The 51240-nt window shown below is 42.8% G+C and overlaps 2 protein-coding genes and 2 non-coding genes across 4 annotated transcripts in view; 2 read left to right on the forward strand and 2 right to left on the reverse strand.

Moving 5' to 3' along the window:
• Positions 1-3230: 3230 nt before the first annotated feature.
• On the forward strand, positions 3231-27505 carry LOC120025513 (cytochrome b ascorbate-dependent protein 3-like). The gene is made up of 8 exons (XM_038970080.1): positions 3231-3320; positions 3362-3400; positions 6398-6593; positions 8490-8698; positions 8927-9081; positions 9661-9823; positions 25974-26084; positions 27131-27505. Exons 1-8 carry the CDS (start codon positions 3231-3233, stop codon positions 27503-27505), a joined length of 1338 nt encoding a protein of 445 aa, XP_038826008.1.
• trnaa-ugc lies at positions 20219-20290 on the reverse strand. The gene has a single exon. It is a non-coding gene; the product is annotated as a tRNA-Ala (tRNA).
• Positions 27506-36813: 9308 nt separating the features above from the next.
• On the reverse strand, positions 36814-36885 carry trnaa-ugc. The gene has a single exon. It is a non-coding gene; the product is annotated as a tRNA-Ala (tRNA).
• Positions 36886-45178: 8293 nt separating this feature from the next.
• Positions 45179-51240, forward strand: part of LOC120025514 (CDK5 regulatory subunit-associated protein 2-like) — a 17186-nt gene continuing 11124 nt past the window's right edge. The window contains exons 1-12 of the mRNA XM_038970081.1: positions 45179-45256; positions 46727-46837; positions 46958-47034; positions 47126-47195; positions 47295-47575; positions 47742-47898; positions 49351-49488; positions 49767-49880; positions 49997-50050; positions 50249-50395; positions 50554-50649; positions 50768-50905. Of these exons, the coding sequence (XP_038826009.1) occupies positions 45179-45256; positions 46727-46837; positions 46958-47034; positions 47126-47195; positions 47295-47575; positions 47742-47898; positions 49351-49488; positions 49767-49880; positions 49997-50050; positions 50249-50395; positions 50554-50649; positions 50768-50905 (1461 nt within the window). The remainder of the gene's footprint in view (positions 45257-46726; positions 46838-46957; positions 47035-47125; positions 47196-47294; positions 47576-47741; positions 47899-49350; positions 49489-49766; positions 49881-49996; positions 50051-50248; positions 50396-50553; positions 50650-50767; positions 50906-51240) is intronic.

Raw genomic sequence — 51240 nt, forward strand, 5'->3', positions numbered from 1 at the left:
GATGTACAAGCTACCGATCCTATCCAGTAGATCCGGTTGTGAGAAATTGTGCCCGTGGTCATCCAGGATTCTGTAAGCCCAGTAGAGAGGAGTGTGTCTTTGCCTGTGCAGAAAAGCCACATACACACATCTCCTACTGTAGCACTTGCAGACGTGGTCCGTTCTGCTTTTCATCAGCTTCAAACCAACCGGGGCCTGTCCGTTGAGAAGAAGGCTCCTACAAGAACCTAAACTGGTGTTGCCTGTTGGCCAGCCCCCCTGGCCAGACGGGTATAGGGCAAAGACAACCAAAGACACTGGTATCCACCACAGCCTCATTGTGCCAAATGGAAGTGCTCCAAGACATCCAAAAGCTCCAGAGAAGGGTATCAAGAGCTTATCTTTGTTGAATGTTATACCTTTCACTTTGAATATGCACACAATGGGTGTGTCTCAAAATGCATACTACCGTGCTCCGAACATGCAAATTGAAGCATGGGAGGGTCGGAGTACGAGGCCAAATAAAAGTATGCGAAACGGAGCATGGAAGGCGTTTCTTGAATGCATACTCCGTTTGTACATATTTTGAAGCATGCATCGATGCAAACTTCAACGGTAAGTATGAAAATATATATGACGCACCACATTTTCTTGAAATCAACGGCGACCATTACTTGAGCTGAAGCGAGAGAAAATACACTCCTTCGGGAATGAAATGTTGCTTATTCACATCTCATATGTTGCCTGACTACAATATTTTATCTTGATACATTAATAAATACATTCTGTGTTAATTTTGGCATGGTTACCTGCCTACAATACCCACTGTAGTGTGCGTAGGTAACAAGCCCATAGTAAGTCAATAGAGCTAACTGGCTAGCTACTACTGTTAGCTAGCCAGATAGCCATGAAGAATTATTAGCTAGCTACCAATGAAGAATTTATATCTACATTGGATAACATTGGTTTTAGGGCATTTTTGCCTGTTTAACTAGCTAGCTGTCTAGCTAGATTACAACGATTCACAAATATCTAGCTGATAATTATTAAGTAAAACATTTGCTTTGTGTATATCTTCTTTCGTCTCTATTGTTGCCATTGTCCTGGCTGGAAGAAGATTCAGTGAATGGGGAGATGCAGCGTGAGGTACTACAGTAGGAGGAGTGCAAGTGCTTCTCAGATGTAATGTTTAATGCGTTCTCCAAAGTCTCGTCCTCACAAGAAGGTACTCAAGAGAAGGTCCTCGGAGAATGCACTTGAAGCATGATAGTGTGGAGCACGGTAATATGCATATTGAGAAACTCCCAATAAAACAAAGCCTCCATTGTCCTCTCACAATAAACCTACATGTTCTGTGTTCGTACATTGTGCTGAGGTGCTGCAAGGTCATGAGTAAAGAGAGACTTTCAGTGAATCTATAGAGTGTGGATAGACTTTCAGTGAATCTATAGAGTATGGATAGACTTTCAGTGAAACTATAGAGTATGGATAGACTTTCAGTGAATCTATAGAGTATGGATAGACTTTCAGTGAATCTATAGAGTATGGATAGACTTTCAGTAAAACTATAGAGTGGGATAGACTTTCAGTGAAACTATAGAGTGTGGAGTTTTTACACTAAGTATATTTTTACTCATTTCATTTTAGATTCTTCAAAGTAGCCACCCTTTGCCTTGATGACAGCTTTGCACACTCTTTGCAATCTCTCAAACAGCTTCATGAGGAATGCTTTTCCAACAGTCTTGAAGGAGTTCCCACATACGCTGAGCACTTGTTGGCTGCTTTTCCTTGCGGTCCCACTCATCCCAAACCATCTCAGTTGGGTTGAGGTCGGGTGATTGTGGAGGCCAGGTCATCTGATGCAGCACTCCATCACTCTCCTTGGACACATAGCCCTTACACAGCCTGGAGGTGTGTTTTTGGTCATTTTTCTGTTGAAAAACAAATGATAGTCCCAGTAAGCGCAAAACAGATGGGATGGCAAATCGCTGCAGAATGCTGTGGTAGCCATGCTGGTTAAGTGTGCTTTGAATTCTAAATAAATCACAGACAGTGTCACCAGCAAATCACACCCACAAATTGTTTAACACTTTTTTGCTTACTATATGATTCCATATGTGTTATTTCATAGTTTTGATGTCTTCACTATTATTCTACAATGTAGAAAATAGAACAAATTAAGAAAAACCCTTGAATGAGTATGTGAGTCCAAACCTTTGACTGGTACAGTATATACATATATATAAATATTGTCCCCTATCTCTAATCACATTACAATTATTATTATCATTATTATTATTTATTCATTTATTATTATTATTACTGTTATTGTTGATGTCATTATCTCACTTCACTTTAGCAACAGTAGCTTTTCATTAATGCTTACAAAACTTATCTGAATTTGTAAAGGCCTGAATGTTTCGAGTTCAATTATTGGTTCGCTGGTAGTAGAGGATCTCTAATGAATCCTTAGAAAAAGTAACCTTCACTTTTAGCTGCCATAAGACAATGGAAAGCCTTTTATGCCTTATTGTGAAGCTCCTGTTCCGAAAGCCTTTTGGTTGAGGAATGAGCTGAAGTTCCCTTGGGAAGTTATCAAAATGTATCATTCTACAGTAAGCAGGACAAACTGTTGTGCATCAGAAGTTACATGCCTCTCTACCCTTTAAGTGAGGCATAATTCCTTCAACCAGCCAAAATGAAAGACTTCTAGATAGATTGAATGTTTGATACAATGACAGTCTCAATGAGTGCCTGCGATGGGCCTGAGCTCTCAATGAAGCTACTGCACTTCAATGGAATAAGATAAGCTGCGACGAGGCGCTGCACAGGGTAGAATAAAATGCAAATATTATTTTGCATTGATGGTGAGAGAAGACCATGCATTATCACATCTACCAGTATATCACTCTGCCCAAGATTCATTACACCTTAACAAAGTCCAACTTTAAAAAGGTCCAGTTAAAAAGAGTATTTCCAAGACTCATTAGGATCTTTAGGAATACATTGAAAATGTAATTCTCATTAAAGGAAAATTTCACCCCAAAATGATATTTTGGTATTTGTTTCATCAGTCCATTGTTGATATAGTCCAAAAATGTTTTGCATGTCATCAAGTTTTCAAGATATATAACTTTCAAAATACAGAAATACAGCTGGTATAATGCATTTTTTTTACTTGAGTTAATAAGTCTTGTGTCATTGGTGTGATGATATTTGCATACCATCAGAGGACTTTGGACCAAGTCAGAATGATAGCCTCAGTGTCTGACCAGCACCAGCCCTACATAAGTGTTCTTCAGCGTTTCAACAACTCAGCAACTCTCACACTTCAGATCAAGGTAAGTGTGATACCCCTGAAATAACACAGAAAAGATGTTAGCATAAGAAGTTACAACAGCTTAAATCATTGATAAATATGGTAAAGGTATCTTAACATAAATTGAGGGAAGATGTATTTATATATTTTTCAAAAGTTCTAAGAAGGTGACATGAGGTTTCCAAAGATTGATGAAAACAATCAAAATAAACAGATGGCACAGATTAGATGACAGATATCAGATATTGTCTTGTTCCAGATGATTGAAGGACATGCTGACGTCAACAGAACATTCTCTAATAAGACCTCAACAAAAGAGCATCTTACATTCTCTATTTTGACTTTTCCTGTCAACATCAAATGTCATCATGCTCCCATTTTGCCCTTTCAAAGGTGAGACGAGGACAGAGCAAAAAAGTTTAGAAATCTAAGGATAATGACAAGTAAGGAAAGGAGAGACGAGGAGTGACTCAGTGGGAGACCATTTAACTCTCAGATGGAGGACAGGTCTCCCTTTGTCTCGACCGGGAGGGAGGGTGTCCTTCCCCTGGAGAAGAGGAGAGGAAGAAATGACTTTCAATTCATCTCACTGTTCCTCTCATCAGACACAGGGAAAGTGTGACCCATGGTTGAATCTTTCCTGTGCTAGTCAGTGAATTATTGTCCAACAGTCCACATCAAGTCAGCTGAGGGTCAGTCACTTTTGAGGATTCCACTACCGTTAAGTAAAGAGGCCATTTGAGTGGTTGTAACGACAGCATCTGTTGACATTTAACATGTCATGAGGATATAAAGTTGTCATATTATACGACAGAGAGAGAAAAAGGAAAAATATATCATTCTATTACAGGCTGTAGCCGACAACAGGGGCCTGTTAAATTGAGTGCAACTTCACAACACGTTCAGATAGAAATGTATGGTGCAGAACAATTATAATTGTCCATCATGTAGAATAGGGATTTGTGTCAGTTCTGTTCATTACATTTCTATCTGGAACGCTCCAAACGTATCACATTAATGAACACACCCCTGGCCTACTCTAACTGCTCCTATCACTCCTCTCTACAGCTGACCAACAGTCGCAGAATGGGGAACACCAACACTGCCAGCCACCTCAACAACCAGAGCAAGATGAACATCCGTGCTTTCCTGTCCAATGCCAAGTTAGAGATCGACGCCTTCATTGTCTCCAACGCTGCCGCTGGCAGCAGTGACACCTTGACCAAGCTGCAGCAGCAGCCCGGTGGCAAGAAGTTCAACTTCAGGAAAGACGTGCAGTGTGTCCGTGTGCTGGCCTTGCAGAGTCAAGAGCTGCCCTGGGTGGATAACAAATTTATCTCCGTCTTTGTGGAGGACGAGAACGATGAAAACATATGTTCCAGACAGATTGTTCAGTGCATGGCTTTGTCCTCTCCTGTGTCTTTCATCGTATATGATGTATAGCTATAGCAATGATTGATCCCATTGAAACTGTACTCTTTGGTTAATATCATTAGAAGGTGCTCTGACCAGTTCCGACATTGGCCGTTGTCATTCATTAAGGTTGTTTCCCTGATTTTGAATCTGTTCATTGGAACAAACATGCCATACCAACACAGAACACACCACAAAACACCTCACGAACATGAAAACGCACATTTGTACCTGAACATCTGAATGCTGACTCATCTGTCAGAGAAATTTAACTAAAACTATGTCACTTCTTTAGGGACTTTGGTATCATTGACAGCTTCTGAAAAACCTGTATTCTTCTGTATCCTTCAAGTGAAACTGTTATATGACTTCATGCTCTTGGGGAATTCTTCAGTGGATGAGCACTGTGCTCTTCATTATTTTGTAGTGAAAGAATATTTTGCTTGTCTCTATTTTGTCTCCCAGTTAAAGTGTGTCAGGTTACCCCTGTGTGATAGGCCTTATGTTCCTTCTATGGTCATCTGTTCCAGCTCAAATCAGAGAGTTACGCGCTCCTCTGTCTAACCTTCTCCATGGTCCAGCTCTGTGGCAATTCAGATTACATGGTTTAACTCATTCACACAGACGCCTTTGTGATGCTGCGCCTTCGATCCACAATGACTTGACAGAAAACATATTATGAAAAATGTTTTTCAATGACATCCAACATTTGTTTTCCTTGACTTACAAATAGCTTGTTTAAGAAAGAGGAAGCACTTACCTAGTGGTGATCTCCAGGAGTTAGGGGAGGGAAAAGACAGTCTAACTCAATCTTAATTAGTAAGGATCTCAGACACAGATTTAAGGGGAATGTTCCTGCACTGGATGACAAACGAGCAGGGAGCTTTAATTTGTGTTTCTCTGTAACACAGGGGACTGGCTGATAAAACATTTGTGAGAACAGAGAAGGAAGGAAAAAAACTAAAACAAGGGAAAAAACGATTTCATCATAGGTAAGTGATGATACTTTCCCTCAATAGTACTACTAAATTAAATGTATATAATGTCATTAAGCTTTAACCATGTTTTATGCTGTTTAAGCTGTTATGTCATGCTTATTATGTACTTATACATAATCTTTGCTTTTTCAAGATAAAGTTAATGGTAATCCATCCATCCATCCATCCATCCATCCATCCATCCATCCATCCATCCATCCATCCATCCATCCATCCATCCATCCATCCATCCATCCATCCATCCATCTCTCTCTCTCTCTCTCTCTCTCTCTCTCTCTCTCTCTCTCTCTCTCTCTCTCTCTCTCTCTCTCTCTCTCTCTCTCTCTCTCTCTCTCTCTCTCTGTCTCTCTGTCTCTCTGTCTCTCTGTCTCTCTGTCTCTCTCTCTGTCTCTCTGTCTCTCTGTCTCTCTCTCTGTCTCTCTCTCTCTCTCTCTCTCTCTCTCTCTCTCTCTCTCTCTCTCTCTCTCTCTCTCTCTCTCTCTCTCTCTCTCTCTCTCTCTCTCTCTCGTTCACTCGCTCTCTCTCTCTCGCTCTCATTCACTCTCTCTCTCTCACACACTCTCTCTCGCTTTCTCTCTCACTCTCTCTCTCTCGCTCTCCTTCACACTCTCTCTCTCGCTCTCTCTCTCTCTCACTGACTCTCTTACACACACACACAACCCCCCCACAAACACAAACACACACACAGACAGACATGATCTCCTCCACAGTGTTGTTCTATGGGAACTACGTGCTGTGCCTGTGTCTGGGACTGCTGTGTGTGGTGTTTGTCAGTTACTGGAACATTGAGTGGCGTGGTGGCTTTGCCTGGGATGCGTCCTTTCTGCAGTTCAACTGGCATCCCGTGCTCATGGTGACTGGCCTGGTAGTCCTGTATGGGAACGGTGGGTCACAATAATGATTATGATAATGACCATAATACATTTCATTCAATCACCAGTATTTCATATTTTCATTTAATGGAAAATCTCAGAGTGCTTCATACTGTGTGGACAAAAGCAAGAAATTATGGAAATTATAGCAGGGCAGATTGTAAATTAGAAAACTGTGAGGACAGACACTGGGAGACGAGAAGTAAGTACAGGGAGTGAATATTTAATAAATACCAGACATGAAACAAAACACGGACAGCGTCTGGACAAGGGGAACATAACGACCTTAATGCTGACACTGGGATCAAACTGAGTAATAGACAGATATAGAGGAGGCAATCAATAAAGTGATGGAGTCCAATGAGTCCAATGAAGCGCTGATGCGCATAACGATGGTGACAGGTGTCTGATGATGGGCCGCCTGGTGCCCTCGAGCGCTAGAGAGGGGGAGCGGGAGCAGGCGTGACAAAAACAAACCTCCGTTTGGAAAAGTTTTAAATTGTTTTCTCCTTTGAGGGTTTTCTCACTAAAAACTTGTTTGAATTTGGTTTCTTTCAATTACTTAGGTGTGTACTTGATTCCACTGTTTCTATTGTGTCAGGCAAGCTAAATCAAACGCGTTTAAAGTATTTGAAAGAAAATAAATAGACCTGGCCTTCTCTTTGGATCCAGGTCAGGTATCATCTCCACAAGGTCTATCACAAAGCCAAGATAATAAAGGCTTTTTAAACTACACCAAAAAACAAAATACTTCCAACAGGAGCGCTTTGACCAACCTGTCAATCTGGTCTCAGAGCATTTCGTATTATTCTGTACGTAATTCCAGGACACTCCACTTAGTATGCTAGCTGGCTAACGTTAACTAGGCTAGGGGTTAGGGTTAAGGTTAGGGTTAAGTTTAGGAGTTAGGTTAAAGGGTTAAGGTTAAGGGTTAAGGTTAAGGTTAGGGGAAGGGTTAGCTAAAAGGGTTAAAGTTAGGGTTAGGGAAAGGGTTAGCTAACATGCTAAGTAGTTTCAAAGTAGCTAAAAAGTAGTAACTAGTTGAAAAGTTGCTAAATTGCTACAGTTGTCCGTGATGAGATTTAAACTCACAATCGCTGGATTGATTGATATTCGCGTCATACGCCCACTCATCCATCCTACTTTAGTTTTTGCCTTAAGTAATCATCTGTCTTACCTAACCATACCAAACGTAACATATTATACTAATTTTAGTTAGGCTTGCCATATCAAAAGGGGTTGAATACTTATTGACTCAAGACATTTCAGCTTTTCGTTTTGTATTCATTTCCAAACATTTCTAGAAACTTAATTTCACTTTGACAGTATGGGTTATTGTGTGTAGGTCAGTGACACAAAATCAAAATGTAATCAATTTTGAATTCAGGTTGTAACACAATATTTTGTGGAAAAAGTCAAGGCGTGTGAATACTTTCTGAAGGCATCATTTGTGCCATGGCACCAATGATTACCAACCTCCATTTTTTCCCATCTTCAGTCTCCCTACATCCCCATGTCACTTAGTATACATTAAACAATTAATACACTATACCCCTCCCAAGTCCCCCCACTCCCAATCTGTCTTGCTGTATTTACTTTATTAGTGACCTTCAACTGACCTTGCACTGTAGCGTTCCTCAATGATGTGACTGTGTACCAGTACATTATTGTAAGTATCCATATAGGTCTTGGAGTGGTTATAAATACTAAGTGGTTATAAACTGTATGGAATAACATGTGGGAGGGGTCATGTTACATGTGGTAGGACAGGCTAGTGCACCCAGAAGAGACAAACACAGAAAGGAGATAATACATCCCACCATCTGGGAAAGGCTGATCTAAAAGTCTTCTGTGTCTTTCTGTGTGTGTGTGTGTGTGTGTGTGTTTGTGTCTGTGTGTTGTCTGAAGCGGCTATCCTATACCGCATCCCCTTTACCTGGAGTCAGAGGAAGCAGCGCTGGAAGCTGGTGCACGCTGCTCTGCTGCTGTCCTCCCTGCTCCTGTCCATCCTTGGGCTGTGTGCTGTGTTTGACTTCCACACAGGCTACCACATCCCCAACCTGTATTCCCTCCACAGCTGGGTGGGCATCTGCACCGTAGTCCTGTTCACTGCCCAGGTAGGAGGGGGAGACGTTGGGCAGGGACCAGGGTTTTTTCCCTGACCCATGTGAACTGACCAGGGAAAACTCTGTTTTTCATGTTCAGGTCATATGACCCTAATTTAAAAAAACATTCATGTACCTGTGTTCATGGTTCAAATTGCACATTGGGCAGCTTTTCTACCTCAAGCTCATTTGATGCAACCCATCTTGCTCAACCCTTTTCCTTCCCTTCTCATTGGTCAGTGGGTCCTTGGCCTGGTTGGTTTCCTGTCTCCCTGCTCTCCCCTCGGGTTCCGTAAGCTCCTGAAACCAGTTCACGCCTGGATGGGCATGGCCATCTTTATCCTCAGCCTGGCCTCCTGTCTCTCTGGCATCAACGAAAAACTGCTCCTTGCTCTGTGAGTGACCAGAAACGCTGATCCTCCACCAATAACAACTAACTACATTGGTCCAACAATCTCCACAATGATTTTCTGTATAAAGGCCAATGTGACATTGAAACGCTTTAGGCTACATGAAATATTCACAGTTATGGATAAATTAAAGAACTTTACATTTTACAGAACAAAATTAGGTTTGACAACTTATAAGAGCATAACAGCAATTTCATTGTAGTATTTCCTTAGCCTTGGTGCCCCAAAACTCTTGACATTGAACAAAGAGTTGGCCACAGAAACAGATTGGTTCCCAGTTTAGCCTTTCCCTTTAACTACAGTGACTCCATGAAAGGAGATGTTTTATTATTATTATTTTTTATTTCACCTTTATTTAACCAGGTAGGCTAGTTGAGAACAAGTTCTCATTTACAACTGCGACCTGGCCAAGATAAAGCATAGCAGTGTGAACAGACAACAACACAGAGTTACACATGGAGTAAACAATATACAAGTCAATAACACAGTAGGGGGAAAAATGAGTCTATATACAGTGTGTGAAAAAGGCATGTCATTAATTTGAGGGTTTATGTCTCTATTCAGCAACGGCAACAGCAACAGCACCGCAGCCTATTCCTCACATCCTCCAGAGGCCTTGTTTGCTAACTTCCTGGGTGTCCTGATCGTGGCCTTTGGATTGGTGGTCCTTGGAATCCTATCCAACCAGAGGTGGAATAGGCTGGAGCCAGGGCAGGAGAGCTCTAGAGTGAGTATGGTGCTGTCAGCACTAAAGTCCTAGACTGAATGACAGCCTGTTTCTGGAATAGCCAGGTTATCAGGTGTGTTCCAGATACATATTTTCTAAGCAGGTCTGTGCAGATTATCGGACCTTTACAATACCTGGACAAGTATTTATTATCTATAGGAACCATATCAACATGATATAATGACTGATTCTATAATCTCTACAGACCTGCACAGAAAATGTGAATCTGGAATGCACCTATTGTGACAATGACAAAAGATTTGTGCAGTTCATGGCAAAATTCAGTCTGCATTTTTCAAAGGACACAAACAGACCTAGCTGGCTTTTGTAATTGAGACTGAGCTTAGTAGACCCTTGGCTTTGCCTTTGAGACTGAGCTAAATGCTTGTCAATGTTGGCCCCCCTATCCATGTAATCTTATTTATTATGTTCACCGATCCTAGATCATCACTCCTACTCTGAGATGCTTTATGAATACCGGCCCTGATGCTTTTTTATTGGCTGTAGCCTACTGTGCTTGGAATTATAGTTGTCATTTTTATGCTTTTACTCCAGTCATTGCTTCCGGAGGACAACTGAAGAAGTAGAAGACCTTGGTGTCCTCTTCTTCTCCCTGCCCTTTTCTATTTTTGGATAATGGATCAATTGGAGACAAAGAACACTCTGATGTTCCCTCCTGTGTCTCAGAATACCAGCTGTGGTAGTAGTTACACGTGACATGATGACATGATGACTGACATGCAATGTTTTTACTCTATACTGTCTATAGTATATGGGAGACTATGTGCATTAAAGCCTTATTGTGTGGTACAAGCCTTATAGAAAAGTTTGTGGTCATACACACATCCTTAAAAACATAGGTGTTGGGCTAATAAAGAATACTAGTATAGAACAATAATTCACCACTTTATTGACAACGTTTTGATCCAAAACTAATTTTTGTCAGGTAAAAAAAATACTGAGTGCACACATCCCAAAATATACACATTTCACCTCATATGACCATTGTCGACATGACGCGTGGTGGGTGCAAAAACAATTTGTGTGTCTCCAATAATGTAATAACTATCACATGTCACGTAAGACCCAGATGCAGACAACATCGAAGTAACAACAGTTTATTGATCGAACAGGGGCAGGCAGAGGTCGGTAATCCAGATAGGTGGGGCAAAGGCACAGGACGGTAGGCAGGCTCAGGGCAGGCAGAATAGTCAACACAGGTATAAATACACAGGGGATAATGGGGAAGATGGGCGACACCTGGAGGGGGGTGGAGACAATCACAAAGACAGGTGAAACAGATCAGGGTGTGACAAATAACAATGAGATGGGTACATGTAGTCGTTCCAGAAAATAATATATATCTACAAAATGACTAAGTAGGTGACCTGGAAGGCAAGACTAATCAAAGTGACATATTCATGTAGGAAATGGTCTATAGGCCCTATACCATACAATTATTAGGCTGTACTACTGCATAGTCCATTCTTAAAAGCTCTCTTAGGGCTTGGATGCCGCTAGCGGGATCAAAATCAAAAACATCCGGTGAAGCTAGAGCGCGCCAAATTCAAATTACAAAATTTTAATATTAAACATTCATGAACATACAAGTGTCTTACATCATTTAAAAGCTTAACTTCTTGTTAATCCAACATGGTTATGGGCTTACAAAAAATCTGTACCATGTCAGATATAGAGTTGTCAGATGTCAAAAAGGCTTTACGGTGAAAGCATACCATGCTGTGGACAGCGCCCCACATCAAAATACTTTTTCAACCAGCACCGGCTTGACAAAAAATCTCAAATAGCGATAAAATAAATCACTTACCTTTGAAGATCTTCCTCTGTTTGCAATCCCAAGGGTCCCAGCTACACAATGAATGTTCGTTTTGTTCGATAAAGTCCTTCTTTATATCCAAAAAGTCAGTTTAGTTGGTGCCATTGATTTCAGTAATCCACTCCTTCAACATGCATACAAAGGAATCCAAAAAGCTACCGGTAAACTTCATCCAAACAAGTCAAATGACGTTTCTCATCAATCCTCAGGTACCCTAATATGTAAATAAATTATAATATTTCAGACGGAAAGAACGGTGTTCAATAGAAAAGGAAAATAACGAAGAGCGTGCCCTCATTCACGAGCGTCAAAAGTATACCTGTCCTGATGAGAACACAACTACTTGTTTGTTTTGTAAGAAACAAGCCTGAAACCCTGTCTAAAGACTGTTGACATCTAGTGGAAGCTATAAGAACTGCAATCTGGGAGCTATTTTTTTGTATATCCCATAGGCCTGCATTGAAAAGGCCTGTGACCTCAAAATATTTTTCTGATGGATTTTCCTCTGGTTTTTGCCTGCCATATCAGTTCTGTTATACTCACAGACATTATTTTAACAGTTTTGGAAACGTCAGAGTGTTTTCTATCCAATGCTACCATTGCATATCCTAGCTTCTGGGCCTGAGTAACAGGCAGTTTACTTTGGGAACGTCAGTCATCGTCAGTCAATTCAGCATACTGCCCCTAGCCCTAAGAGGCTGATTTGATCATGCCTGATCCTGCTCTCTCTGTTAAAACTGTATCATAATAATGTACTAAAAACACTATCCTCTCTTTGCAATGAAAATGTTTTGTGTTTTGTGAAAAGTTTAATAAAGTTGCCATATCCTCCTGAAACCCAGCAAATCATTTTTGTCCACTCTAATGGACATTGTTTCTTTATACTTCTATTGGTACATTTTTCAGCTAGAACTCCAGTACACAGGCGGGAGGCGGGCGCTTCAGTACTGTAATTGGCAGTAATGCACCATAACGTTGGATCCCAATTGCCGATAAACCCCACAGAGGAAGAATAAGAGGCGGTGGCGACAACAGTAGCTAAGCTAGTTAGGACAACGGTAGACAGTGTCCTTTGCCCCCCGCCTGTCGGGCACTGCTTTTCCGCAGTTCTTTTAATGACGGCGAGGGCAGGTGTTAGGCAGGTGTTAGCCCAATAATGGACTAAAGGAGCCTACCATTATTCCTTATAGTCCAAGGACATTAAATGTTCTGTTTAAAGGCGAATTAACTCTGGAAGCCAAAACAGCCAAATACTCCATCTAAACCTGAATCGATACTCAATTGCAGTATGGTTCTAGAAACATAAATCCCTCTACTTTCATATCACATCAAAATAATTTTACACTTATTTCACAAAATACACACTAAAAGTACACTGTTTTAACCGGTTTTAACACAGTTGCAGCCAACAGTAGTTTTCAGTGACAACAAATTTGTGGTGTCCATCTTCCATTTACACACAGGTGTTTGGAGGCGGCAATAGCTAATTAGCACAGGTAGTCCACTCTGTCTTCCGTCTGTTTTCCGTAAACAAGCACTGTAACATGGAAGTATGGGTCTCAGTTTTTTTAATGATTTCTCCTGATATACGTTCTTTGTGTTCCCAAATCTGCGCCGCAAGTGATGCGTGTTAATGTTCAGACCAAGAATCGGGGCTCTTAATAATGCAGTGGGCTAAATCAGGGTCACACAGTGTGTTTCTTGGAAGTCTTAAACAAATCTAAGTATACATCTCACATACATGGTTATGGGCTTACAAAAAATCTGTACCATGTCAGATATAGAGTTAAAATGTATTCAATTTTGAGTTTGCATCCCAATATTACACTTTACCGTTTGACATAGAAACACTGGATCTTCAGCGTTTAAAAAATTATAAAATAATTGTCACGATCGTCGTAGTGAGGAGACCAAGGCGCAGCGTGAGAGAAATACATTCTTCCTTTTAATAACGAAGAACACTTAACACACAATACAAAATGAACGTGACCGCTACAATACTGAGTGCAAACATGCAACATCACATAGACAATTACCCACAACCCGCCTAATGCCTCTGGCTGCCTTAAATATGGCTCCCAATCAGAGACAACAATAAACAGCTGTCTCTGATTGAGAACCAAACCAGGCAACCATAGACTTTCCTAAACACCTACACTGAACACAACCCCATACACTCTACAAAACCCCTTATACAATACAACCACCCAAGACGAGACAAATACACACAAACATCCCCCATGTCACACCCTGACCTAACTAATATAATAAAGAAAACAAAGATAACTAAGGCCAGGGCGTGACAATAATGAAAAATATTCATATTGCACCCATGAGGCCACTAGGTCATTTGACTGCAGGAAAGGGCTAACACAACTCCCCCATACAGAATACGCATTGTCCAATGACTCGTATGTATAGTTTGCGTGTTTGTCAAATCAAATGTTATTTGTCACATGCACCGAATACAACAGGTGTAGACCTAACAGTGAAATGCTTACTTACAACCCGTTAACCAACAATGCAGTTTTAAGACAAATAAGTGTTAAGAAAGTATTTACTAAAATAAACTGAAGTTAAAAATTCATAAAGAAAAAAAAAGAAAAAACAGAAGAAGATAGAAAAATAACAAATCATTAAAGATCATCAAAAAAATAACAGTAGTGAGGCTATATACAGGGGGTACCGGTACAGAGTCAATGTGGAGGCTATATACAGGGGGTACCGGTACAGAGTCAATATGCGGGGGCACAGGTTAGTCAAGGTAATTGAGGTAATATGTACATGTAGGTAGAGGTAAAGTGACTATGCATAAATAATAAACAGAGAGTAGCAGCAGCGTTAAAATGGAAATAGTCTGGTTAGCCATTTGATTAGCTGTTCAGGAGTCTTATGGCTAGGGGGTAGAAGCTGTTAACCTTTCTGCGCACAGATCCCGATTACGGGATCATTTCCCTAAACAACCGCTATAATCATGCAATCACAAGTGAAATATACCAAAACCCAGCTTAGCTTGTTATTAATCCACCTATCGTGTCAGATTTTGAAAATATGCTTTACAGAGAAAGAAATCCAAGCTTTTGTGAGTGTATCAATCAATGCTACAACAGCTAGCCCCAAATTAGCATGGTCACGAAAGTCAGAAAAGCAATAAAATGAATCGCTTACCTTTGATAATCTTCGGATGTTTGCACTCACGAGACTCCCAGTTACACAATAAATTTTCTTTTTGTTCGATAAATATTACTTTTATAACAAAAAAACGCCATTTGGGTTGCGCGTTATGTTGAGAAAACTACAGCCTCGTTCCGGTGCTGAAAGGCAGAATTTTTTTCCCAAACGTATCAGATACAAAAATATTACTAAAAATATTTATAATCATGCAATCACAAGTGAAATATACCAAAACACAGTTTAGCTTGTTGTTAATCCACCTATCGTGTCAGATTTTGAAAATATGCTTTGCAACGAAAGCAATCTAAGCTTTTGTGAGTGTATCAATCAATGCTAGAACAATTAGCCTTATATTAGCTTGGTTAGCTTGGTCACGAAAGTCAGAAAAGCAATAAAATTAATCGCTTACCTTTGATAGTCTTCGGATGTTTGCACTCACGAGACTCCCAGTTAAACAACAAATGTTCTTTTTGTTCGATAAATATTACTTTTATAACAAAAAAACGCCACTTATTCAATAAGAGAGAAAAGGAAAATGGAGAGCTCCCCTCTCGCGCGCAGGAACTATTCAGAGGACACCTGACTACTTTTGAAAAATCTCGTTCATTTTTCAAAATAAAAGCCTGAAACTATGTCTAAAGCCTGGTCACAGCCTGAGGAAGCCATTGGAAAATGAATCTGGTTGATATCCCTTTAAATGGAAGAAAGACTGGCCAGGAAACACAGATCTTTTTTTTTAAATATCACTTCCGGGTTATATTTTCTCAGGTTTTCGCCTGCAGAATCAGTTTTGTTATACTCACAGACAATATTTTGACAGTTTTGGAAACTTTGGAGTGTTGTCTATCCTAATCTGTAAATTATATGCATATTCTACGATCTGGACCTGAGAAATAGTCTGTTTACCTTGGGAACGTTCTTTTAAAAATAAATAAAAATCTGACCCCTAGCGTCAAGAAGTTAAGAAGCCTTTTGGACCTAGACTTGGCACTCCAGTACCACTTGCAATGTGGTAGCAGAGAGAACAGTCTATGACTAGGGTGGCTGGAGTCTTTGGCAATTTCTAGTGACGTTCTCTGACACCGCCTGTTAAAGAGGTCATGGACTGCAAGAAGCTTGGCCCCAGTGATGTACTGGGCCATACGCACTACCCTCTGTAGTGCCTTGCGGTCGGAGGCCGAGCAGTTGCCATTCCAGGCAATAATGCAACCAGTCAGGATGCTCTCGATGGTGCAGCTGTAGAACCTTTTGAGGATCTGAGGACCCATGCCAAATCTTTTCAGTCTCCTGAGGGGGAATAAGCTTTGTCGTGCCCTCTTCACAACTGTCTTAGTGTGTTTGGACCATGATAGTTTGTTGGTGATGTGGACACCAAGGGACTTGAAGCTCTCAACCTGCTCCACTACAGCTCCTTCGATGCGAATGGGGGTGTGCTCAGTCCTCCTTTTCCTGTAGTCCACAATCATCTCCTTTGTCTTGATCACGTTGAGGGAGAGGTTGTTATCCTCTCTGGCGCAGGCGTGCCGCTAGCGACCCACCTCAACAACATCCGGTGAAATTGCAGAGCGCCAAATTCAAAATACAGAAATAGTCATAATAAACATTAATAAAAATACAAGTGTTATACATTGGCTTAAAGATCAACTTCTTGTTAATCCAGACGCTTTATCAGATTTCAAAAAGGCTTTACGGCGAAAGCATACCATGTGATTATCTGAGGACAGCGCCCTGGTTACAAAGCGTACAAACATTTTCCAACCAAGTAGAGGAGTCACGAAAGTCAGAAATAGCGATAAAATGAATCACTTACCTTCGAAGATCTTCATCTGGTTGCAGTCACAAGAGTCCCAGCTACACAGTAAATGTGTGTTTTGTTCGATAAAGTCCCTCTTATATCCCAAAAACTCTGCTTTGTTGGCGCGTTTTGTTCAGTAATCCACTGGCTCAAAGGCGGTCAAAACATGCAGACGAATACATCCTAATAGTATCGGTAAAGTTTGTCGAAACATGTCAAACGATATTTATAATTAATCCTCAGGTTGTCAATTGTCTAAATAATCGATAATATTTCAACTGGACAATAGCGTATTCAATAGAATGGAAAAACAACGAAGGGCGTGCACACGGGCACGCGCGCAAACCAGCACTGCATGCTTCCTCAGTCCACTGACAGAAAGGTCTCACTCTTCTTCATTTTTCAGAAAACAAGCCTGAAACAATGTCTAAAGACTGTTGACATCTAGTGGAAGCCATAGGAACTGCAATCTGGGTCCTAACCCATTAGATACTCAATAGACATTCAATTGAAAACTACCCACATCAAAAAAATCCTACTTAAAAAATATATATATTAAATTTTTTAAAAAGGTTTATTTTATTTTATTTTTTATCCCACTTCCTGGATGGATTTTCCTCAGATTTTCACCTGCCATATCAGTTCTGTTATCTTCTTCTAACTAGGGGGCGCAATTTTAACATTTGGCAAAATATGCGTACCCATTTTAAACTGCCTATTTCTCAGCCCCCGAAACTAGAATATGCATATAATAGATTAGGATAGAAAACACTCTGAAGTTTCCAAAACTGTAAGAATTTTGTCTGTGAGTTAAACAGAACTGATATTGCAGGTGAAAACCTGAGAAAATTTCAAGCAGGAAGTGGCACTCATTTTGAGAGCTCTGTGTTCCAATGCCTTCCTATCGCATATGTGAAGTCTCATCAATAAGACCTCTTTTTCTATGTCTTCCCTAAGGTGTCAACAGCCTTTAGACGTAGTTTCAGGCCTTTATTTTGAAGGATGAGCCTGCAAGAGCACATTGGGTAAGTGGACAGGTGGGGGCTCTCCGGGTGATTTTTGCGCAAATCTGAAAGGTAGCCATTGTCTCTCTCGCTCCTAGTGAAATGCCAACTGTCCCGGTTGATTTATTATCGAATAGATATGTGAAAAACACCCTGAAGTTGAATCAAAAACAACGTTTGACATGTTTATGTGGACATTATGGATATAATTTGGAATTTTTTCCACCGTTGTCGCGAACGCTTTTTCCGGTGGATTACTTGTGATGACGCATCAAACAAACGGAGGTATTTGGATATAAAACATATCTTTATGGAACAAAAGGAACATTTGCTGTCTAACTGGGAGTCTCGTGAGTGAAACCAACCGAAGATCAACAAAGGTAAACGATTAATTTGATTGCTTTGCTGGTTTTTGTTTTGAACAGCGCTAGCTGTTCTTATTGTTTTGTCGAGCGATCGATACATTTACACAAATGCAAGTATTGCTTTCGCTGGAAAGCATAATTTCAAAATCTGAGACGACAGATGGATTAACAAAAGGCTAAGCTGTGTTTTGCAATATTGCACTTGTGATTTCATGAAATTATATTTTATGATTACCCTCTGGCGCTAGGCTACGCTATGCTAGTCAGGGTTTTTAATGACAGAAATCCCGGATCCGGGATGGGGATTTCAGAAAGGTTAAACTCACATACATTATTTTAACCGTTTTGGAAACTTTAGAGTGTTTTCAATCCAAATCTACCAATTATATGCATATCCTAGCTTCTGGGCCTGAGTAACAGGCAGTTTACTTTGGGCACGCTTCTCATCCAGACGTCGAAATACTGCCCCCAAGCCATAAGAAGTTATCCTCTTTGGTCTAGACGGGGCGCTAGCGACCCAGCTCGACAACATCCGGTGAAATTGCAGAGCGCGAAATTCAAATGACAGAAATAGTCATATTTAACATTCATGAAAATACAAGTGTCATATATCAGAAAAAAGCTTAACTTCTTGTTAATCCAGCAGCTGTGTCAGATTTCAAAAAGGCGTTACGGCGAAAGCACACCATGCGATTATCTGAGGACAGCGCCCCGCACACAAAAGCATTAAAAACATTTTCCAACCAGGCAGGTGCGCCATGAAAGTCAGAAATAGCGATAAAATAAATGCCTTACCTTTGAAAATCTTCTTCTGTTGGCACTCCAAAAAGTCCCAGCTACATCACAAATGGTCCTTTTGTTCGATAAAGTCCTTCTTTATATCCCCAAAAACTCATTTTAGCTGGCGCGCATCATTCAATAATCCGGTTTCCCTCCTTCAAAATGCATACAAAATTTATCCCAATCGTTAACAATAAACTTCTCCAAACAAGTCAAACAACGTTTATAATCAAACCTCAGGTATCCTAATACGTAAATAAACAATAAAATTTAAGAGGGAGATAAACAACAAAGTACGCGCTCTCATCCATGCGCGTTAAAACACTACAGCCAAAATGGGAGCCACTTAGAAAAACTACAAATTCTAGCTCATTTTTCCAAAAACAAGCCTGAAACTCGTTCTATCTAGTGGAAGCCCTAGGAACTGCAATCTGGGAGGTTTTCCCTTCATATTAAACATGACAGCCATTGGAATCAGTGGTGGGCTGAACTTTTTTTTTTTCTGGATGGTTTGTCCTCGGGTTAAGAAGCCTAACTTCCATTCATGGGCAACGTTAGCTAGTTAACATTCGTCTTCTACATCTAGCTACATATTGAACTTCCATCCACTCAGGCCAGCGGCACAACAATGTATGAATTTATGGTTGGATCAGAATCACCCATTGGCTAGTAGGGAGAATTAAGTAAAACCACAAGTCCAAATCCCTATCTCCATCCATGTCTAATTTAGGAAAGGGCCAATTTTTGCTAGATAGCTAGCCACCGGAGGACAACAACACAACGAGATGCAACAATTAAAGTTTTTCTGTCAATAAGGTATGCTCTCAATGGGATTTGATAGGAGACAACAGACAGCATCAGAGAGATGGCCTACACATAGACAGAGGGGCGCTGATTCGCTCGCACGGATGCTTTTTCCTGTGAGATATATTCAGCCTCTTGCGAATTTAAGGAACATTATGAAACACAGAGAGACGAAAGATAAATGATTATAGTTTTTTTTTTCTTGGTCCATTTTTTGGGAAAGCCTGGCTTCCCTTGGATCCATGAATACACGTCACTGATTAAATAAGATCTAAATAAGAGCTTGTTCATAAATGTCTTCTGTAGTGGACATCAGGATGCGCCATCTGTTTTTTACTTACTGTACCATTTACTGTAATGTTACATTTGTCATATTTACTTTCAACCAAATCCTTACGTCCACTACAGTGCACATACAATCCAAAAATCTCTGTGTTTTCATCAATCTCAGTTGTCTGTATTCATGCAGAGGGGGAGCCCTGAGTGGTCACAATCGGACACAAGTCTGAGTTTAAATATGCAGTGTGTGTTGCTTAGTATTTTGTTTGACAATAACACTTAGCTATGCTAAACTACGGGTGAAATCCATAGAGATTTGGACAAACAATGGGTTATTCAAAATTTTGAAAAAAGTTGTGGAGATGCCGGGGATTGAACCCGGGGCCTCATACATGCAAAGCATGCGCTCTACCACTGAGCTACATCCCCTTCTGTACAGATAGAGAAACAATAAGGTTTTGTAAACAATGCATTGGAAATGTAATTGAATGTATTATTGAAATAACGTTTTTGCAGTTGCCATTTCCACAAAAAAGTATACTCCGTTATCGCAGAGAATATAGTTAAATTGCCTACGGAGAATACCGGGAAGATTGTTCTTCACCTTTACCACAAGATGGCAGTATCTCCATACTACATACTGTATAAACCGTGACATCGACCTCAACGTTTGATTTCACCAGAGATTTGATATCACCAAAGAAAGGCTATATTTGGATATGATCTTTGGCCATCAAAGATGGTGGTAAATGAACATTAATCAACACATTGAGTCTCCTTAATGTACATGTTGTTATCATGAATTTTACTTGTGCTTTCAACTTGAATGTCTTATTGTGTATGCATTGTAATATCCACGTATTTCAGTATCTTGGGCTCCAATACATCCAGTGGCGACCCGTCATTCAGGGCAGGTTGCCTGTTTTGCATGTTATTTTGGCATTAATACATGTCACATATCAGTTTGCAAACAATGTAAAAAAAAATAAAAATAATATTGAGTTAATAAAGACGCATACAAACATGGTCCCTTTTAGCTTTCTTGAGTAAGGCAGCTCCAAAATGCAGATGTTTCCGCCTAGCTCAGTGCTTTCAGTGCAGCCAGCGGAAAATACAGAGCATAGGGTGTCACGCCCTGAACTGTTTCACCTGTTCCTGTGATTGTCTCCACCCCCTCCAGGTGTCGCTTATTTTCCCCAGTGTATTTATTCCTGTGTTTCCTGACTCTCTGTGCCAGTTCGTCTTGTATGTTTAGTCAAGTCAACCAGCATATTTTTCCCTGTACTCCTTTGCTATTCTCCTTTTTCTAGTCCTCCTGGTTTTGACCCTTGCCTGTTTCTGGACTCTGTGTCCGCCTGCCTGACCATTCTCTTGCCTACCCCTTTCGATTATTAAACATTGTAAGACTCAAACCATCTGCCTCCTATGTCTGCATCTGGGTCTCGCCTTGTGCCTTGATAGTAGGGGTTGTTAATGTTCTGTAGTTGTGCCATGATTGGCTCAGTGTTCTGTCACTCATGGGGACACTAGTCACTGCAAATTCTAAGGGTAGAGCAAAAAAATTCAAGCCCCTTGGGTACTGCCATAGACTTACATTAGAAGTGCCCATCCAAGAAGGCTCAAGGTCATTGGCCACAGATAAAATGACATCAAATCACGTTATATCTACAGTAGCTTTGATTGGACTGATCTTAGCTAGCAAGCTAGCAGTCATCACCATGAATCAAGTCAACAATCTTATGGCAAATCCTTTTCAACCCTTGTCATATGAACAGAAATTATAGATAAAACGTATCGGTGCTCATCAGCCATTGGACATACACATTACACAACAAGTTGGAAATCGCAAATTCAACAATGAGTGGTTTGGAAGGAATCAGTGGCTAATTGCCTTGTGTGGTCCCAAGTTTGAGTTTAAGGTTATTTTTTCAAAGCTTAAAAGGGTAAACATTCAACATTGGCCATGCTGTCAATCCAGCATAACTTCTGCCACGCTCGGAACTGGGAAATCTCAGACTTCAGTGAGTTCAAGACAACTGGAAACTCTGAAAAATACCAGCTCCGACTGGAAAAATAAGTTTTGAACGGTCATCCAACTCGGAACTGCAAGTCAGGAACTCAGGCCTCTTTCTAGAGCTCCGACCTGAAGATCACTGACGTCATCATGATTCAGAGTTCCCAGTTGTCTTGAAAGCACCATAAATCCAGAGAATGCCAGACTTTGATGACTAAGTTTAATAACAAATGTTGACCACAAAGGACCGCCACGCCACCTTCCTGTTCAAGTGAGCACAGCACATCACAAGGTGAGTCCAAAAAGGTATTGTATGCTGCTGCATAAATTATGTAATATGCCAGGGAGATATATATACCGTAGCTAAGAAAGTAATACTAAGTGTGTGTTGTGTAGTAAGTTGTTAGTAGCCCATATGCCTCACCCTAATAATTTGGTCCCTTTTCCCCTCATAATTTCGCCAACTGTTCTGACTTGGTGGTGCACATGTAGCCTATAGCCTGTTTTAGAGAAATGTAATCATTGAATATTGTAAGAGCTTTCATTGTCTGCTTATATGCCCCCTTTATTTATCCTACGGTTCTGACTTGGTGTAAAGGGAGAACACTGTAAGAATGGCCAATGTTCTGAATTCTGTCACTGTACATTTCAAAAGTGCTGAACAAATAGCTATATTGACTATGTCCATCCTAGCTCGCTCATTAATGTCTTAATCGGAATTACGGATTGCCTTTTATCTGATCGTCATCCCCTTACAGTATGCCATAGTTTGTACATCTCAATTGCTAGTAGAAACCACATTTGTTTAAGCAAGTCAGCCATATCAGCTATGTTTTTTTACAAGGCAGTAAATGAGGCTGAATGAACTGTTTCGCTGCCAGACAAGGCTCCGCTGATAGCCCGGTGTAGCAGTGGTAAGGTGTTGGGACTGCTGTTGGGGCTCTGCTGTTCGAACAGCTTTATGTAGGCCCGAACAGTTTGTGGGCACCGTTTGTCACCGTTATAGTGCAATTCATGTATTGTGTTGTGTTGTGTAGTGGCTTTGCTGACATGCATCTAAAAAAGTAAATGTACACCAAGATTTACATACTAAAATCACCACTGCATACATCAGTCAAATCTTGAAACAGTTGAAAAATATATTGCTTCGCCTCATCCTCGCTGATGATATCAAAGAAGGTGGGAAAGTTTGTTAATGATAGCTATCACTTTTAAGGAATGTAGAAGCTTCATGTTGTTACCTAGGAGACAATTGTTACATCACATCAGTCAGGCATCAACATATTTGCTGAGATCTAGAAAGAGCACTGGTCTCATTGATGGTCAGAAGGAGCAGATGTATTCAAATCAAATATGAACATGGTTTTGCTGCTCTAAACAGGTGAAATACTCCAAATAGAAAATATTATACATGAGATATCATGTTATGTGGAATTCTCATGGTTACTTTTTTCACTTCTTGGTTTATACTTTTTGCTAAACACCAGACCAGGCCGCGTTTAGGTCAAACCAAACTGTCAGCAGAGCGTTAAAAAATGGACCTCACAGAAGAGCTGGGGCAGTTGGACCTGCTGACCACCGATGGACCATTCACCATGAAGGAGATAACACAGGTGCAGACACAGCAGTCACATGCTTCGTAAACAACAGGTGTAAACTGACAGTGAAATGCTTATTTACTTGCCCTTCTCAACAATGCAGAGAGAAAGAAAATAGAGAAATAAAAGAAAAGTTAAACACGTGATAATAAAAGTAATAATAGATACACAATGAGTAATGATAACTTGGCTATATACACAGGATACCAGTAAAGAGTCGATGATAACCTGGCTATATACACAGGATACCAGTACAGAGTCGATGATAACCTGGCTATATACACAGGATACCAGTACAGAGTCGATGATAACCTGGCTATATACACAGGATACCAGAACAGAGTCGATGATAACCTGGCTATATACACAGGATACCAGTAAAGAGTTGATGATAACCTGGCAATATACACAGGATACCAGAACAGAGTCGATGATAACCTGGCTATATACACAGGATACCAGTAAAGAGTTGATGATAACCTGGCAATATACACAGGATACCAGAACAGAGTCGATGATAACCTGGCTATATACACAGGGTACCAGTAAAGAGTCGATGATAACCTGGCTATATACACAGGGTACCAGTAAAGAGTCGATGATAACCTGGCTATATACACAGGATACCAGAACAGAGTCGATGATAACCTGGCAATATACACAGGGTACCAGTAAAGAGTCGAAGAGTCTTCACTATTATTCTACAATGTAGAAAATAGAACAAATTAAGAAAAACCCTTGAATGAGTATGTGAGTCCAAACCTTTGACTGGTACAGTATATACATATATATAAATATTGTCCCCTATCTCTAATCACATTACTATTATTATCATTATTATTATTTATTCATTTATTATTATTATTACTGTTATTGTTGATGTCATTATCTCACTTCACTTTAGCAACAGTAGCTTTTCATTAATGCTTACAAAACTTATCTGAATTTGTAAAGGCCTGAATGTTTCGAGTTCAATTATTGGTTCGCTGGTAGTAGAGGATCTCTAATGAATCCTTAGAAAAAGTAACCTTCACTTTTAGCTGCCATAAGACAATGGAAAGCCTTTTATGCCTTATTGTGAAGCTCCTGTTCCGAAAGCCTTTTGGTTGAGGAATGAGCTGAAGTTCCCTTGGGAAGTTATCAAAATGTATCATTCTACAGTAAGCAGGACAAACTTTTGTGCATCAGAAGTTACATGCCTCTCTACCCTTTAAGTGAGGCATAATTCCTTCAACCAGCCAAAATGAAAGACTTCTAGATAGATTGAATGTTTGATACAATGACAGTCTCAATGAGTGCCTGCGATGGGCCTGAGCTCTCAATGAAGCTACTGCACTTCAATGGAATAAGATAAGCTGCGACGAGGCGCTGCACAGGGTAGAATAAAATGCAAATATTATTTTGCATTGATGGTGAGAGAAGACCATGCATTATCACATCTACCAGTATATCACTCTGCCCAAGATTCATTACACCTTAACAAAGTCCAACTTTAAAAAGGTCCAGTTAGAAAGAGTATTTCCAAGACTCATTAGGATCTTTAGGAATACATTGAAAATGTAATTCTCATTAAAGGAAAATTTCACCCCAAAATGATATTTTGGTATTTGTTCCATCAGTCCATTGTTGATATAGTCCAAAAATGTTTTGCATGTCATCAAGTTTTCAAGATATATAACTTTCAAAATACAGAAATACAGCTGGTATAATGCATTTTGCATAATAACCTTGCAAAACGCAGCATCATATGATGCAAAGTGCATCAAACCGGCTGTATTATTTTTTTTTAAGTAAAGTTATATACAATACCTTGACAACTTGATTGTCTCTAAGTGAATATCTGGGCTGAGCTATGGTAGGATAGGAGGTATGATGGAGTGGAAGGAGAGGAGAGTGAAAGGTAAGTGGAGTGAGTGTGTCAGCAGCAGAAAGAGATGGCTGTGAAACCGTGCATGAATAGTCCACACTCCACATGTCCGACTGCAATTGACACAACCCTTTCAGAGAAACACTAAGGAGACAATCAACTGGTCTGAAGGGTTTCTGTCTGTCCTGGAACAGTGTTCAAGCACACACTGGCTCCACGTCATTTCACCGCTTCAGAGTGGATCTGCCATCAAGGGACAATAAGAGGGCAGTCTGGGCAGATGATGACAGAGCTTTTACGTTTATTTATTTTATTTTTTATTTAACCTTTATTTTATTAGGCTGACATTTATTTACATACATTGACAAGGAATTGAGAGTGGTCTAGAATGCATGTTTTATTGTCTATTGACTATTATTACGCTTGTTCAATTACAGATTATGCATTTTTGTAAAATAAAAAATATTTTTCGAAGTAAAAGTTGTTGGGTTTTGACTTTTGAATTTTTACTGGGCCCTGAACGTGTGAAGGAAATTTTTAACAGCCTGTACTTGACCATATCAGGTGTGCATTTTTTTTACTTGAGTTAATAAGTCTTGTGTCATTGGTGTGATGATATTTGCATACCATCAGAGGACTTTGGACCAAGTCAGAATGATAGCCTCAGTGTCTGACCAGCACCACCCCTACATAAGTGTTCTTCAGCGTTTCAACAACTCAGCAACTCTCACACTTCAGATCAAGGTAAGTGTGATACCCCTGAAATAACACAGAAAAGATGTTAGCATAAGAAGTTACAACAGCTTAAATCATTGATAAATATGGTAAAGGTATCTTAACATAAATTGAGGGAAGATGTATTTATATATTTTTCAAAAGTTCTAAGAAGGTGACATGAGGTTTCCAAAGATTGATGAAAACAATCAAAATAAACAGATGGCACAGATTAGATGACAGATATCAGATATTGTCTTGTTCCAGATGATTGAAGGACATGCTGACGTCAACAGAACATTCTCTAATAAGACCTCAACAAAAGAGCATCTTACATTCTCTATTTTGACTTTTCCTGTCAACATCAAATGTCATCATGCTCCCATTTTGCCCTTTCAAAGGTGAGACGAGGACAGAGCAAAAAAGTTTAGAAATCTAAGGATAATGACAAGTAAGGAAAGGAGAGACGAGGAGTGACTCAGTGGGAGACCATTTAACTCTCAGATGGAGGACAGGTCTCCCTTTGTCTCGACCGGGAGGGAGGGTGTCCTTCCCCTGGAGAAGAGGAGAGGAAGAAATGACTTTCAATTCATCTCACTGTTCCTCTCATCAGACACAGGGAAAGTGTGACCCATGGTTGAATCTTTCCTGTGCTAGTCAGTGAATTATTGTCCAACAGTCCACATCAAGTCAGCTGAGGGTCAGTCACTTTTGAGGATTCCACTACCGTTAAGTAAAGAGGCCATTTGAGTGGTTGTAACGACAGCATCTGTTGACATTTAACATGTCATGAGGATATAAAGTTGTCATATTATACGACAGAGAGAGAAAAAGGAAAAATATATCATTCTATTACAGGCTGTAGCCGACAACAGGGGCCTGTTAAATTGAGTGCAACTTCACAACACGTTCAGATAGAAATGTATGGTGCAGAACAATTATAATTGTCCATCATGTAGAATAGGGATTTGTGTCAGTTCTGTTCATTACATTTCTATCTGGAACGCTCCAAACGTATCACATTAATGAACACACCCCTGGCCTACTCTAACTGCTCCTATCACTCCTCTCTACAGCTGACCAACAGTCGCAGAATGGGGAACACCAACACTGCCAGCCACCTCAACAACCAGAGCAAGATGAACATCCGTGCTTTCCTGTCCAATGCCAAGCTAGAGATCGACGCCTTCATTGTCTCCAACGCTGCCGCTGGCAGCAGTGACACCTTGACCAAGCTGCAGCAGCAGCCCGGTGGCAAGAAGTTCAACTTCAGGAAAGACGTGCAGTGTGTCCGTGTGCTGGCCTTGCAGAGTCAAGAGCTGCCCTGGGTGGATAACAAATTTATCTCCGTCTTTGTGGAGGACGAGAACGATGAAAACATATGTTCCAGACAGATTGTTCAGTGCATGGCTTTGTCCTCTCCTGTGTCTTTCATCGTATATGATGTATAGCTATAGCAATGATTGATCCCATTGAAACTGTACTCTTTGGTTAATATCATTAGAAGGTGCTCTGACCAGTTCCGACATTGGCCGTTGTCATTCATTAAGGTTGTTTCCCTGATTTTGAATCTGTTCATTGGAACAAACATGCCATTGAAAAAGAAGGCTTTTCAAATATGTATTTTTTTTACACTTCTCGCACATCTTAACAAGCTGTCATACCAACACAGAACACACCACAAAACACCTCATGAACATGAAAACGCACATTTGTACCTGAACATCTGAATGCTGACTCATCTGTCAGAGAAATTTAACTAAAACTATGTCACTTCTTTAGGGACTTGGGTATCATTGACAGCTTCTGAAAAACCTGTATTCTTCTGTATCCTTCAAGTGAAACTGTTATATGACTTCATGCTCTTGGGGAATTCTTCAGTGGATGAGCACTGTGCTCTTCATTATTTTGTAGTGAAAGAATATTTTGCTTGTCTCTATTTTGTCTCCCAGTTAAAGTGTGTCCTGTTACCCCTGTGTGATAGGCCTTATGTTCCTTCTATGGTCATCTGTTCCAGCTCAAATCAGAGAATTACGCGCTCCTCTGTCTAACCTTCTCCATGGTCCAGCTCTGTGGCAATTCAGATTACATGGTTTAACTCATTCACACAGACGCCTTTGTGATGCTGCGCCTTCGATCCACAATGACTTGACAGAAAACATATTATGACAAATGTTTTTCAATGACATCCAACATTTGTTTTCCTTGACTTACAAATAGCTTGTTTAAGAAAGAGGAAGCACTTACCTAGTGGTGATCTCCAGGAGTTAGGGGAGGGAAAAGACAGTCTAACTCAATCTTAATTAGTAAGGATCTCAGACACAGATTTAAGGGGAATGTTCCTGCACTGGATGACAAATGAGCACGGAGCTTTAATTTGTGTTTCTCTGTAACACTGGGGACTGGCTGATAAAACATTTGTGAGAACAGAGAAGGAAGGAAAATAATAAAAACAAGGGCAAAGAACAACTTTTTTTATTTTATCTTTATTTTTAATTGAATATTCGAAACATACAATATACTTGCAGTGAAGCCGCTCAATAACTACATCATACCAGTCAGATTCCCATTCAGAGCGACACACAGAAGCATCCAGGGTCAATGCCCTGCTCAAGGGCATGTTGACCGATCTACCACCAGGCCAAAAAACGTGAACCCGAACCCTCCAAGATACCCCAACAGTTCCCCAATAACTGTCCCTTAACTATTCGAGACCCCTCCCACAGTCCCCTCCAGGAAGATAAAATAAAATAAAAAATACAATTAATTCCATTCCCCACCCACAGAACCCCCCAATGTACCAACAACCAAGAGAATGAACTAAAGACAAAAAAGGAAAAGACAGAAGCAAACAGCAAACAACAACGCCATTAAAAAAAAAAAATACATATAAAACAAAGGGCATCAAGGACAACTAAAATCATAACAGCAATACAAACTGTATATGTTTGTGTGCATGTCTGACACTATTACATGTATGTGTGTGTTCTTGTATGTGTTTATTTGAATGAGAGTGTGTGTATATGCATGTGTACAAACACCTGCACAGCATCAGCCTCAGGCAAACCGGTATTAGTTGTAAAAACAGTGCCTCCATTCCTCCAATGCCATCTTCACCGCGAGAAACTTCCGATTCCCCACTTCGTATTTCCTCTCCGTGGCAGTGAGGCAGTGGGAGAAGAAGGCGCAGGGATGCAGCTTAAGGGCCAGGGCAGAACGTTGGGACAAAACAGCCCCCACTCCGACATCCAAAGCATCGGCCTCCACCACGAATTGACGGGAAGGGTTCGGATGAACCAGGATCAGAGCCATGGTGAAGCGGTGTTTAAGGTCCCGGAACGCTCGGTCCGTAGACATGGACCATGTGAACGGAACCTTGGTAGAGGTGAGGGCAGACGGGTGGAGGCCAGGGTACTGTAGCCCCCGAAAAAGCGTCGATAAAAGTTGGCGAACCCCAGGACGCGTTGCAGCTGCACCCTGGATGTAGGCTGAGGCCAATCCACCACTGCTTTCACCTTCTCGGGATCCATCTTGATGCTCCCAGCAGAGATGATGTAGCCCAGAAAGGGAATGGTGGAGCGATGGAACTCGCACTTTTCCGCCTTAACGAACAACTGGTTCTCCAGAAGGTGCTGGAGAACCTGCCGGACATGGAGCACATGTTCTTGGGGGGAGCGGGAGAAAATGAGGATGTCATCAATGTAGACGAAGATGAACCTGTTCAGCATGTCGCGGAGAATGTCATTCACCAGAGTCTGGAACACGGCAGGGGCGTTGGTGAGGCCCAAAGGCATGACCAGATATTCGTAGTGGCCGCTGGCCGTGTTGAAGGCGTCCCCCTCTCGTCCCCCTCTCGTATCCCCACCAGGTGGTAGGCGTTACGTAGATCCAGTTTAGAGAACCACCCCCTGGAGTGGCTCGAAGGCCGAGGAAATGAGTGGTAGCGGATAACGGTTCTTTACAGTGTGGTCATTGAGTCCCTGGTAGTCAATGCACAGGCGTAGGGTCTTGTCCTTCTTCTCCATGAAGAAGAAACCTGCGCCAGCGGGAGAGGAAGAGGGATAGATAAATCCAGTAGCTGGGGAGTCCCCGATGTAGTCCTCCATAGCCTTGGTTTCAGGTCTCAACAGCGAGTACAGATGCCCCTGGGGCGGCGTGGTGCTAGGGAGAAGGTCAATCCCGCAGTCATAGGGGCGGTGCAACTTCCGAGCCCCCAGGAAGAAGTCCCGTGGCAGGTTGTGCTGACTTCAGGCAATGAGTGTGGCAGAACGGTCTCCAGCCCATGATGGCACCAGTAGATCAGTTAATGAGGAGATTGTGTCGCTGGAGCCAGGAGAATCCCAGTACCACGGGAATCTGAGGAGACTTAATGAGCAGGAACTGGATAGCCTCGCTGTGGTTCCCTGACCCACGTAGGTTGATGGAAGTGGTGTTGTGTGTGACCCGGCCTATAGAGCGCCCGTCCAGAGCTCTAACGTCCATGGGAATGGAGAGTGGCTGAGTGGGGATGCCCAGCTCGGTAGCCAGGTTAGAGTCCAAAAAGCTCTCGGCCGCTATACTCGGCCTTGTCTCAGGATTGTAAGTTGGTGGTTGAAGATATCCCTCTAGTGGTGCGGGGGCTGTGCTTTGGCAAAGTGGGTGGGGTTATATCCTTCCTGTTTGGCCCTGTCCGGGGGTATCTTCGGATGGGGCCACAGTGTCTCCTGACCGCTCCTGTCTCAGCCTCCAGTATTTATGCTGCAGTAGTTTATGTGTCGGGGGGCTAGGGTCAGTTGGTTATACCTGGAGTACTTCTCCTGTCTTATCCAGTGTCCTGTGTGAATTTAAGTATGCTCTCTCTAATTCTCTCGTTCTCTCTTTCTTTCTCTCTCTCTGAGAACCTGAGCCCTAGGACCATACGTCAGGACTACCGGGCATGATGACTCCTTGCTGTCCCCAGTCCGCCTGGCCTTGCTGCTATTCCAGTTTCAACTGTTCTGCCTGCGGTTACGGAACCCATACCTGTCCCAGACCTGCTGTTTTCAACTCTTAATGATCGGCTATGAAAAGCCAACTGACATTTATTCCTGATTATTATTTGACCATGCTTGTCATTTATGAACATTTTTGAAAATCTTGGCTCTCTCTAATTTTCTCCTTCTCTCTTTCTTTCTCTCGGAGGACCTGAGCCCTAGGACCATACGTCAGGACTACCGGGCATGATGACTCCTTGCTGTCCCCAGTCCGCCTGGCCTTGCTGCTATTCCAGTTTCAACTGTTCTGCCTGCGGTTATGGAACCGCCACCTGTCCCAGACCTGTTGTTTTTCAACTCTTAATGATCGGCTATGAAAAGCCAACTGAAAATTATTCATGATTATTATTTGACCATGCTTGTCACTTATGAACATTTTTGAACATCTTGACATAGTTCTGTTATAATCTCCACCCGGCACAGCCAGAAGAGGACTGGCCACCCCTCATAGCCTGGTTCCTCTCTAGGTTTCTTCCTAGGTTTTGGCCTTTCTAGGGAGTTTTTCCTAGCCACCGTGCTTCTACACCTGCATTGCTTGCTGTTTGGGGTTTTAGGCTGGGTTTCTGTACAGCACTTCGAGATATTAGCTGATGTACGAAGGGCTATATAAAATAAACTTGATTGATTGATTGGCCCCAGAGTCAATGAGGACCGGGAGAGATTTCGACTGGTTTCCCCACAGCAGAATGGCATGAAATGGAGTGAGAGTAAGGGAAGCAGAAAAGTTCTCCATATGCCCCACCAGAGTACACGCTCCTACCGATAAGCCTGGTCTTTTAACAGACAAGAGGAGACAAAATGTCCACGAGTCCCGCAATACAGGCAACTCTTAGTGTTGAGCCTGTACAGTCCTTCCGGTGGAGACAACCCAGCTCTGCCTAGTTGCATAGGCTCGGGAAACTGTGACTCGGTCGTCTCCAGTGACTCTCGGGGAACCTGGGATAGCATCGGGTTCTGTCGGCAATGGGGCCGTCGGGGACTTCCGGCATGCCTCGGAGGCAAGGTGGAATAGGCCCTATAGAAAAGTTTGTGGTCATACACCTAATCCAGGCACTTGTCATCTCCCGTCTGGACTACTGCAACTCGCTGTTGGCTGGGCTCCCTGCCTGTGCCATTAAACCCCTACAACTCATCCAGAACGCCGCAGCCCGTCTGGTGTTCAACCTTCCCAAGTTCTCTCACGTCACCCCGCTCCTCCGCTCTCTCCACTGGCTTCCAGTTGAAGCTCGCATCCGCTACAAGACCATGGTGCTTGCCTACGGAGCTGTGAGGGGAACGGCACCTCCGTACCTTCAGGCTCTGATCAGGCCCTACACCCAAACAAGGGCACTGCGTTCATCCACCTCTGGCCTGCTCGCCTCCCTACCTCTGAGGAAGTACAGCTCCCGCTCAGCCCAGTCAAAACTGTTCGCTGCTCTGGCACCCCAATGGTGGAACAAACTCCCCCACGACGCCAGGTCAGCGGAGTCAATCACCACCTTCCGGAAACACCTGAAACACCACCTCTTTAAGGAATACCTAGGATAGGATAAAGTAATCCTTCTAACCCCCCCCCCCCCCCCTTAAAAGAGTTAGATGCACTATTGTAAAGTGGTTGTTCCACTGGATATCATAAGGTGAATGCACCAACTTGTAAGTCGCTCTGGATAAGAGCGTCTGCTAAATGACTTAAATGTAAATGTAAAATACACACATCCTTAAGAACCTCTTTGGGCTAGCGTCCCACCTCGACAACATCTGGTGAAATTGCAGAGTGCGAAATTCAAAATACAAAAATTGTAATATTAAACATTCATGAAAATATAAGTGTCTTACATCCTTTAAAAGCTTAACTTCTTGTTAATCCAAACGTGTTGTCCGATTTCAAAAATGCTTTATGGCGAAAGCATACCATGCGATTATCTGAGGACAGCACCCCGTATACACCAGCATTAAAAACATTTATCAAACCAGCAGAGGCGTCACAAAAATCAGAAATAGCAATAAAATAAATCACTTGCCTTTGAAGATCTTCCTCTGTTTGCAATCCCAAGGGTCCCAGCTCCACAACAAATAGATGTTTCGTTCGATAAAGTCTTTCTTAATATCCCCAAAAAGTCAGTTTAGTTGGCGCTTTTGATTCAGTAATCCACCGTTCCACTCGTTCAACATGCAGACAAAGGAATCCCAAAAGTTACCGGTAAACTTCGTCCAAACAAGTCAAACAACGATTCTAATCAATCCTCAGGTACCCTAATATGTAAATAAATGATAACATTTAAGACGGAATGTAGTATGTTTAATACGGGAGATAAATAATGAAGTGCGCGCCCTCATTCACGTGCGCCACAAGACTAGAGTCCTAATGAGAGACACTTTGAAAAACTACAACAATTGGTCATTTTCAAACAAACAAGCCTGAAACCCTTTCTAAAGACTATTGACATTTAGTGGAAGCCATGGGAAATGAAATCTGGGAGAAATTCCTTTGAATATTCCATAGACAAGCATTGAAATGGCCTGTGACCTCAAAAAAAAAGTCTGGATGGATTCTCCTCGGGTTTTTGCCTGCCATATCAGTTCTGCTATATTCACAGACATTATTTTAACATTTTTAGAAACTTCAACGTGTTTTCTATCCAATGCTACCAATTATATGCATATCCTAGCTGGGCCTGAGTAACAGGCAGTTAACTTTGGGCACGTCAGTCATCCAAACTTCCGAATACTGCCCCCTAGCCCAAAGAGGTTAAAAACATAGGTGTTGGCCTAATAAAGAATACTAGTATAGAACAATAATTCACCTCTTTATTGACAACGTTTCAATCTGAAACTAATCTTCATCAGGTAAAACAAACAAACTGAGTGCTCACATCCCAAAATATACACATTTCACCTCACATGATCATTGTGAACATGACGCATGGGAGGTGCAAGAACTATTTGTGTATATCTAATCATTTAAAAACAATGAGATGGATACATGTAGTACTTCCAGAAAATAATATATATTTACAAAATGACTAAGTAGGTGACCTGGAAGGCAAGACTAATCAAAGTGACATATTCATGTAGGAAATGGTCTATAGGCCCTATACCATACAATTATTAGGCTGTACTACTGCATAGTCCATTCTTAAAAGCTCATTTGATCATGCCTGATCCTGCTCTCTCTGTTATAACTGTATCATAATAATGTACTAAAAACACTATCCTCTCTTTGCAATGAAAATTGGTTGTGTTTTGTGGAAAGATTAATAAAGCTGCCATATCCTCCTGAAACCCAGCAACTCATTTTTTGTTCACTCTAATGGACATAGTTTTTTATCCATATCTTTGAGGCCATTATACATGCCACTGTGTTAAGTCCTGTTGTATCTTTGAGAGGAAATTCAAGAAGGGTGCAATTGCGGCCTGCAATTTGAGGCATTCCTGCATGTGGGCAATCCGTCATCTGCAGGAACCCCTATTTATACTTCTATTGGTACATTTTTCAGCTAGAACTCCAGTACACAGGCGGGAGGCGGGCGCTCCAGTACTGTAAGTGGCAGTAATGCACCATAACGTTGGATGACAATTGATGATAAACCACACAGAGGAAGAATAAGAGGCGGTGGCGACAACAGTAGCTAACTAATCAGGACAACGGTAGACAGTGTCCTTCGCCCCCCGCCTGTAGGGCACTGCTTGAGGGCAGGTGTTAGGCAGGTGTTAGCCCAATAATGGACTAAAGGAGCCTATCATTATTCCTTATAGTCCAAGGACATTAAATGTTCTGTTTAAAGGCGAATTGGCTCTGGAAGCCAAAACAGCCAAATACTCCATCTAAACCTGAATCGATTCTCAATTGCAGTATGGTTCTAGAAACATAAATCCCTCTACTTTCATATCACATCAAAATAATTTTACACTTATTTCATAAAATGCACACTAACTTTACAATGTTTTAACTGGATTTAACACAGTTGCAGCCGACAGTATTTTTCAGTAAATGGTCAGATGGTCAGATTTGCCATATGGAGGGCGAGGGAGAGCTTTGTACGCGTCTCTATGTATGGAGTAAAGGTGGTCTAGAGTTTTATTTCCTCTGGTTGCACATGTAACATGCTGGTAGAAATTAGGTGAAACAGATTTAAGTTTCCCTGCATTAAAGTACCCGGCATTTAGGAGCGCCGCCTCTGGATGAGCATTTTCTTGTTTGCTTATGGCCTTATACAGCTCATTGAGTAGGGTCTTAGTGCCAGAATCGGTTTGTGGTGGTAAATAGACAGCTACGTAAAATATATATGAAAACTCTCTTGGTAAATAGTATGGTCTACAGCTTATCATGAGATACTCTACCTCAGGCGAACAAAACCTTGAGACTTCCTTAATATTAGATTTTGTGCACCAGCTGTTATTTACAAATAGACACAGACCGCCACCCCTTGTCTTACCAGAAGCAGCTGTTCTATCTTGCCAATGCACCAAAACCCAGCCAGCCGTATGTTATCCATGTCGTCGTTCAGCCACAACTCTGTGAAACATAAGATATTAAAGTTTTTAATGTCCCGTTGGTAAGATAGTCTTGATCAGAGCTCATCCATTTTATTATCCAATGATTGCACATTGGCTAATAGGACTGATGGTAGAGGCGGATTACACACTCGCTGTCAAATCCTTACAAGGCACCCCGATCTCTTTTTCATGCAAATGACGGAGATTTGGCCCTTGTCGGGTGTCTGGAGTAAATCCTTCACGTCCGATTCGTTATAGAAAAAATATTCATCCAGTATGAGGTGAGTAATCGCTGTCCTGATATCCAGAAGCTCTTTTCGGTCATAAGAGACGGGTATGTACATTATGAAAAAAATAAGTTACAATAACAAGAAAAAACACACACAGTAAACGACAGCCATCTCCTCCGGCGCCATCTCTTTTCATCTGTGCGTGCGCATTCGTGCAAGTAGAAAAACATGTTGACTCACCCTACTTGAAGAGAATGCCATCCTCTCTGTTGACGAAACGGTCTATCACTCTGTCATTGAGTATACGCTTACATTTTTTGTTGCCCTACTCTACCTGGCTAAAATGCTTGCTCAGTAGCCTAACTTACATTCATGGGCAACGTTAGCCAGTTAATATTTGCCTTCTACATCTAGCTACATATTGAACTTCCATCCACTCAGGCCAGGGGCACACAATGTATGAATTTATGGTTGGATCAGAATCACCCATTGGCTAGCAGGGAAAATTAAGTAAAATCACAAGTTCAAATCCCTATCTCCATCCATGTCTAATTTAGGAAAGGGCCAATTTTAGCTAGCTAGCTAGCTAGCCACCGGAGGACAACAACACAACGAGATGCAACAATTAAAGTTTTCTGTCAATGAGGTATGCTCTCAATGGAATTTGATAGGAGATAGCAGACTGCATCAGATAGATGGCCGACACATAGAGAGACAGAGGGGACCTGATTCGCTCGCGCGGATGCTTTTTATATATATTCAGCCTCTTGCGAATTTAAGGAACATTATGAAATACAGAGAGACGAAAGATAAATGAGAGACGAAAGATAAATGATCCAAAAATCTCATTGTTTTCATCAATCTCAGTGGTCTGTAGTCATGCAGAGAGGGAGCCCTGAGTGGTCACAATCGGACACAAGTCTGAGTTTAAATAAGCAGTGCGTGCTGCTTACGTATTTTGTATGACAATAACACTGAGCTAAACTAAACTACGGGTGGAATCCATAGAGATTTGGACAAACAATAGGTTATTCAAAATTTTGGAGATGCCGGGGATTGAACCCGGGGCCTCATACATGCAAAGCATGCGCTCTACCACTGAGCTACATCCCCTTCCGTAAAGATTGAGAAACAATAAGGTTTTGTAAACAAGGCATTGGAAATGTAATTGAATGTATTATTAAAATAACGTTTTTGCAGTTGCCATTTCCACAAAAAAGTATACTCCGTTATCGCAGAGAATATAGTTAAATTGCCTACGGAGAATACCGGGAAGATTGTTCTTCACCTTTACCACAAGATGGCAGTATCTCCATACTACATACTGTATAAACCGTGACATCGACCTCAACGTTTGATTTCACCAGAGATTTGATATCACCAAAGAAAGGCTATATTTGGATATGATCTTTAGCCATCAAAGATGGTGGTAAATGAACATTAATCAACACATTGAGTCTCCTTAATGTACATGTTGTTATCATGAATTTTACTTGTGCTTTCAACTTGAATGTCTTATTGTGTATGCATTGTAATATCCACGTATTTCAGTATCTTGGGCTCCAATACATCAGGGCAGGTTGCCTGTTTTTTAAAGTTATTTATTTATTTATTTTCTTCAGGTTGCCTGTTTTGCATGTTATTTTGGCATTAATACATATCACATAACATTTTGCAAACAATGTTAAAAAATAATAAAAATAATATTAAGTCAATAAAGACGCATACAAACATGGACTCTTTTTTGCTTTCAGTAAGGCAGCTCCAAAATGCAGATGTTTCCGCCTAGCTCAGTGCTTTCAGTGCAGCCAGCGGAAAATACAGAGCGTAGGGGTTGGAAATGTTCTCTAATTGTGCTATGATTGACTCAGTGTTCTGTCACTCATGGGGTCACTAGTCACTGCAAAATAGAGCGAAAAAATTCAAGCCCCTTGGGTGCTGCCATAGACTTACATTAGAAGTGCCCATCCAATAAGGCTCAAGGTCATTGGCCACAGATAAAATTACATCATGACATTGGCCACAGATAAACTGGCGGCAGGTAGCCTAGTGTTTAGAGTGTTGGACTAGTAACCAAAAGATGGCAAGATAAAATTCCTGAGCTGACAAGGTAAAAATCAGTTGTTCTTCCCCTGAACAAGGCAGATAACCCACTGTTCCTAGGCCGTCATTGAAAATAAGAATTTGTTATTAACTGACTTGCCTAGTTAAATAAAATAAACATCAAATCATGTAATATCTACAGTAGCTTTGATTGGACTGACATCATACTTTCAAAATCTTAGCTTTTCCAAGCTTTAAAGGATAAACATTCAACATCGACCATGCTGTCGATCCAGCATAACTTTGCCACACTCAAAACATCTGGAAACTCAGATCTGGAAATTCTCAGACATCATTGAGTTCAAGACAACTGGAAAGTTTGAAAAAAACGAGCTCTGACTGGGAAAATAAGTTTTGAACTGTCATCCAACTCGCAACTGCAAGTCAGGAACTCAGGCCTCTTTCTAGAGCTTCGACCTGAAGATCACTGACGTCATCATGATTCTACCTTGTTTTTTTCAGAGTTCCCAGCTGTCTTGAAAGCACCATAAATCCATAGAATCCCAGACTTTGATGACTAAGTTTAATAACAAATGTTGCCCACAAAGGACCGCCACGCCACCTTCCTGTTCAAGTGAGCACAGCACAAGGTGAGTCCAAAAAGGTATTGTATGCTGCTGCATAAATTATGTAATATGCCAGGGGTGTAACGGTCGTCGAAGTCGTTCTCCTCCTCAGACGAGGAGGAGCATGGATCGGACCAACACGCAGCGAGGTATGTAGACATAATGATTTATTAATACAAGACGAAACACTATGAACCCTTGAACAAACTACAAAACAATAAACGAAGTCAACAGACCTGAACAAACGAACTTACATACTAACACGAAGAACGCACGAACAGACTACATACACGAACGAAAACGAAACAGTCCCGTGTGGTGCGACATACACAGACACGGAAGACAATCACCCACAAACAAACAGTGAGAACAGCCTACCTTAATATGGTTCTCAATCAGAGGAAACGTCAAACACCTGCCTCTAATTGAGAACCATATCAGGCAACACATAAACCCAACATAGAAACACAACACATAGAATGCCCACCCCAACTCACGCCCTGACCAACTAAACACATACAAAAACAACAGAAAACAGGTCAGGAACGTGACAGAACCCCCCCCTCAAGGTGCGAACTCTGGGTGCACCCCTAAAACTCAAGGGGAGGGTCTGGGTGGGCATCTGTCCGCGGTGGCGGCTCCGGCGCAGGACGAGGACACCACTCCACCATTGTCTTTGTCCCCCTCCTTAGCGTCCCTTGAGTGGCGACCCTCGCCCCCGACCATGGTCCATGAACCTTCACCATGGCCCCTCCTAAAAATAGACAACTCAGGACAGAGAAGTAGCTCAGGACAGAGAGGTAGCTCAGGACAGAGAGGTAGCTCAGGACAGAGAGGTAGCTCAGGACAGAGAGGTAGCTCAGGACAGAGGGGCAGCTCAGGACAGAGGGGCAGCTCAGGACAGAGAGGTAGCTCAGGACAGAGAGGTAGCTCCGGACTGAATGGCAGCTCCGGACTGAGCGGCAGCTCCGGACTGAGCGGCAGCTCCGGACTGAGCGGCAGCTCCGGACTGAGCGGCAGCTCCGGACTGAGCGGCAGCTCCGGACTGAGCGGCAGCTCATGACTGTAGGGCAACTCATGACTGTAGGGCAGCTCATGACTGGAAGGCAGCTCATGACTGGAAGGCAGCTCATGACTGGAAGGCAGCTCATGACTGGAAGGCAGCTCATGACTGGAAGGCAGCTCATGACTGGAAGGCAGCTCATGACTGAAGGGCAGCTCATGACTGAAGGGCAGCTCATGACTGGAAGGCAGCTCATGACTGGAAGGCAGCTCATGACTGAAGGGCAGCTCATGACTGAAGGGCAGCTCATGACTGAAGGGCAGCTCATGACTGGAAGGCAGCTCATGACTGGCGGGCAGCTCTTGACTGGCTGGCGGCTCTGGCAGCTCCTGACTGGCTGGCGGCTCTGGCAGCTCCTGGCTGGCTGGCTCTGGCGGATCCTGGCTGGCTGGCTCTGGCGGATCCTGGCTGGATGGCTCTGGCGGATCCTGGCTGGCTGGCTCTGGCGGATCCTGGCTGGCTGGCTCTGGCGGATCCTGGCTGGCTGGCTCTGGCGGATCCTGGCTGGCAGGCTCTGGCGGATCCTGGCTGGCAGGCTCTGGCGGATCCTGGCAGGCGGCTCTGGCTGTTCATGGCTGGCCGACGGCTCTGGCTGCTCATGGCTGGCCGACGGCTCTGGCTGCTCATGGCTGGCTGACGGCTCTGGCTGCTCATGGCTGGCTGACGGCTCTCGCTGCTCTTGTCTGGCGGAAGGCTCTGGCTGCTCATGTCTGGCGGAAGGCTTTGGCTGCTCCTGTCTGGCGGAAGGCTCTGGCGGCTCCTGTCTGGCGGACGGCTCTAGCGGCTCCTGTCTGGCGGACGGCTCTAGCGGCTCCTGTCTGGCGGACGGCTCTAGCGGCTCCTGTCTGGCGGACGGCTCTAGCGGCTCCTGTCTGGCGAACGGCTCTGAAGGCTCAGGACAGACGGGCAGCTTTGAAGGCTCAGTACAGACGGGCGGCTTTGCAGGCTCAGTACAGACGGGCGGCTTTGAAGGCTCAGGACAGACGGTCAGTTCAGACGGTGTTGGGCAGACGGGCAGTTCAGACGGCGTTGGGCAGACGGATGGCTCAGATGGCGCTGGGCAGACGGATGGCTCAGCTGGTGCTGGGCAGGCAGGCAGCTCAGACGGCGCTGGGCAGACGAGCAGTGCAGGCGGCGTTGGGCAGGCAGGCAGTACAGACGGTGCTGGGCAGACGAGGAGTGCAGGCAGCTCAGACGGCGCTGGGCAGACGAGCAGTGCAGGCGGCGTTGAGCAGACGAGCAGTGCAGGCGGCGTTGGGCAGGCAGGCAGTACAGACGGTGCTGGGCAGACGAGCAGTGCAGGCAGCTCAGACGGCGCTGGGCAGACGAGCAGTGCAGGCGGCGTTGAGCAGACGAGCAGTGCAGGCGGCGTTGAGCAGACGGCCGACTCTGACCTGCTGAGGCGCACAGTAGGCCTGGTGCGTGGTGCCGGAACTGGTGGTACCGGACTGGAGACACGCACCTCAAAGCTAGTGCGGGGAGCAGGAACAGGGCATACTGGTTTCTCAAAGCGCACTATTTGCCTGGTGCGTGATGCCGGAACTGGTGGTACCGGACTGAGGGCACGCACCTCAGGGCGAGTGCGGGGAGAAGGAACAGTGCGTACAGGGCTCTGGAGACGCACAGGAGGCTTGGTGCGTGGTGCCGGAACTGGTGGTACCGGGCTGGGGACACGCATCTCAGGGCTAGTGTGGGGAGCAGCAACAGGACTCTGGAGACGCACAGGAGGCTTGGTGCGTGGTGTAGGCACTGGTGGTAATGGGCAGGAGACACGCACCATAGGGCTAGTGCGTGGAGGAGGAACAGGGCTCTGGAGACGCACAGGAGGTCTTGAGAGCAGGGCTGGCACCATCCGCCCTGGCTGGATCTTCACCCTAGCCCGGCAAATGTGGGGAGCTGAGATGTTGCGCACCGGGCTAAGCACACGTACCGGGGACACCGTGCGCTCCACCGCATAACACGGTGCCTGCCCGGGACGACGCCCTCTCTCTCCACTGGAAGCACGGCTGGGAGAGCTGTAGCGGCAAGCTGGCAGAGGACGTGCAGGGCTAGGAAGGCGCACAGGAAGCTTGGTGCGTGGTGTAGGCACTGTCTTAACCAGACGGCTAGCACGCACCTCAGGACGAGTATGGAGAGCTGTTCCCGGTGACATCAACTCACCGACACGTTCAGTCGGACGGATGTCGTGCCTCATGCACCAAACCAGTAAATCCCTCATTACTCTCTCCTCCAATTTCCCCATTAAATCCTTCACAGTCTCTGCGTCACTCACCTCCAATTTCGCCCTCACCGGCTCCTTTCGGTAAGCAGGAGGAGTTGGCTCAGGTCTGACTCCTGACTCTGCCACACTCCCTGTGTCCCCCCCCCCCAAGAAATTTTTGGGGCTGCCTCTCGGGCCTCCAGCCGCTCTGCCGTGCGAGCGCCTCATAATAGCGCCTCTCCGCCTTCGCTGCCTCCAGCTCTTCTTTGGGGCGGCGATATTCCCCTGGCTCTGCCCAGGGTCCTTTGCCGTCTAGGTCGTCCTCCCATGTCCATTTCTCCAAATAGTGCAGCCTCTCCTGCTGCTGCTGCTGCTGCTGCTGTCGCTGTTGCCCGTTACCCCGCTGCTTGATCCTTTGTTGGTGGGTGATTCTGTAACGGTCGTCGAAGTCGTTCTCCTCCTCAGACGAGGAGGAGCATGGATCGGACCAACACGCAGCGAGGTATGTAGACATAATGATTTATTAACACAAGACAAAACACTATAAACCCTTGAACAAACTACAAAACAATAAACGAAGTCAACAGACCTGAACAAACGAACTTACATACTAACACGAAGAACGCACGAACAGGAACAGACTACATACACAAACGAAAACGAAACAGTCCCGTGTGGTGCGACATACACAGACACGGAAGACAATCACCCACAAACAAACAGTGAGAACAGCCTACCTTAATATGGTTCTCAATCAGAGGAAACGTCAAACACCTGCCTCTAATTGAGAACCATATCAGGCAACACATAAACCCAACATAGAAACACAACACATAGAATGCCCACCCCAACTCACGCCCTGACCAACTAAACACATACAAAAACAACAGAAAACAGGTCAGGAACGTGACAGGGGAGATATATATACCGTAGCTAAGAAAGTAATACTAAGTGTATGTTGTGTAGTAAGTTGTTAGTAGCCCATATGCCTCACCCTAATAATTTGGTCCCTTTTCCCCTCATAATTTCGCCAACTGTTCTGACTTGGTGGTGCACATGTAGCCTATAGCCTGTTTTAGAGAAATGTAATCATTGAATATTGTAAGAGCTTTCATTGTCTGCTTATATGGCCCCTTTATTTATCCTACGGTTCTGACTTGGAGTACAGGAAGAATACTGTAAGAATGGCCAATGTTCTGAATTCTGTCGCTGTACATTTCAAAAGTGCTGAACAAATAGTTATATTGACTATGTCCAGCCTAGCTTGCTCATTAATGTCTTAGTCGAAATTACGGATTGCCTTTTATCTGCTCGTCGTCCCCTTACAGTATGCCATAGTTTGTACATCTCAATTGCTAGTAGAAACCACATTTGTTTAACTTTTTATGGCTGCAGGGGCAGTATTGAGTAGCTTGGATGAAAGGTGCCCATTTCAAACGGCCTGCTCCTCAGTCATAGTTCCTAATATTTGCATATTATTAGTAGTATTGGATAGAAAACACTCCAAAGTTTATAAAACTGTTTGAATTATGTCTGTGACATTAACAGAACTCATATTGGCAGGCAAAATCCTGAGTTGAAATCAAAACAGGAAGTCAGAAATCTGAGCTTGTCTGTATTCACCAGAGTCCTTTAAGAAATCCAATTGAGTTATGACTGATGTTGCACTGCCTAGTGGTTCCACTAGATGTCAGCAATCAATAGAAATTCCAATGAGACTTCTATGATGTTGTGGGAGAGAATGAGAGCAGAATCAGTCAGGTGTCCATCAAGCAGCCATGCGCTGATCATGTATTTTCCTCATGCAAGGCACTGACTTTCCATTGCTCACGCAGACAAGAAGGAATACTCCGGTTGGAACTTTATTGAAGCTATATGTTAAAAACATCCTAATGATTGATTCAGTACTTAGTTTGAAATGTTTCTTCGACCGGTAATATCACATTTTGAAGTTTTTGTCCGATATAAGCTGTAAACCAGACGAGCTAACAAAAGAAGGTATTTGGACATAAATAACGGATTTTTTCGAACAAAACAAACATTTATTGTGGACCTGGGATTCCTGGTGTGCTTTCTGATCCTAATCAACAAAGGTAATGGAATATTTATCATGTATTTTATTGTTTATAGTGACGCTATCTTTGCAACTGTGGTATGCTACTTTGAGCGCCGTCTCAGATTATAGCATGCAATTATTTTTCCGTAAAGTTTTTTTGAAATCTGACATAGCGTTGCATTAAGGAGAGGTATATCTATAATTCAATGTGTATAACTTGTATTATCATCTATATTTATGATGAGTATTCATGTTGAAACGATGGGCTTTGCAAAGTCACTTGATGTTTTTGCATTTAGTGAATCTTGTAGCCTCAATGTAAACTCAGATTTTTTTATATAAATATGAATTTAATCAAACAAAACATGCATGTATTGTGTAACATGAAGTCCTATGAGTGTCATCTGATAAATAATCGAAGGGTAGTGATTCATTTTATCTCTATTCTGGTTATTGTGAAGCTATATTTAGCTGGGGAAAATGGCTGTGATTATTTTTGGTTTTGTGGTGACCTAACATAATCGTTTGTAATCCTTTCGCTGAAAAGCCTATTTGAAATCGGACACTTTGGTGGGATTAACAACAAGATTACCTTTTAAAATGATATAAGACACACTGTTTTTTTAATTTGGCGGTCTGCACTTGGACTGGCTGTTGTCATATTGGTCCTGATATCGAGACTGCAGCCATAAGAGGTTGTTTAAGCAAGTCAGCCATATCAGCTATGTTTTTTTACAAGGCAGTAAATGAGGCTGAATGAACTGTTTCGCTGCCAGACAAGGCTCCGCTGATAGCCCGGTGTAGCAGTGGTAAGGTGTTGGGGCTCTGCTGTTCGAACAGCTTTATGTAGGCCCGAACAGTTTGTGGGCACCGTTTGTCACCGTTATAGTGCAATTCATGTATTGTGTTGTGTTGTGTAGTGGCTTTGCTAACATGCATCTAAAAAAATAAATGTACACCAAGATTTACATACTAAAATCACCACTGCATACATCAGTCAAATCGTCAAACAGTTGAAAAATATATTGCTTCGCCTCAACCTCGCTGATGATATCAAAGAAGGTGGGAAAGTTTGTTAATGATAGCTATCACTTTTAAGGAATGTAGAAGCTTCATGTTGTTACCTAGGAGACAATTGTTACATCACATCAGTCAGGCATCAAATGATTTACTGAGTTCTAGAACGTGCACTGGTCTCATTGATGGTCAGAAGGAGCAGATGTATTCAAATCAAATATGAACATGGTTTTGCTGCTCTAAACAGGTGAAATACTCCAAATAGAAAATATTATACATGAGATATCATGTTATGTGGAATTCTCATGGTTACTTTTTTCACTTCTTGGTTTATACTTTTTGCTAAACACCAGACCAGGCCGCGTTTAGGTCAAACCAAACTGTCAGCAGAGCGTTAAAAAATGGACCTCACAGAAGAGCTGGGGCAGTTGGACCTGCTGACCACCGATGGACCATTCACCATGAAGGAGATAACACAGGTGCAGACACAGCAGTCACATGCTTCGTAAACAACAGGTGTAAACTGACAGTGAAATGCTTATTTACTTGCCCTTCTCAACAATGCAGAGAGAAAGAAAATAGAGAAAGAAAAGAAAAGTTAAACACGTGATAATAAAAGTAATAATCATTACTCATTGTGTATCTATAACTTGGCTATATACACAGGATACCAGTACAGAGTCGATGATAACCTGGCTATATACACAGGATACCAGTACAGAGTCAATGATAACCTGGCTATATACACAGGATACCAGTAAAGAGTCGATGATAACCTGGCTATATACACAGGGTACCAGTACAGAGTCGATGATAACCTGGCTATATACACAGGGTACCAGTAAAGAGTCGATGATAACCTGGCTATATACACAGGGTACCAGTACAGAGTCGATGATAACCTGGCTATATACACAGGGTACCAGTACAGAGTCGATGATAACCTGGCTATATACACAGGGTACCAGTACAGAGGCGATGATAACTTGGCTAAATACACAGGGTACCAGTACAGAGTCGATGATAACGTGGCTATATACACAGGGTACCAGCACAGAGTCGATGATAACTTGGCTAAATACACAGGGTACCAGTACAGAGTCGATGATAACCTGGCTATATACACAGGGTACCAGTACAGAGGCGATGATAACTTGGCTATATACACAGGGTACCAGTTCAGAGTTGATGTGCGGGGGTACGAGGTAATTGAGGTAGATACACTACATGACCAAAAGTATGTGGACACCTGCTCGTTGAATATTTCATTCCATAATCATGGGCATTAATATGGTGTTGGTCCCCCCGTTGCTGATATAACAGCCTCCACTCTTCTGGGAAGGCTTTCCACTAGATGCTGGAACATTGCTGCGGGGACTTGCTTCCATTCAGCCACAAGAGCATTAGTGAGGTCAGGCACTGATGTTGGGTTGATTAGGCCTGGCTCGCAGTCGTAGGTGAACAGGGAGGACAGGAGTGGACTAAGCACGACCCCTGTGTTGAGGGTCAGTGTGGCAGATGTGTTGGTGCCTAACCTCACCACCTAGGGGCGGACCGTCGGCCTACACTAGCCTACATGACGACTAGCCTGTTTGTATAATCGTCTTCATAAGCACGACTAGATAAATGCTTCACAAATTATTTATAAGCAAAGAACTAAGGATGGATGATATAACAAGTGATCTGGTGCTTTGCCAATAGTGACAACCTTTTTACCAACATTTATAGCATGACATTTGCTTATTTGTGACTTCTAAAGCATTTGTATATGCGACTTATAAAGGGTTTATGAAGGCTTCATTACATTTAGTCGTTTAAGATGAATTCAAAAGACTTCTTACCACTCATTCAAAAATGCTGCTCTAAATAGGCCTCACCAGAGCCATAGATAGGCAGTACATGTAACTCTGGTCCAACACTACTATTCCTGCTCACACTGTTGTTCTCAGATCATCTCTGACCTAAAGAAGGACAACTTCAACCTCAGACTCCGCATCTTCTTCTACGAGGAGCGGCTGCAGCAGAGGTGTGATGACTCTGTTGAGGAAATGTACAAAACAGTGAGTGATCAGAGACGGATCTCAACAAAGCCATGAACAGCACAGTCATGTAACTATTTTGAAGGAATACTGTACAGGTAGGCCTACTATATAACTACATGTGTTTTTGTCTCAACACAGAACATTGACCTGAAGGTAGAGGTTGAAACACTGAAAGAGGAAATGAAGGAGCTGCACAGGGTCTCTGCCCTTGCACTGTAAGTTTAGCCGAGAACTTTTCATTTTGACTGACTAGAAATCATATTGGTTGGTATTGTATCTAATCTGCCTGTGGTTTGTATGATCTAGTCAAGATTACCCAGAGCAGATGGAGCAGCTCCGAGAGTACTACAACACCAAGATCCAGCAGCTAGGAAAGGTTTCTGAACAACACATTTAGGCTGAAGATGTATTCCATAACCAAGTGTTCTCCAATGTCTTCCAAGATTTGCTGAATATCATTCCCATTGATTTCCAGGATCTGGATTCATCCAGAGTGGAGGTGGGGAAGCTGCCAACAATGTTGGAGCAGGAGAGGACGCATTGCCTGGAGATGGAGAAGGAGCTTCAGGGGGAGGTTCACTCCCAATCTGACATATCCACACAGACTGACCATTCCCAGTTGGACACCCCCACCCAGCCTGAACACTCCCAGTCCGATGCACCCACACAGACTGACCCCCTATCCAAGGAACAGGAACCAGACCAGAACCCGGAGAAGTTCCAGGACCTACTCAGTCTGCTGGAGGAGAGAGACTGGTAGGAGAGACTGGAGACCTCCTTAGGTTTATCTGTTCCCTCCATGGAATCACAATGAATTAAGTTTGTCCTTACCTGTTACAGGATTGTACTCTCTCTCTCCCTCTAATTATCTCCCTCTTCTTCTTTCATTATCTCTCTCTCTATGTCCCTCACTTTCTCCCAGGCTGATAGAGCAGCTGCAGGCGTCTGTGAAGTCCCAGGAGGCTCTAATAGACCAGCTGAGATACAGTAGTGCTGGCCAGGGTAGCGGAGACCAGCCATCAGCTGACCCTGACCGCCAGCTGTCATCTCTCATTGCTCAGAGAGAGATGGACCTGCAGGTCAGTGTGTGTCTGTGTCTGTGTCTGTGTCTGCATGTGTTTGTGTGTGTGTCAGTCATTAACCTTTAAAACCTTTATTTCTCAGGCTCTGGAACAGGATCATGGCAGAGAGAAGAGGAAATATGACAGATACATGAAGGTGGAATGAGACACAAAATCCAAAATTCAAGATCAAATCAAGCATCAAATTACATATTGGCCCAATCAAAAACAAAAGTTATCATTCACATACACTACATAACCAAAAGTCCACTCTTCTAGGAAGGCTTTCCACTAGATGTTGGAACATTGCTGCGGGGTCTTGCTTCCATTCACCACAAGAGCATTAGTGAGGTCGGGCACGGATGTTGGGCGATTAGGCTTGATTTGCAGACGGCATTCCAATTAATCCCAAAGTTGTTCGATGGGGTTGAGGTCAGGGCTCTGTGCAGGCCAGTCAAGTTCTTCCACACCGATCTCGACAAACCATTTCCGTATGGACCTGGCTTTGTCCACGGGGGCATTGTCTGAAACAGGAAAGGGTCTTTTCCAAACTGTTGCCACAAAGTTGGAACCACAGAATCGTTTACAATGTCATTGCATGATGTAGCATTAAGATTTCCCTCCATTGGAACTAAGGGGTCTAGCCCGAACCATGAAAAACAGCCCCAGACCACTATTCCTCCTCAACCAAACATAGGTAGCATTCTCCTGTCATCCGCCAACCCAGATTCATCCGTTGTACTGCCAGATGGTGAAGCGTGATTAATGACTCCAGAGAACTGTTTTCCACTGCTCCAGAGTCCAATGGCGGCGAGCTTTACACCACTCCAGCCAACGCTTGGTAATGCACATGATGATCTTAGGCTTGTGTGCGATTGTTCGGTCATGGAAACCCATTTCATGAAGCTCCCAACGAATAGTTATTGTGCTGACATTGCTTCCAGAGGCTGTTTGGAACTCGGTAGTGAGTGTTGCAACCGAGGACATCACTCAGCGGTCCCGTTCTGTGAGCTTGTGTGGCCTGTAGGCCAAGCTTGTGTGGCCTACCATTTCGCGGCTGAGTCGTTGTTGCTCCTAGGCGTTTCCACTTCACAATAACAGCACCTACAGTTGATCGGGGCAGCTCTAGCAGGGCAGAAATTTGACGAACTGACTTGCTGGAAAGGTGGCATCCTATGACGGTTCCACGTTGAAAGTCACTGAGCTCTTCAGTAAAGCCATTCTACTGCCAATGTTTGTGTATGGAGAATCTTTAATTTTGGCTGTGTGCTCGATTTTATACACTTTTCAGCAATGGGTGTGGCTGAAATAGCCAAATGCACTAATTTGAAGGGGTGTCCACATACTTTTGTATATATAGTGTAGTACAGTGTGTTTGTTGCAGGAACAGAGAATGACTAGATATGTCCCAAATCTATAATAATTGTGTCATAATGATGATAATAACGGTGCTGATAACTCACTGTTCAGGAGATGCAGGATGTGATGGCAGAGAAGGATTTCCAGCTGGCTGAATGTGAGTTTAAAGTCAAGGAGCAGGAAGCCGCCATCCTGAAACTCAACCGCAAAATACATGAGAAAGATAGTGAGAAGAAAAAAGCTGTTCGGGTAAGAATATCATCCATCCATAGAAGGAGATGTAGCTCAGTGTAGAGTGCATGCTTTGCATGTATGAGGCTCTGGGTTCAATCCCTGGCATCGACATAACTGTTTTGTGGTTGACTTACTTACCTTAGTTGAATGTGCTGACTGCCTTTCTGGAGTCTTTCTGGATAAGAGCGTCTGCGAAATTAACAAAATGTAAATGAAATGCTGGAGTAATGGAGTAAATTGGGTTATATAATGTCAAGTTGACCCATCTAACCTCTGTCCCTTTTCACATTTAGTCAAGCGATGGCGTGACAGACACGATAGGCCAGCTTCAGGCATGTCTGCGGGAGAAGGAGAAAGAACTGCTGACCCTCAACAATCTGCTGTTTAGCCATGAGGATACAATCCATGTAAGAACTCACAGCTGTTCATACGCTGACCAAAACTATTGTGTGTAGATCCATCCATCTATTGCTTAGCTCTTATTTATCCATCCCTGAGTATGTTGTTGTTGGTTTTTCCCCAGACTCTTGAGAATGAGCTGGCCAATGAGAAGGTCAAATATGACTCAAAGACCAAGGTAACGCCTTTTCTCTCCAGGTCCTCTGTTCTCCAATTCTGGAGTTAAATTATTCACTTCTCCTGTGACATGTTTGTGTAATTTTTCACATTTTTTTAAATACATGAAATTCAAGAACTGATAAGCTAATTAGCTTTATCAGCATAGATAAGCAGATCACTATTCTATCTGTTCAAGTACTGTTCCTTTGTCTGTCAGGAGCTCCAGGATGCTTTGGAACAGTCCAATGAAGAGATGGCAGAGAAAGACTTCCTCCTAACAGAGAAAGAGATTCATATGAAGGAGCTGGAAGCTGCCGTAAAGACATTCAACTGCACACTGCAGGAAAAAGATAAATTGCTACAGGTATTAGGTCTACAACAAGCCAGAATCAACTAAGCAAGCACTGTATGAAAAAGCATACCGTATTGGTATCATATAATTTCCATTGACTGTCAATGTGTTCACTGGATAATATACACAGGAGTGTGAAAGGGAACCTATTTTGACATTCTCTTTCTCAGGAGGGCCATGTGTGCACATGCCCTGACATTACCACTGGTCACCATCAGGAATCAGTGTTTCAGCAGCAGGTTGAAAAGGTGAAGGAGAATTCTGAGGTGAGATTCACAGTCACACATATCATATTCTTTGGAGCTTTTGCTCATTGTACATTTCCATACCTTTGTTTTTTGTTAGAAATAGAGTAGATTGGTAGCTATATGTTTTCTGGTGCAGAGAGCCAGGGAAGAGCTGCTGTCTGTGGTAGAGCAGAACAACAGGGAGATTGAGCGTCTTCAGAAGGCTCTGCTGGACATCCAAACACACCCGCCTGCCCAAGAAGGTCTCCTGTCTCACATCCAAGATGCTATAAATGTACTTTACCTCAATGCATACTATTACATTGTGGTGATTCCAGTACTTAACCACATATGGAATGCGGTTTGTTAATTGATAAGAGAATCCATATATTTTCCTAGCAAGCCAAGGATGAGATCCTCACTGCCATTGAAGGGAAAGGAAATGACAGTTCTTCAAACCTGTCTCTACTGATGCAGAAGCTAACCGATCTGCAAGATAGGAACAATCAGCTGTCTTGCTGTCAAGATCTGATAAATGTATGTTTACCTCACTTGCCTACCCCTCTGGTGAAACTATCTCCCCTGTGATATATCACTTTGAATTGTATTCATACGTCATTCATCTTAATT

Source organism: Salvelinus namaycush, chromosome 31, assembly GCF_016432855.1.
Source record: "Salvelinus namaycush isolate Seneca chromosome 31, SaNama_1.0, whole genome shotgun sequence".
Taxonomy (NCBI): Eukaryota; Metazoa; Chordata; class Actinopteri; order Salmoniformes; family Salmonidae; genus Salvelinus; species Salvelinus namaycush.

What these genes read in the sequence shown, in the direction of transcription:
- LOC120025513 (XM_038970080.1), top strand. Translation starts at nt 3,231, where the DNA reads ATGATAGCCTCAGTGTCTGACCAGCACCAGCCCTACATAAGTGTTCTT. An exon ending in GGTAGTCCTGTATGGGAACG is followed by an intron (nt 6,594 to 8,489) that starts GTGGGTCACAAT and finishes TGTTGTCTGAAG; the next exon opens with CGGCTATCCTATACCGCATC. An exon ending in GAAAAACTGCTCCTTGCTCT is followed by an intron (nt 9,082 to 9,660) that starts GTGAGTGACCAG and finishes GTCTCTATTCAG; the next exon opens with CAACGGCAACAGCAACAGCA.